At 40.0% G+C, this 70,909-nt stretch overlaps 3 protein-coding genes across 13 annotated transcripts in view; 1 reads left to right on the top strand and 2 right to left on the bottom strand.

Annotated features, from left to right (window-relative positions):
* Positions 1-32,705: 32,705 nt before the first annotated feature.
* Positions 32,706-45,408, bottom strand: CBX3 (chromobox 3). 7 transcript variants are annotated; one of them, XM_034067991.1, is made up of 7 exons: positions 44,344-44,456; positions 42,581-42,631; positions 42,011-42,079; positions 38,616-38,758; positions 36,348-36,513; positions 34,878-34,972; positions 32,706-33,349 (listed from the first exon to the last, which is right to left on the bottom strand). In XM_034067991.1, the coding sequence occupies exons 2-7, from the start codon at positions 42,602-42,604 to the stop codon at positions 33,223-33,225; spliced, it is 624 nt and encodes a 207-aa protein (XP_033923882.1). In that variant the 5' UTR covers positions 42,605-42,631; positions 44,344-44,456; the 3' UTR covers positions 32,706-33,222. The 7 variants fall into 7 exon arrangements, with proteins under 7 accessions (XP_033923882.1, XP_033923859.1, XP_033923871.1 ...); XM_034067968.1 differs by lacking the exon at positions 42,011-42,079 and adding an exon at positions 40,649-40,774 and having other exon boundaries at positions 44,344-44,443; XM_034067980.1 differs by lacking the exon at positions 42,011-42,079.
* HNRNPA2B1 (heterogeneous nuclear ribonucleoprotein A2/B1) lies at positions 44,499-58,665 on the top strand. 5 transcript variants are annotated; one of them, XM_034067956.1, is made up of 13 exons: positions 44,499-44,757; positions 50,144-50,254; positions 51,182-51,328; positions 52,749-52,959; positions 53,274-53,375; positions 53,464-53,553; positions 53,950-54,012; positions 54,465-54,584; positions 54,850-54,972; positions 55,956-56,038; positions 56,190-57,115; positions 57,356-57,486; positions 58,319-58,665. In XM_034067956.1, the coding sequence occupies exons 1-10, from the start codon at positions 44,728-44,730 to the stop codon at positions 56,015-56,017; spliced, it is 1,059 nt and encodes a 352-aa protein (XP_033923847.1). In that variant the 5' UTR covers positions 44,499-44,727; the 3' UTR covers positions 56,018-56,038; positions 56,190-57,115; positions 57,356-57,486; positions 58,319-58,665. The 5 variants fall into 5 exon arrangements, with proteins under 5 accessions (XP_033923847.1, XP_033923841.1, XP_030909391.1 ...); XM_034067950.1 differs by having other exon boundaries at positions 56,190-57,486; XM_005154145.3 differs by having other exon boundaries at positions 44,549-44,757; positions 53,464-53,544; positions 56,190-57,486.
* A 4,828-nt stretch (positions 58,666-63,493) lies between these two features.
* The window catches only part of NFE2L3 (NFE2 like bZIP transcription factor 3), a 19,923-nt gene continuing 12,507 nt past the window's right edge, over positions 63,494-70,909 (bottom strand). Inside the window, exons 2-4 of the mRNA XM_034068758.1 lie at positions 69,640-69,738; positions 68,605-68,688; positions 63,494-66,238 (exon numbers count right to left, since the gene is read on the bottom strand). Coding sequence (XP_033924649.1) covers positions 65,054-66,238; positions 68,605-68,688; positions 69,640-69,738 — 1,368 coding nt within the window. The 3' untranslated portion in view covers positions 63,494-65,053. The remainder of the gene's footprint in view (positions 66,239-68,604; positions 68,689-69,639; positions 69,739-70,909) is intronic.

Raw genomic sequence — 70,909 nt, forward strand, 5'->3', positions numbered from 1 at the left:
GACAATTGGTGAACATATACCTCTGTGTAACTTAGGTTTTTGGTTACCATAGACATTTGTTTAGCTTGGGCTTTTGGTTACCTTAGAGTTTTCGTTACCTTAGTCTTTTGGTTACCTTGGGCATTAGATTTGTTTAGGATTTTGGTTACCTTGGGCTTTTGATTACCTTAGATTTGTGGTTACCTTATACATTTCATTCCCTTAGACATCTCTTTATCTTCGACTTTTGGTTACCATAAAGCTCTGTGTACCTTAGGTTTTTTGTTACCACAGAACTTTTTTTACCTTAGGCTTTTTGTTACCTTAGACTTTAGCTTATCTTTTACTTTTGTCTACCCCAGACTTTTGGTTATATTAGACATTAGGTTCATTTAGGCCTTTGGGTTACCTTAGGCTTTTGATTACCTTAGATTTGTGGTTACCATATACATTTCATTTTCCTAAACCTCAGTTTATCTTCGACTTTTGGTTACCATAAAACTATGTGTATGTAAAGTTTTTGGTTATCATAGACCTTTGTTTACCTTAAGCTTTTAGTTACCTTACACTTTTGCTTAACTTAGAATTTTATCTACCGCAGACTTTTCGTTACCTTAGACATTAGGTTCCTTTAGGCCTTTGGGTTACCATAGTCTTTTGATTACCTTAGATTTGTGGTTACCTTATACATTTCAATCCCCTAGACCTCTGTTTATCTTCGACTTTTGGTTACTATAAACCTCTGTGTACCTTAGCTTTTTGGTTTCCATAGACCTTTTTTTCTTTAGGCTTTTTGATGCCTTAGGCTTTTGATTACCTTAGATTTCTGGTTGCTTTATAATTACATTCCTAACCCTAAAGTACACCAAAGGCCTAAATGAATCTAATGTATAAGGTAACCAAAATTCTGGGGTAACCAAAAATCTAAGTTTAGCAAAAAACTAAGGTATCCAAAACCCTACGTTAAACAAAGTTCTATGGTAACCAAATGTCGAAGATAAACAGAGGCCTAAGGGAATGAAATGTATAAGCTAACCACAAATCTAAGGTAATCAAAAGCCGAAGGTAACAAAAATCCTAAAGAAATCTAACGTCTAAGGTAACCAAATGTCTGAGTTCAGCAGAAGTCTAAGGTAATCAAAAGCCTAAGGTAAACAAAGGTCTATGGTAACCAAAAACCTAAGGTACACAGATGTTTATGGTGTCTGAAGTCGAAGATAAACAGAGGTCTAAGGGAATGAAATGCATACGGTAATCACACATCTAAGGTAATCAAAAGCCCAAGGTAACCAAAATCCTAAAGAAATCTAACGTCTATGGTAACCCAAAGTCTGAGTTCAGCAGAAGTCTAAGGTAATCAAAAGCCTAAGGTAAACAAAGTCCTATGGTAAGCAAAACCTTAGGTACACAGAGATTTATGGTAACCAAATGTCGAAGATAAACAGAGGTCTAAGGGAATGAAATGTATAAGGTAACCACAAATCTGAAGTAATCAAAAGCCCAAGGTATCCAGAATCCTAAAGAAATCTAACGTCTAAGGTAACCAAAAGTCTGAGTTCAGCAGAAGTCTAAGGTAATGAAAAGCCTAAGGTAAACAAAGGTTTATGGTAACCAAAAACCGAAGGTACACAGAGGTTTATGGTAACAAAAAGTCGAAGATAAACAGAGGTCTAAGGGAATGAAATGTATAAGGTAACCACAAATCTAAGGTAATCAAAAGCCTAAGGTAAACAGAAACCTAAAGGAACATACTGTCTAAGGTAACAAAAAGTCTGAGTATAGCTAAAGTCTAAAGTAACAAAAAGCCTAAGGTAAACAAAGGTCTATGGTAACCAAAAACCTAAGGTACACAGAGGTTTATGGTAACCAAAAGTCGAAGATAAACAGAGGTCTAAGGGAATGAAATGTATAAGGTAACCACAAATCTAAGGTAATCAAAAGCCCAAGGTAGCCAAAATCCTAAAGAAACCTAATGTCTAAGCTCACCAAAAGTCTGAGTTCAGCAGAAGTCTAAGGTAGTCACAAGCCTAAGGTAAACAAAGGTCTATGGTAACCAAAAACCTAAGGTACACAGAGGTTTATGGTAACCAAAAGTCGAAGATAAACAGAGGTCTAAGGGAAAGAAATGTATAAGGCAACCACAAATCTAAGGTAATCAAAAGCCTAAGGTAACCAAAAGCCTAAAGGAACCTAATGTCTAAGGTAACCAAAAGTCTGAGTATACCTAAATTATAAAGTAACAAAAAGCCTAAGGTAAACAAAGGTCTATGGTAACCAAAAACCTAAGGTACACAGAGGATTATGGTATCCAAAAGTCGAAGATAAGCAGAGGTCTAAGGCAATGAAATGTATAAGGTAACCACAAATCTAAGGTAATCAAAAGCCTAAGGTAAACAGAAACCTAATGGAACCTACTGTCTAACTTAAACAAAAGTCTGAGTATAGCTAAAGTCTAAAGATACCAAAAGCCTAAGGTAAACAAAGGTCTATGGTAACCAAAAACCTAAGGTACACAGAGCTTTATGGTAACCAAAAGTCGAAGATAAACAGAGGTCTAAGGGAATGAAATTTATAAGGTAACCACAAAACTAAGGTAATCAAAAGCCTAAGTTATCCAAAAGCCTAAAGGAACCTAAGGTCTAAGGTAACCAAGAGTCTGGGGTAGACAAAAGTCTAAGTTAAGCAAAAGTCTAAGGTAACAAAAAGCCTAAGGTAAACAAAGGTCTATGGTAACCAGAAACCTAAGGTACACAGAGGATTATGGTAACCAAAAATCGAAAATAAACAGAGGTCTAAGGGAATGAAATGTATAAGGTAACGACAAATCTAAGGTAATCAAAGGCCTAAGGTAACCCAAAGGGCTAAAGGAACCTAATGTCTAAGGTAACCAAAAGTCTGAGTATAGCTAAAGTATAAAGTAACAAAAAGCCTAAGGTAAACAAAGGTCTATGGTAACAAAAAACCTAAGGTACACAGAGGTTTATGGTAACCAAAAGTCGAAGATAAGCAGAGGTCTAAGGGAATGAAATGTATAAGGTAACCACAAATCTAAGGTAATCAAAAGCCTAAGGTAAACAGAAACCTAATGGAACCTACTGTCTAAGGTAAACAAAAGTCTGAGTATAGCTAAAGTCTAAAGATACCAAAAGCCTAAGGTAAACAAAGGTCTATGGTAACCAAAAACCTAAGGTACACAGAGCTTTATGGTAACCAAAAGTCGAAGATAAACAGAGGTCTAAGGGAATGAAATGTATAAGGTAACCACAAATCTAAGGTAATCAAAAGCCTAAGGTAACCAAAAGCCTAAAGGAACCTAATGTCTAAGGTAACCAAGAGTCTGGGGTAGACAAATGTCTAAGTTAAGCTAAAGTCTAAGGTAACAAAATGCCTAAGTTAAACAAAGGTCTATGGTAACCAAAAACCTAAAGTAGACAGAGGTTTATGGTAACCAAAAGTTGAAGATAAACAGAGGTCTAAGGGAATGAAATGTATAAGGTAACCACAAATCTAAGGTAATCAAAAGCCTAAGTTATCCAAAAGCCTAAAAGAATCTAATGTCTAATGTAACCAAATATCTGGGCTAGTCAAAACTCTAAGTTAAGCAAAATTCTAAGGTAACCAAAAGCCTAAGGTAAACAAAGGTCTATGGTAACCAAAACCTTAGGTACACAGAGGTTTATGGTAACCAAAAGTCTAAGGGAATGAAATGTATAAGGTAACCACAAATCTAAGGTAATCAAAAGGCTAAGGTAACCCAAAGGCCTAAAGGAACCTAATGTCTAAGGTAACCAAAAGCCTGGGCTAGACAGAAGTCTAAGTTAAGCAAAAGTCTAAGATAACAAAAAGCCTAAGGTAAACAAAGGTCTATGGTAACCAAAAACCTAAGGTACACAGAGCTTTATGGTAACCAAAAATCGAAGATAAACAGAGGTCTAATGGAATGAAATGTGTAAGGTAACCACAAATCTAAGGTAATCAAAAGCCTAAGGTAACCAAAAGCCTAAAGGAATCTAATGTCTAAGGTAACCATAAGTCTGGGGTAGACAAAAATCTAAGTTAAGCTAAAGTCTAAGGTAACCAAAAGTCTAAGGTAAACAAAGGTCTATTGTAACCAGAAAACTAAGTTACACAGAGGTTTATGGCACCCAAAATTCGAAGATAAAGAGAGGTCTAAGGGAATGAAATGTATAAGGTAACCAAAAATCTCACGTAATCAAAAGCCTAAGGTAACCAAAAGCCTAAAGGAACCTAATGTCTAAGGTAATCAAAAGTCTAAGGTAACCAAAAGTCTAAGGTAACCAAAGGTCTATGCCTGACAAAAGTCTAAGGTAAACAAAAAAATGTAATTTGGTTACCATAGATCTTTGTTTACCTTAGGCTTTTGGTTACCTTAGACTTTTGGTTTCCTTAGACTTCTGTTAAACTTAGATTTTAGGTACCTTAGACTTTTGTTAGACATAAACCGTTGGTTACCTTAGACTTTTGGTTACCTTAGACTTTTAGTTAACATACACTTGCACATACCTTAGACTTTTGGTTACCCCAGGCTTTTGGATACCTTAGACCTCTGTTTACCTTAGACTTTTGGTTACCATAGACCTTTCTTTACCGCAGACTTTTGCTTACCTTAGACTTTGCTTTACTGCAGACTTTTGGTTACCTTAGACCTCTGTTTACCTTTGAATTTTGTTACCATAGACCTCTGTTTACTTTAGAATTTTGGTTACCATAGACCATTGTTTACCTTAGAATTTTGGTTACCATAGGCTTTTGCTAAACTTAGACTTTTGGTTCCCTTAGACTTTTGGTTGCCCCATACTTTTGGTTACCTTAGACCTCTGCTGCTCCCTGAGCATTTGAGCAAGGCCTGCTCCCGGTCCACACCCTGGTTATGCCTCTAAGGGGACAAGGGGACTCTGGCACTGCCTTTTCTGCCTGCACTTGGAGCCACCGCAGGGGCTTCCAAGAGCAGCAAAGTGCCGCCTGCCTGATCTGGGCTGGGAGCGAGAACCCTTGCAGTGCCTGGCACTGGAGCTCCAAAGCACTGGGGGTGGGCGCCGCTCTTATACTGCCCCGAGCATTGTGATGCTGCGTTGCCGGGTGCTGGCACTATGACACGGGGGAGACGGGGATTCCGCAGCCCTGCCCACCGCAGCCCTGCCGCTGCTGCCCCTTTGCCCAGCGTGCCCTGGAGAAAGGCCTTTGGGGTGCTGGCCCTGAGGCAGTGCCTGTGCCCAGGAGGCCCAGGGGGGTGGCCCTGCCCAAGGCGGCCACACACAGGGCACCGCTGCGACGTGTCCCTGTAAAAGAATCTGTGTGTTCAGCCTGCATCAATAAAGGCTTTTATACCACGCACGGTCATTTGAGCGTGGTGATCCCAGAGGTGAAAGAACGGGGTTTTGGTTCCCTCTGCGTGAACTTTGCCAAAACGTAGAGAGCAGACAGGATTTCCTCACCATTCCTTGTCTATGCCCCACGTGGCGTTTGCTGCTGCGCTGCTGCCGGTGAGGTCTTCTTGGGAAGAAGAATTATTTCAGGAATCTCTTCTGTGTTTGTTGCACAGGGTGCTTAGATATTTGCTTGTGTTTAGCAACATTCATGTGTCCAGTTTGGGGGTTCACCTACTGGATTACTCCTTGAATGCAGCACTTCCCTGCCTGCTGCCTAATTGAATGTTCTCCATAGCTCCATAAAGTGTTTTGATCCCAAATGGTTTGAACTGCATCAACTCAGCAGCTTTCCTGTGCAACGTTCAGGCAAAACAAGTCACTGACTCAGTACTGTAGGACACTTAAGCATCACGTAAGGGTGCTGTGTGGAGGGCATAGATTTAGAGTCTGGCAACAAATCCCCCCAGCACACTTGTTCAGATCCTTGTAATGCAGAAGGAGCGCTGGTCTGTCTCGCACAGGCTCATTTCTTGAGTGTTGTGTTGCAGGGGAAAAGGGAAAGTCACTGGGATTGTTCCTGGAGATGCTGGTGCAGGCTACAGAAGACAGCTCCAGCTGCGTTCCTATCTGAAATGAGGGAATTTTGCATCTCTTTGAGCAAGCTGTTCTTTTAGGCAGAGCACCTTTGTTTTTCACAGGCACTAGTAGAAAATGCTACTGCCTCTGCCCAGTTCTGGTAGAAAGTGAGCGTAAACAGCCCTTGGAAACAACAAGGAAAACACAATATACACAAACAGAAACACTCTCCTCTCTAGCTATAACTACAGATATCTCTATCTCTACACCTATATGTACATTTCTGTCTCTCTCCACCTGTCTCCTGTGCTTGTGCAAATGACTGCTCCCATCACAGCAGTCCTGGTAAGTGCATTGGAGGGTGTGTGCTAAGGACACCAGTGCGAAAGAGCAGAGCTGCAGCCCGGGCAAAGGGAGACGAGCTGGAGGGAACTGCAGCAGCGATGCTGTTGCAAAAGCTTTCCCAAAGTGAAGGCAGGAAACAGGAGAAGCTGTGCAGGGACAGCTTGATGCCAGTTCCCACGGTGTCCTGTGCTGGCACCAAAAGGGAAGGGTGTGCTCCGGAAGGAAAGCATCAAGGAATAGTGACCTCCCTCAATGGGAGAAGAGCAGGGCCATGGGGGAAAGGAGGCGATGGATTGAAATCTCTTCTGTGCCTTACAGAAACACATCACATACTCGGTAAAGGGAAGTACTGACAAGGTTTGCTCTGCCGGGCTAGGGACTGGTGTCCTTTGGCACTGGCGGGTGTGTCCATTCATGTGCCCCAATGTCAGGCCTGTACCTGTGGTCCTTTACAGAAAAATTTCTCCCTTCTAGTCTCACAAGTGTGTGTCTGTTAATGTCGATGGTAAGCAAATGCACTGAACACAGCATCCCAGATTACAGTGCAGTGGACTGTGGGTTCTGGTAGAATCATTAGTCCTCACTCAGGTCGTTATAACATGCCCCTTACTGTGGAAATGTAAAACTGACGTGCAACTCAATGTGATCATCAGGTACAGGCAACATGGGTTCAGACAGGGAAAGTCCTGTTAGCTAATTGGAGCTCCTTCTGTGGTAACGTCACCAGCCTAGTGAGTGAAGGGATGGTGGTGGATAGAGTTTTTCCAGGTTTCAGTGAGGCTTTTGGTGCTGTCCCTCACGACATCCTGCTGGACACATTGTCCAGCTGTGAGATGAACAGATGCAAGGTGCACTGAGTGAAGAACTGGCCGAATGGCAGGGCTCAGAGGGTTCTAGTGAACAGGGCTACGTGTGGCTGGCAACTGGTCACCAGTGGTGTTCCTCAGGGATCAATCAGTACTTGTGCCAGTTCTGTTCAATCTTCTTATCAATTGAGTTGTATTGCAGGAGTTGAATGCATCGTTGGCAAGTTTGCTGATGACGCTGAGAGGTGCTGTTGACTGTCTTGAGGGACAAGAGGTCTTGCAGAGAGATCTAGATAGACTGGAGCATTGGGCAATCACCAGTGGCATGAAGCTGAAGAAGAGCAGATGCTGAATCCTGCACCTGGGATGCAGGAATGCCAGCCACAAGTGTAAACTGGGAGAGGGGTGGCTGGAGAACAGCCCTGCAGAAAGGGATCTGGAGGTGCTGGTTGGCAGCAGGCTCCGTGGGAGTCTGAAATGTGCCGTGGCAGCCAGGAGGGCAAACCGCATCCTGGGGTGCATCACACACAGCATGACGTGCCAGTCAGAATGGGTTGATTGTCCTGCTGTAAGCAGCCCTGGTGCAGGCTCACCTTGAGCACTGGGTGCAGTTCTGGGGCCCACTATTTCAGAAGAACACGAAGGTCCTTGAATGCATCCAGGAGGGCAGCAAAGCTGGTGAGACGGCTGGAAGGCATGTCCTGTGAGGAGCGGCTGAGGACACTGGGTTTGTGTAGTTTGGAGAGAAGGAGGCTGAGGGGTGACCTCATTGCTCTCTACAGCTCTTCCCAAGGAGGGGAAATGGAGATGGAGGTGCTGATCTCTTCTCACTGGAATCCATTGATGTGACGCACGGGAATGGTTCAGAGCTGCGCCCGGGGAGGTTTACAGTAGGCAGCAGGAAGCATTTCTTTACCCAGAGGGTGGCCAAAAACTGAAACAGGCTTCCTAGCGGGGCGACTAGTGTCCTGTGCCCATCAGTGTTTCAGAGGCATTTGGATAACACCCTTAATAACATGCTTTAACTTTTGGCCAGCCCCAAAGGGGTCGAGCAGATGGACTTGATGATGCTTGTAGGTCTCTTCCAAGTTGCAATCTTTTTCTCCCTACCTCCTTCTTTCCCTAACAGTACATGCTGAGGAAATATCAGAGGACATTTCTTCCCATCCCTGAGCTAGCAGAAGGGATTGAATGGGTATCACGTCCCATGGAACGTGGCTTTGTGGAAAGGAGGCCAGTGCCTTCCGATGGGTGTGAGGGATGTCGATTGTCTCTGGGCCATGAGCCCCTGAAGAGATTTGCAGAAACCCCGTGTGAGCTGGGTTTTGAAACTCTTCTGTGTTCATCCACTTTAGTTGGGTTTCCCGAGGGTAGCAAAAGACGGCACCTCTGACCTCAGTGAGGCTCCAAGAGCGAGCCCTCAGCCTGAAGCAGGCTGTGCTCCTGAACTCGGTGATTACAAATCTTCCTTACATGGGCAATGGCTGCTCATTTCCTTGTGATTTCCCCCACTCCCAACCCCACCCTTCCCCCAAATGCTGGTTTTTTAAAATGCCTGACTTGTTTCTTTTGGAGAAACAGAACCAAACACAAGAGCCTGAGAACAGCAGCGCTCCATCAGGAGTCCATGTGGCTCAATCCTCCCTCTCCAGTGGCACCCCATGCAAGTCTGAAGGGGAGTATATGAGGAGAGCAGGTCTCCTTCTGTCAGAGTCCAGAGAGAGCTCATAGGCCTCAATGGCCGGGACTGGCCTCCATTGAGATCTGCACTGCAGACAGCCCCTCAGACCTAGGTCAAAGCTTGTCATGCAGAACTATGCACATAACATATGCCAGCTCTCCTGTTCTATTCTATTCTATTCTGTCCAATTCCATCCCATTCCACCCCACCCCATCCCATTCTATTCTCTTCCATTTTATTACTTCCAGTTCCATTCCATCCAATCCCATTGCATCTCATTCCGTTCCATTAGATTTGTGGTTACCTTATACATTTCATTCCCTTAGACCTCTGTTTATCTTAGACTTTTGGTTGCCATAAAATTCTGTGTACCTTAGGTTTTTGGTTACCATAGATATTTGTTTAGCTTAGGCTTTTGGTTACCTTAGAGTTTTGGTTACCTTAGACTTTTGGTTACCTTAGGCACTAGATTTATTTAGGATTTTGTTTACCTTGAGCTTTTGATTACCTTAGATTTCTGGTTATCTTATACATTTCATTCCCTTAGACCTCTGTTTATCTTCGACTTTTGGTTACCATAAAGCTCTGTGTACCTTAGATTTTTGGTTACCATAGACCTTTGTTTACCTTAGGCTTTTTGTTACCTTAGACTTTTGCTTAACTTAGACTTTTGTCTACCCAAGACTTTTGGTTACCTTAGACATTAGGTTCCTTTAGGCTTTTGGTTACCTTAGGCTTTTGATTACCTTAGATTTGTGGTTACCTTATACATTTCATTCCCTTAGACCTCTGTTTATCTTCGACTTTAGTTACCATAAACCTCTGTGTACCTTAGGTTTTTGGTTACCATAGACCTTTGTTTACCTTAGGCTTTTGATTACCTTAGACTTCTGCTGAACTCAGATTTTTGGTTACCTTACACGTTAGATTTCTTTAGGATTTTGGTTACCTTGGGCTTTTGAATACCTTAGATTTGTGGTTACCTTATACATTTCATTCCCTTATACCTCTGTTTATCTTCGACTTTTGGTTACCATAAACCTCTGTGTACCTTAGGTTTTTGGTTACCATAGACCTTTGTTTACCTTAGCCTTCTGTTTCTGTAGACTTTAGCTATACTCAGACTTTTGTTTACCTTAGACAGTAGGTTCCTTTAGGTTTCTGTTTACATTAGGCTTTTGATTACTTTAGATATGTGGTTACCTTATACATTTCATTACCTTAGACCTCTGTTTTTCTTCGACTTTTGGTTACCATAAACCTCTCTGTACCTTAGGTTTTTGGTTACCATAGAACTTTGTTTACATTATGCTTTTTGTTACCTTAGACTTTAGCTATACTCAGACTTTTGGTTACATTAGACAGTAGGTTCCTTTAGGTTACTCTTTACCTTAGGCTTTTGATTCCCTTAGATTTGTGGTTACCTTATACATTTCATTCCCCTAGACCTCAGTTTATCTTCGAATTTTGGTTACCATAAAGCTCTGTGTACCTAAGGTTTTTGGTTACCATAGACCTTTGTTTACCTTAGGCTTTTGGTTACCTTAGACTTTAGCTTAACTTAGACTTTTGTCTAGCCCAGACTTTTGGTTACCTTAGACATTAGGTTCCTTTAGGCTTTTGGTTACCTTAGGCTTTTGATTACCTTAGATTTGTGGTTACTTTATACATTTCATTCCCTTAGACCTCTGTTTATCCTCGACTTTAGTTACCATAAACCTCTGTGTACCTTAGGTTTTTGGTTACCGTAGACATTTGTTTACCTTAGGCTTTTTGTTACCTTAGACTTTAGCTATACTCAGACTTTTGGTTACCGCAGACTTTTTTTAGGCCTTTGGGGTACCTTAGGCTTTTGATTACTTAAGATTTGTCGTTACCTTATACATTTCATTCCCTTAGACCTCTGTTTATCTTTGACTTTTGGTTACCATAAACCTCTGTGTACCTTAGGTTTTTGGTTACCATAGACCTTTTTTTTACCTTAGGCTTTTTGTTACCTTAGACTTTAGCTTAACTTAGACTTTTTTCTACCGCAGACTTTTGGTTACCTTAGACATTAAGTTCCCTTAGGCCTTTGGGTTACCATAGGATTTGATTACCTTAGATTTGTTGTTACCTTATACATTTCATTACCCTAGACCTCAGTTTATCTTCGAATTTTGGTTACCATAAAGCTCTGTGTACCTTAGGTTTTTGGTTACCATAGACCTTTGTTTACCTTAGGCTTTTGGTTACCTTAGACTTTAGCTTAACTTAGACTTTCGTCTACCCCAGACTTTTGCTTACCTTAGACATTCGGTTCCTTTAGACTTTTGGGTTACCATAGGCTTTTGATTACTTAAGATTTGTGGTTACCTTATACATTTCATTCCCTTAGACCTGTGTTTATCTCTGACTTTTGTTTACCATAAAGCTCTGTGTACCTTAGGTTTTTGGTTACCATAGACCTTTGTTTACCTTAGGCTTTTTGTTACCTTAGACTTTATCTTAACTTAGAATTTTGTTTACCCCAGACATTTGGTTACCTTAGACATTAGGTTTGTTTAGGCCTTTGGGTTACCTTAGGCTTTTGATTCCCTTAGATTTGTGGTTACCTTATACATTTCATTCCCTTAGACCTCAGTTTATCTTCGAATTTTGGTTACCATAAAGCTCTGTGTACCTTAGGTTTTTGGTTACCATACACCTTTGTTTACCTTAGGCTTTTTGTTACTTTAGACTTTAGCTATACTCAGAATTTTGGTTACCTTAGACAGTAGGTTCCTTTAGGTTTCTGTGTACCTTGGGCTTTTGATTACCTTAGATTTGTGGTTACCTTATACATTTCATTCCCTTAGACCTCTGTTTATCTTCGACTTTAGTTACCATAAACCTCTGTGTACCTTAGGTTTTTGGTTACCATAGACCGTTGTTTACCTTAGGCTTTTGCTTACCTTAGACTTTTGTCTAGCCAAGACTATTGGTTACCTTAGACATTAAGTTCCTTTAGGCTTTTGGGTTACTTTAGGCTTTTGATTACCTTAGATTTGTGGTTACCTTATACATTTCATTCCCTTAGACCTCTGTTTATCTTCGACTTTTGGTTACCGTAAAGCTCTGTGTACCTTAGGTTTTTCGTTACCATAGACCTTTGTTTACCTTAGGCTTTTGATTACCTTAGACTTCTGCTGAACTCAGACTTTTGGTTACCTTACACGTTAGATTTCTTTAGGCTTTTGGTTACCTTAGGCTTTTGATTACCTTAGATTTGTGGTTACCTTATACATTTCATTCCCTTAGACCTCTGCTTATCTTCGACTTTTGGTTACCGTAAAGTTCTGTGTACCTTAGGTTCTTAGTTACCATAAACCTTTGTTTACCTTAGGCTTTTGGTTACCTTAGACTTGAGCTTAACATAGACTTTCGTCTACCCCAGACTTTTGGTTACCTTAGACATTCGGTTCCTTTAGGCCTTTGGGTTACCTTAGGCTTTTGATTACCTTAGATTTGAGGTTACCTTATACATTTCATTCCCTTTGACCTCTGTTTATCTTCGACTTTTGGTTACCGTAAAGCTCTGTGTACCTTAGGTTTTTGGTTACCATAGACATTTGTTTACCTTAGCCTTTTGATGACCTTAGACTTCTGCTGAACTCAGACTTTTGGTTACCTTACACGTTAGATGTCTTTAGGCTTTTGGTTACCTTAGGCTTTTAATTACCTTAGATTTGTGGTTACCTTATACATTTCATTCCCTTAGACCTCTGTTTATCTTCGACTTTTGGTTACCGTAAAGCTCTGTGTACCTTAGGTCTTTGGTTACCATAGACCTTTTTTTACCTTAGGCTTTTTGTTGCCTTAGACTTCAGCTTAACTTATATTTTTGCCTACCTCAGACTTTTGGTTACTTTAGACATTAGGTTCCTTTAGGTTTCTCGTTACCTTAGGCTTTTGATTACCTTAGATTTTTGGTTACCTTATACATTTCATTGCCCTAACCTCAGTTTATCTTCGAATTTTGGTTACCATAAATCTTTGTGTACCTTAGGTTTTTGTTTACCATAGACCTTTGTTTACCTTAGGCTTTTTGTTACCTTAGACTTTAGCTTAACTTAGACTTTTGTCTAGCCCAGACTTTTGGTTACCTTAGACATTAGGTTCCTTTAGGCTTTTGGTTACCTTAGGCTTTTGATTACCTTAGATATGTGGTGAACTTATACATTTCATTCCCTTAGACCTCTGTTTCTCTTCGACTTCTGTTTACCATAAAGCTCTGTGTACGTTAGGTTTTTGGTTACCATAGACCTTTGTTTACCTTAGGCTTTTTGTTTCTGTAGACTTTAGCTATACTCAGACTTTTTTTTACCTTAGACAGTAGGTTCCTTTAGGTTTCTGTTTACATTAGGCTTTTGATTACCTTAGATATGTGGTTACCTTATACATTTCATTCCCTTAGACCTCTGTTTATCTTCGACTTTTCGTTACCATAAAGCTCTGTGTACCTTAGGTTTTTGGTTACCATAGAACTTTGTTTACCTTAGGCTTTTTGTTACCTTAGACTTTAGCTATACTCAGACTTTTGGTTACCTTAGACAGTAGGTTCCTTTAGGCATCTCTTTACCTTAGGCTTTTGATTACCTTAGATTTGTGGTTACCTTATACATTTCATTCCCCTAGACCTCAGTTTATCTTCGACTTTTGGTTACCATAAACCTCTCTGTACCTAAGGTTTTTGGTTACCATAGACCTTTGTTTACCTTAGGCTTTTGGTTACCTTAGACTTTAGCTTAACTTAGACTTTTGTCTAGCCCAGACTTTTGGTTACCTTAGACATTAGGTTCCTTTAGGCTTTTGGTTACCTTAGTCTTTTGATTACCTTAGATTTGTGATTACCTTATACATTTCATTCCCCTAGACCTCTGTTTATCCTCGACTTTAGTTAACATAAACCTCTGTGTACCTTAGGTTTTTGGTTACCATAGACATTTGTTTACCTTAGGCTTTTTGTTACCTTAGGCTTTAGCTTAACTTAGACTTTTGTCTACCGCAGACTTTTTTTTGGCCTTTGGGGTACCTTAGGCTTTTGATTACTTAAAATTTGTGGTTACCTTATACATTTCATTCCCTTAGACCTGTGTTTATCTTTGACATTTGTTTACCATAAAGCTCTGTGTACCATACGTTTTTGGTTACCATAGACCCTTGTTTACCTTAGGCTTTTTGTTACCTTAGACTTTAGCTTAACTTAGAATTTTTTCTACCGCAGATTTTTTTTGGCTTTGGGGTACCTTAGGCTTTTGATTACTTAAGATTTGTGGTTACCTTATACATTTCATTGCCCTAACCTCAGTTTATCTTCGAATTTTGGTTACCATAAATCTCTGTGTACCTTAGGTTTTTGGTTACCATAGACCTTTGTTTACCTTAGGCTTTTTGTTACCTTAGACTTTAGCTTAACTTAGACTTTTGTCTAGACCAGAATTTTGGTTACCTTAGACATTAGGTTCCTTTAGGCTTTTGGTTACATTAGGCTTTTGATTACATTAGATTTGTGGTTACCTTATACATTTCATTCCCTTAGACCTCTGTTTATCTTCGACTTTTGGTTACTATAAAGCTCTGTGTACCTTGGTTACCATAGACATTTGTTTACCTTAGGCTTTTTGTTACCTTAGACTTTAGCTTAACATAGACTTTTGTCTACTGCAGACTTTTTTAGGCCTGTGTGTTACCTTAGGCTTTTGATTATTTAAGATTTGTGGATACCTTATACATTTCATTCCCTTAGACCTCTGTTTACCTTCGACTTTTGATTAACATAAAGCTCTGTGTACCTTAGCTTTTTGGTTACCACAGACCTTTGTTTACCTTAGGCTTTTGGTTACCTTAGACATTTGATTACCTTAGACTTTTGATTAACTTAGACTTTTGATTACCTTATACATTACGTTCCTGTAGGCTTTTGGTTACCTTAGTCTTTTGATTACCTTAGATTTGTGGTTACCTTATACATTTCATTCCCCTAGACCTCTGTTTGTCTTAGACTTTAGGTTACCAAAAACCTCTGTGTACCTTAGGTTTTTGGTTACCATAGACATTTGTTTACCTTAGGCTTTTAATTACCTTAGACTTCTGCTGAACTCAGAATTTTGGTTACCTTAGACCTTAGATTTCTTTAGGATTTTGGTTACCTTTGGCTTTTGATTACCTTAGATTTGTGGTTACCTTATACATTTCATTCCCTTAGACCTCTGTTTATTTCGAGTTTTGGTTACCATAAACCTCTGTGTACGTTAGGTTTTTGGATACCATAGACATTTGTTTAGCTTAGGCTTTTGGTTACCTTAGAGTTTTGGTTACCTTAGACTTTTGGTTACCTTAGCCATTAGATTTCTTTAGGATTTTGGTTACCTTGGGCTATTGATTACCTTAGATTTGTGGTTACCTTATACATTTCATTCCCTTAGACCTCTGTTTATCTTTGAGTTTTGGTTACCATAAATCTCTGTGTACATAAGGTTTTTCGTTACCATAGACCTTTGTTTACCTTAGGCTTTTTGTTACCTTAGACTTTAGCTTAACTTAGACTTTTGTCTACCCCAGACTTTTCGTTACCTTAGACATTAGGTTCCTTTAGGCTTTTGGGTTACCTTAGGCTTTTGATTAACTTAGATTTGAGGTTACCTATACATTTCATTCCCCTAGACCTCACTTTATCTTCGACTTTTGGTTACCATAAAGCTCTGTGTACGTTAGGTTTTTGGTTACCATAGACATTTTTTTAGCTTAGGCTTTTGGTTACCTTAGAGTTTTGGTTACCTTAGACTTTTGGTTACCTTAGGCATTAGATTTCTTTAGGATTTTGGTTACCTTGGGCTTTTGATTACCTTAGATTTGTGGTTACCTTATACATTTCATTCCCTTAGACCTCTGTTTATCTTCAACATTTGGTTACCGTAAACCTCTGTGTACCTTATGTTTTTGGTTACCATAGACCTATGTTTACCTTAGGCTTTTGATTACCTTAGACTTCTGCTGAACTCAGACTTTTGGTTACCTCAGACGTTAGATTTCTTTAGGATTTTGTTTACCTTGGGCTTTTGATTACCTTAGATTTCTGGTTATCTTATACATTTCATTCCCTTAGACATCTGTTTATCTTCGAGTTTTGGTTACCATAAATCTCTGTGTACCTAAGGTTTTTGGTTACCATAGACCTTTGTTTACCTTAGGCTTTTTGTTACCTTAGACTTTAGTTTAACGTAGACTTTTGTCTACTCCAGACTTTTGGTTACCTTAGACATTAGGTTCCTTTAGGCTTTTGGTTACCTTAGGCTTTTGATTACCTTAGATTTGTGGTTACCTTATACATTTCATTCCCTTAGACCTATGTTTATATTCGACTTTTGGTTACCATAAAGCTCTGTGTACCTTAGGTTTTTGGTTACCATAGACATTTGTTTAGCTTAGGCTTTTGGTTACCTTAGAGTTTTGGTTACCTTAGACTTTTGGTTACCTTAGGCAATAGATTTCTTTAGGATTTTGGTTACCTTGGGCTTTTGATTACCTTAGATTTGTGGTTACCTTATACATTTCATTCCCTTAGACCTATGTTTATCTTCGACTTTTGGTTACCATAAAGCTCTGTGAACTTTAGGTTTTTGGTTACCATAGACCTTTTTTTACCTTAGGCTTTTTGTAACCTTAGACTTTAGCTATACTCAGACTTTTGGTTACCTTAGACAGTAGCTTCTTTTAGGTTTCGGTTTACCTTAGGCTTTTGATTACGTTAGATTTGTGGTTACCTTATACATTTCATTCCCTTAGACCTCTGTTTATCTTCGAGTTTTGGTTACCATAAACCTCTGTGTACCTTAGGTTTTTGGTTACCATAGACCTTTGTTTACCTTAGGCTTTTTGTTACCTTAGATTTAGCTATACTCAGACTTTTGGTTACCTTAGAGAGTAGGTTCCTTTAGGTTTCTATTTACCTTAGGCTTTTGATTACCTTAGATTTGTGGTTACCTTATACATTTCATAACCTTAGACCTCTGTTTATCTTCGACTTTTGGTTACCATAAACCTCTGTGTACCTTAGGTTTTTGGTTACCATAGACCTTTGTTTACCTTAGGCTTTTGGTTACCTTAGACTTTAGCTTAACTTAGAATTTTGTCTCCCCGAGACTTTTGGTTACCTTAGACATTAGATTCCTTTAGGCCTTTTTTTTACCTTAGGCTTTTGATTACCTTAGATTTGTGGTTACCTTATACATTTCATTCCCTTAGACCTCTGTTTATCTTCGACATTTCGTTAACATAAACCTCTGTGTACCTTGGTTACCATAGACCTTTGTTTACCTTAGGCTTTTGTTACCTTAGACTTTAGCGTAACTTAGGCTTTTGTCTACCGCAGACTTTTTTTAGGGCTTTTGGTTTACCTTAGGCTTTTGATTACTTAAGATTTGTGGTAACCTTATACATTTCATTCCCTTAGACCTCTGTTTATCTTCGAGATTTGGTTACCATAAATCTCTCTGTACCTAAGGTTTTTGTTACCATAGACCTTTGTTTACCTTAGGCTTTTGGTTACCTTAGACTTTTGCTTAACTTAGACTTTTGTCTACCCCAGACTTTTGGTTACCTTAGACATTAGGTTCCTTTAATCCTTTGGGTTACCATAGCTTTTGATTACCTTAGATTTGTGGTTACCTTATACATTTCATTCCCCTAGACCTCAGTTTATCTTCGACATTTCGTTACCATAAACTTCTGTGTACCTTAGGTTTTTGGTTACCATAGACATTTGTTTAGCTTAGGCTTTTGGTTACCTTAGAGTTTTGGTTACCTTAGACTTTTGGTTAACCTAGGCATTTGATTTCTTTACGATTCTGGTTACCTTGGGCTTTTGATTACCTTAGATTTGTGGTTACCTTATACATTTCATTCCCTTAGACCTCTGTTTATCTTTGACTTTTGGTTACCATAAAGCTCTGTGTACCTTAGGTTTTTGGTTACCATAGACCTTTGTTTACCTTAGGCTTTTTGTAACCTTAGACTTTAGCTATACTCAGACTTTTGGTTACCTGAGACAGCAGGTTTCTTTAGGTTTCTCCTTACCTTAGGCTTTTGATTACCTTAGATTTGTGGTTACCTTATACATTTCATAACCTTAGACCTGTGTTTATCTTCGAATTTTGGTTACCATAAACCTCTGCGTACCTTAGTTTTTTGGTTACCATAGACATTTGTTTCGCGTAGGCTTTTGGTTACCTTAGAGTTTTGGTTAACTTAGACTTTTGGTTACTTTAGACTTTTGGTTACCCTAGGCATTACATTTCTTTAGGATTCTGGTTACCTTAGGCTCTTGTTTACCTTAGATTTGTGGTTACCTTATACATTTCATAACCTTAGACCTCTGTTTATCTTCGACTTTTGGTTACCCTAAACCTCTGTGTACCTTAGGTTTTTGGTTACCATAGACCTTTGTTTACCTTAGGCTTTTTGTTACCTTAGACTTTAGCTATACTCAAACTTTTGGTTACCTTAGACAGTAGGTTCTTTTAGGTTTCTCTTTACCTTAGGCTTTTGATTACCTTAGATTTGTGGTTACCTTATACATTTCATTCCCTTAGACCTCTGTTTATCTTCGACTTTAGTTACCATAAACCTCTGTGTACCTTAGGTTTTTTAGTTACCATAGACCTTTGTTTACCTTAGGCTGTTGATTACCTTAGACTTCTACTGAACTCACACCAGTGGTTACGTTAGACGTTAGATTTCTTTAGGATTTTGGTTACCTTGGGCTTTTGATTACCTTAGATTTGTGGTTACCTAATATATTTCATAACCTTAGACCCCTGTTTATCTTCGACTTTTGGTTACCATAAACCTCTGTGTACCTTAGGTTTTTGGTTACCATAGACCTTTGTTTACCTTAGGCTTTTTGTTACCTTAGACTTTAGCTTAACTTAGAATTTTGTCTACCCGAGACTTTTGGTTACCTTAGACATTAGGTTCCTTTAGGGTTTTGCTTGCCTTACTCTTTTGATTACCTTAGATTTGTGGTTACTTTATACATTTCATTCCCTTAGACCTCTGTTTACCTTCGACATTTCGTTAACATAAACCTCTGTGTACCTTGGTTACCATAGACCTATGTTTACCTTAGGCTTTTTGTTACCTTAGACTTTAGCTATACTCAGCCTTTTGGTTACCATAGACAGTAGGTTCCTTTAGGTTTCTCTTTACCTTAGGCTTTTGATTACCTTAGATTTGTGGTTACCTTATACATTTCATTCCCTTAGACCTCTGTTTATCTTCGACTTTTGGTTACCATAAAGCTCTGTGTACCTAAGGTTTTTGGTTACCATAGACCTTTGTTTACCTTAGGCTTTTGGTTACCTTAGACTTTGGCTTAACTTAGACATTTGTCTAGCCCAGACTTTTGGTTACGTTAGACATTAGGTTCCTTTAGGCCTTTGGGTTACTTTAGGCTTTTGATTACCTTAGATTTGTGGTTACCTTATACATTTCATTCCCTTAGACCTCTGTTTACTTAGACTTTAGTTACCATAAACCTCTGTGTACCTTAGGTTTTTTAGTTACCATAGACCTTTGTTTACCTTAAGCTTTTCATTACCTTAGACTTCTGCTGAACTCAAACTATTGGTTACCTTAGACGTTAGATTACCTTAGGATTTTGGTTACCTTGGGCTTTTGATTACCTTAGATTTCTGGTTCACTTATACATTTCATTCCCTAAGACCTCTGTTTATCTTCGAGTTTTGGTTACCATAAAGCTCTGTGTACCTTAGGTTTTTGGTTACCATAAAGCTCTGTGTACCTTAGGTTTTTGGTTACCATAGACCTTTGTTTACCTTAGGCTTTTTGTTAACTTAGACTTTAGCTTATCTTAGACTTTTGTCTAGCCCAGACTTTTGGTTACCTTAGACATTAGGTTCCTTTAGGCTTTTGGGTTACCTTAGGCTTTTGATTACCTTAGATTTGTGGTTAACTTATACATTTCATTCCCTTAGACATATGTTTATCTTCGACTTTTGGTTACCATAAATCTCTGTGTACCTTAGGTTTTTGGTTACCATAGACCTTTGTTTACCTTAGGCTTTTGGTTACCGTAGACTTTAGCTTAACTTAGAATTTTGTCTACCCGAGACATTTGGTTACCCTAGACATTAGGTTCCTTTAGGCTTTTGGTTGCCTTATTCTTTTGATTACCATAGATTTGTGGTTACTTTATACATTTCATTCCCTTAGACCTCTGTTTATCTTCGACATTTCGTTAACATAAATCTCTGTGTACCTTGGTTACCATAGACCTTTGTTTACCTTAGGCTTTTGGTTACCTTAGACTTTAGCTATACTCAGACTTTTGGTTACCTTAGACAGTAGGTTCCTTTAGGTTTCTGTTTACCTTGTGCTTTTGATTACCTTAGATTTGTGGTTACCTTATACATTTCATAACTTTAGACCTCTGTTTATCTTCGACTTTTGGTTACCATAATCCTCTGTGTACCTTAGGTTTTTGGTTACCATAGACCTTTGTTTACCTTAGGCTTTTTGTTACCTTAGACTTTAGCTATACTCAGACTTTTGGTTACCTTAGACAGTAGGTTCCTTTAGGTTTCTCTTTACCTTAGGCTTTTGATTACCTTAGATTTGTGGTTACCTTATACATTTCATAAGCTTAGAACTCTGTTTATCTTCGACTTTTGTTTACCATAAATCTCTGTGTACCTTAGGTTTTTGGTTACCATAGACCGTTGTTTACCTTCGGCTTTTGGTTACCTTAGACTTTAGCTTAACTTAGAATTTTGTCTACCCGAGACTTTTGGTTACCTTAGACAGTAGGTTCCTTTAGGTTTCTCTTTACCTTAGGCTTTTGATTACCTTAGATTTGTGGTTACCTTATACATTTCATTCCCTTAGACCTCTGTTTATCTTCGACATTTCGTTAACATAAAACTCTGTGTACCTTGGTTACCATAGACCTTTGTTGACCTTAGGCTTTTTGTTACCTTAGACTTTAGCGTAACTTAGAATTTTGTCTACCGCAGACTTTTTTTAGGGCTTTTTGTTTACCTTAGGCTTTTGATTACCTTAGATTTGTGGTTACCTTATACATTTCATTCCCTTAGACCTCTGTTTATCTTCGACTTTTGGTTACGATAAATCTCTGTGTACTTTAGGTTTTTGCTTACCATAGACCTTTGTTTAACTTAGGCTTTTTGTTACCTTAGACTTTAGCTTAACTTAGAATTTTGTCTACCCCAGACTTTTGGTTACCTTAGACATTAGGTTCCTTTAGGCCTTTGGGTTACCATAGGCTTTTGATTACCTTAGATTTGTGGATACCTTATACATTTCATTCCCTTCGTCCTCTGTTTATCTTCGACATTTGGTTAACATAAACCTCTGTGTACCTCAGGTTTTTGGTTACCATAGCCCTTTGTTTAACTTAGGCTTTTTGTTACCTTAGACTTTAGCTTAACTTAGAATTTTGTCTACCCCAGACTTTTGGTTACCTTAGACATTAGGTTCCTTTAGGCCTTTGGGTTACCTTAGGTTTTGATTACCTTTGATTTGTGGTTACCTTTTATATTTCATTCCCTTAGACCTCTGTTTATCTTCGACTATTGGTTAACATAAAGCTCTGTGTACCTTAGGATTTTGGTTACCATAGACCTTTGTTTATCTTAGGCTTTTGTTTACATTAGACTTTTGCTAAATTTAGTTTTTTTGGTTACCCCAGACTTTTGATAACCTTAGACATTAGTTTCATTTAGGCCTTTGGTTTACGTTAGGCTTTTGATTACCTTAGATTTGTGGTTACTTTATACATTTCATTCCCTTAGACCTCTCTTTATCTTCGACTTTTGGTTATCATAAACCTCTCTGTACCTTAGGTTTTTTGCTACCATAGACCTTTGTTTACCTTAGGCTTTTGGTTACTTTAGAATTTGCTGAACTTAGACTTTTAGTTACCTTAGACATTAGGGTTTTTTAGGCTTTTGTTTACCTTAGGCTTTTGACTATCTTACCATTTTGTTCCCTTAGACCTCTGTTTACCTTAGACTTTTAGTTATCATAAACCTCTGTTTATCTCAGGTTTTTGGTTACTACAGGCCATTTTGTACCTAAGAATTTACGTTGCCATAGACATTTGGTTTACCGTAGACTTTGGTTACCTTAGACTTCTAGCTAACATACACCGCTGCTTACCATAGACATTTGTTTACATTAGACTTTTGGTTAACATAGACTTTTGTTTACCTTAGTCTTTTGTTTACCTTACACTTTTGCTAAAATTAGACTTTAAACCAAAAACAAAAGTACACAGAGGTTTATGGTAACCAAAAGTCGAAGATAAGAAGAGGTCTAGCGGAAAGTAACCTATAAGGATACCAAAAAACTAAGGTAATCAAAAGCCTAAAGGAAGATAATGTCTAAGGTAACCAAAAGTCTGGGGTAAACAAAAGTCTATGGTAACCAAAATCCTAAGGTACACAGAGGTTTATGGTAACCAAAATTCGAAGATAAACTGAGGTCTAAGGGAATGAAATGTATAAGGTAACCACAAATCTAAGGTAATAAAAATCCTAAAGTAACCCAAAGGCCTACAGGAACCTAATGTCTAAGGTAACCAAAATCTGGGCTGACCAAAAGTCTAAGTTTAGCAAAAGCCTAAGGTAACCAAAAGTCTAAGGTAAACAAAGGTCTATGGTAACCATAAGCCTAAGGTAGACAGAGGTTTATGGTAACCAAAATTCGAAGATAAACAGAGGCCTAAAGGAATGAAATTATAAAGCAACCAGAAATCTTAGGTAATCAAAAGCCTAAGGTAACCAAAAGCCGAAAGAAAAAAGGTCTATGGTAACCAAAAATCTAAGGTACACAGGGGTTTATGGTAACCAAAAGTTGAAGATAAACAGAGGTCTAAGGGAATGAAATGTATAAGGTATCCACAAATCTAAGGTAATCAAAAGCCTAAGATAACCAAAAGCCTAAAGGAACGTAATGTCTAAAGTAACCAAAATTCTGGGGTAACCAAAAGTATAAGGTAACCAAACATCTAAGGTAACCAAAACCCTAAGGTAAACAAAGTTCTATGGGATCCAAAAACATAAGGTACACAGAGGTTTATGATAACCAAAAGTCGAAGATAAACAGAGGTCTAAGGGAATGAAATATATAAGGTAACCACAAATCTAAGGTAATCAAAAGCCTAAGGTAACCAAAAGCCTAAAGGAACCTAATGTCTAACGTAACCAAAAGTGTAAGGTAACCAAAAGCCTAAGGTAAACAAACGTTTATGGTAACCAAAAACCTAAGGTACACAGACGTATATGGTAACCAAAAGTCGAAGATAAACAGAGGTGTAGGAGTATGAAATGAATAAGGTAACCACAAATCTAAGGTAATCAAAAGCCTAAGGTAACGAAATGCCTAAAGGAACCTAATGTCTAAGGTAACCAAAAGTCTGGGGTAACCAAAAATCTAAGTTTACCAGATGTCTAAGGTAACCAAAAGCCTAAGGTAAACAAAGGTCTATGGTAACCATAAGCGTAAGGTAGACAGAGGTTTATGGTAACCAAATGTCGAAGATAAACAGAGGTCTAAAGGAATGAAATTATAAAGTAAGCATAAATATAAGTTAATCAAAAGCCTAAGGTAACTAACAGCCTAAAGAAAAAAAGGTTTATGGTAACCAAAAATCTAAGGTACACAGAGGTTTATGGTAACTAAAAGTCGAAGATAAACAGAGGTCTAAGGGAATGAAATGTATAAGGTAACCACAAATCTAAGGTAATCAAAAGCCTAAGGTAACCAAAAGCCTAAAGGAACCTAATGTCCAAGGTAACCAAAAGTCTAAGGCAACCAAAAGTCTAAGGCAACCAAAATCTAAGGTAACCAAAGGTCCTTGTCTGACAAAAGCCTAAGGTAAACAAAGGTCTATGGTAACCAAAAACCTAAGGTACACAGAGGTTTATGGTAACCAAAAGTCGAAGATAAACAGAGGTCTAAGGGAATGAAATGGATAAGGTAACCACAAATCTAAGGTAATCAAAAGCCTATGGTAACCAAAAGCCTAAAGGAACCTAAAGTCTAAGGTAACCAAAAGTCTGGGGCAACCAAAAATCTAAGTTTAGCAGAATTCTAAGGTAACCAAAAGCCTAAGGTAAACAAACGTCTATGGAAACAAAAAACCTAAGCTAGACAGAGGTTTGTGGTAACCAAAAGTCGAAGATAAACAGAGGTCTAGGGGAAAGAAATGTATAAGGTAACGACAAATCTGAGGTAATCAAAAGCCTAAGGTAACCAAAAGCCTAAAGGAACCTAATGTATAAAGTAACCAAATTTCTGGGGTAACCAAAAGTATAAGGTAACCAAACATCTAGGGTAACCAAAACCCTAAGGTAAACAAAGTTCTATGGTATCCAAAAACATAAGGTGCACAGAGGTTTATGATAATCAAAAGTCGAAGATAAACAGAGGTCTAAGGGAATGAAATGTATAAGGTATCCACAAATCTAAGGTAATCAAAAGAATAACGTAATCAAAAACCTAAAGGAACCTAATGTCTGAGGTAACCAAAAGTCTAAGGTAACCAATATCCTAAGGTAAACAAAGGTCTATGGTAACTAAAAACCTAAGGTACACAGAGGTTTATGGTAACCAAAAGTCGAAGGTAAACAGAGGTCTAAGGGAATGAAATGTATAAGGTAACCACAAATCTAAGGTAATCAAAAGCGTAAGGTAACCAAAAGCCTAAAGGAACCTAATGTCTAAGGTAACTAAAAGTCTAAGGTAACCAAAGGTCTATGTCTGACAAAAGTCTAAGGTAAACAAAAAAATGTAATTTGGTTACCATAAACCTTTGTTTACCTTAGGCTTTTGGTTACCTTATACTTTTGGTTTCCTTAGACTTCTGTTAAACTTAGATTTTAGGTACCTTAGACTTTTGTTAGACATAGACCTTTGGTTACCTTAGACGTTTGGTACCTTAGACTTTTGGTTACCTTAGACTTTTAGTTAACATACACTTCCACATACCTTAGACTTTTTGGTTACCCCAGACTTTTGGATACCTTAGACCTCTGTTTACCTTAGACTTTTGGTTACCATAGACCTTTGTTTACCACAGACTTTTGGTTACCTTAGACTTTGCTTTACTGCAGACTTTTGGTTACCTAGACCTCTGTTTACCTTTAGAATTTTGGTTACCATAGACCATTGTTTACCTTAGAATTTTGGTTACCATAGACTTTTGCTAAACTTAGACTTTGGTTCCCTTAGACTTTTGTTTACCTTAGACTTTTGTTACCATAGACCATTGTTTACCTTAGAATTTTGGTTTCCATAGACTTTTGTTTACCTTAGAATTTTGGTTACCTTAGACTTCTGTTAAACTTAGATTTCAGGTACCTCACACTTTTGTTAGACACAGACCTTGTGTTACCTTAGACTTTTGATTACCTTAGACTTTTCGTTACCTTAGAGTTTTAGATAACATACACTTCCACATACCTTAGACTTTTGGTTACCCCAGACTTTTGGATACCTTAGACCTCTGTTCACCTTAGACTTTTGGTTACCATAGACCTTTCTTTACCGCAGACTTTTGGTTACCTTAGACTTTGCTTTACTGCAGACTTTTGGTTACCTTAGACCTCTGTTTACCTTTGAATTTTGTTATCATAGACCTCTGTTTACCTTAGAATTTTGGTTACCATAGACCATTGTTTACCTTAGAATTTTGGTTACCATAGGCTTTTGCTAAACTTAGACTTTTGGTTGCCCCATACTTTTGGTTACCTTAGACCTCTGCTGCTTCCTGAGCATTTGAGCAAGACCTGCTCCCGGTCCACACCCTGGTTATGCCTCTAAGGGGACACGGGGACTCTGGCACTGCCTTTTCTGCCTGCACTTGGAGCCACCGCAGGGGCTTCCAAGAGCAGCAAAGTGCCGCCTGCCTGATCTGGGCTGGGAGCGAGAACCCTTGCAGTGCCTGGCACTGGAGCTCCAAAGCACTGGGGGTGGGCACCGCTCTTATACTGCCCCGAGCATTGTGATGCTGCGTTGCCGGGTGCTGGCACTATGACACGGGGGAGACGGGGATTCCGCAGCCCTGCCCACCGCAGCCCTGCCGCTGCTGCCCCTTTGCCCAGCGTGCCCTGGAGAAAGGCCTTTGGGGTGCTGGCCCTGAGGCAGTGCCTGTGCCCAGGAGGCCCAGGGGGGTGGCCCTGCCCAAGGCGGCCACACACAGGGCACCGCTGCGACGTGTCCCTGTAAAAGAATCTGTGTGTTCAGCCTGCATCAATAAAGGCTTTTATACCACGCACGGTCATTTGAGCGCGTGGTGATCCCAGAGGTGAAAGAACGGGGTTTTGGTTCCCTCTGCGTGAACTTTGCCAAAACGTAGAGAGCAGACAGGATTTCCTCACCATTCCTTGTCTATGCCCCACGTGGCGTTTGCTGCTGCGCTGCTGCCGGTGAGGTCTTCTTGGGAAGAAGAATTTTTTCAGGAATCTCTTCTGTGTTTGTTGCACAGGGTGCTTAGATATTTGCTTGTGTTTAGCAACATTCATGTGTCCAGTTTGGGGGTTCACCTACTGGATTACTCCTTGAATGCAGCACTTCCCTGCCTGCTGCCTAATTGAATGTTCTCCATAGCTCCATAAAGTGTTTTGATCCCAAATGGTTTGAACTGCATCAACTCAGCAGCTTTCCTGTGCAACGTTCAGGCAAAACAAGTCACTGACTCAGTACTGTAGGACACTTAAGCATCACGTAAGGGTGCTGTGTGGAGGGCATAGATTTAGAGTCTGGCAACAAATCCCCCCAGCACACTTGTTCAGATCCTTGTAATGCAGAAGGAGCGCTGGTCTGTCTCGCACAGGCTCATTTCTTGAGTGTTGTGTTGCAGGGGAAAAGGGAAAGTCACTGGGATTGTTCCTGGAGATGCTGGTGCAGGCTACAGAAGACAGCTCCAGCTGCGTTCCTATCTGAAATGAGGGAATTTTGCATCTCTTTGAGCAAGCTGTTCTTTTAGGCAGAGCACCTTTGTTTTTCACAGGCACTAGTAGAAAATGCTACTGCCTCTGCCCAGTTCTGGTAGAAAGTGAGCATAAACAGCCCTTGGAAACAACAAGGAAAACACAATATACACAAACAGAAACACTCTCCTCTCTAGCTATAACTACAGATATCTCTATCTCTACACCTATATGTACATTTCTGTCTCTCTCCACCTGTCTCCTGTGCTTGTGCAAATGACTGCTCCCATCACAGCAGTCCTGGTAAGTGCAGTGGAAGGTGTGTGCTGAGGACACCAGTGCGAAAGAGCAGAGCTGCAGCCCGGGCAAAGGGAGACGAGCTGGAGGGAACTGCAGCAGTGATGCTGTTGCAAAAGCTTTCCCAAAGTGAAGGCAGGAAACAGGAGAAGCTGTGCAGGGACAGCTTGATGCCAGTTCCCACGGTGTCCTGTGCTGGCACCAAAAGGGAAGGGTGTGCTCCGGAAGGAAAGCATCAAGGAATAGTGACCTCCCTCCATGGGAGAAGAGCAGGGCCATGGGGGAAAGGAGGCGATGGATTGAAATCTCTTCTGTGCCTTACAGAAACACATCACATACTCGGTAAAGGGAAGTACTGACAAGGTTTGCTCTGCCGGGCTAGGGACTGGTGTCCTTTGGCACTGGCGGGCGTGTCCATTCATGTGCCCCAATGTCAGGCCAGTACCTGTGGTCCTCTACAGAACGAGCAGTCTTCACAATCTGTAATACCCCAGGAGCTGCTAAACATTCTGTCTCTGTCATAGCTACAAATGTGTGCTCCTGTGAGACTGCTCTTCCCTATTGTTTCCCTTCAGGTAGAAATACTGTGAGAAGCAATTTCAGAAGGTGTACCTTTTGAAAAGGAATTTTCATGTATGAAAAACATTCACGCAGAGCATCAGTTTGCTTCAATATGTTTGTTATGCCTGTAACCAGCTGCCTCTATATATGTCATCACTGCAGCCACCTGAGTTTTAGCCAGCAGTGGTTTAGTCTGGAAAAAAGGAGGCTGAGGGGACACCTCTCACTCTTGACAACTACTTGAAGGGAGGTTTTAGTGATGTGGGTGTCAGTCTCTTTTCCCAAGTAATAAGCAAGAGGATGAGAGGAAATGGCCTCAAGGTGTGCTGAGGAGGTTTAGACTGGATATTAGAAAAATTCCTTTACCAAAAGCATTGTCAAGCATTGGAACAGGCTGTTCAGGGATGTGGTTGAGTTTCATCTCTTGAAGGTATTTAAAAGATGTGTAGATGTGGTGCTGATGGATATGCTTTAGTGGTAGGCTTGGCAGTGCTTTTTAATGGTTGGACACTTAAGAGTCATTTCCAATCTAAAGAACTCTGTGATTTATTGTGTCTTTAACAAGCCTTTTCTTCATACATACCTTCCTAGTGACACCTTGTCACCAGTGACCCTGCTTATAAAAAGTCAGGCAACAAGGCGCAGCGTGTTTTGACAAAGATTCTGAAGCAATAATACAGATTTCAAATGGGAAAGCTATGCAGAGCAGTGCACCTGAATAAGAAAACTATTTTGGGGAAGGAGGAATCAGATGGAGAAGCCAATGATGCCTCTGCTGGTGTAGGAAATCTGCAGGATGTGTGCTTTCAGCCAAGGAACAAACCAAACCCTGCCACCAAATGCTACATCCATAAGGGCCATCTTTTCACCAGATGAAAATCATTTTGCAGGCACTGCATTGAATGGAAGTACTTGACCATTTACTAAAACCATTATCAAGTAAGAAAATACATCACAGAAGGTTATTTTTTGCTCAATCACCATGCCATCAACACCAGCATCTTTAGATGGAAGAATACGAGCTCCCATCTGGTAGGTACCATCTGGAGCCCTGGGAATCATATCCAGTTCTCTCATCACATTAATAAATCCCACAGCAGTTTACAAGGGGGGGGCGGGGGGGGAAAGCACTGTTCCTGCTTGCATGGGGCTGGACCAATTGAAAGGCCTAAGACTCTCTCTGGAACAAAGGCTCCAATTTTGCTTGGTATAATTTGGTGGGCTTTTTTACTGGGGGTGGGCAGTTATTATTATATTAAATCATCTATCGTTTATTTGCAATGAGAGCCCAGAGTGCTTACATCAGAGTCCCTGAAAGGCTCTTGCAAGATGAAAGTTTTCCATTTGAATATCCAAAGGGTCTGATGTTACTCAAGCTGAAGGCTGCGATTGTCCCACTAGGAAGGAGCAGCAGTGAAGCTCTTTCCACGTCCTGCTGACATGATGATACTACCAAACACTTTCACACCCTTTTCAAGGGCTGTCGCAACTAAAAGCCCAGAGAACACTATGGGGCAGAAACTGCCTGTGAACAGCACCCATCTGAGGCAGATAAACCCCACAGAAGCGAGTCAGCACATTTGCTGTGCAAAACAAAGCACAACTTGCTCTACTGAAAACTAGTTTCACAAATCTACAGGGAAAAACGTAGCTCGTTGATGCTGCAACGTCTTGGTGCAGGAACCAGAACCATATTCCATCATATTGCACTTCAGCTTGTAAGGTGCAGCAAGTCTGTGCCTGTAAGTTTCTCTTTTTGGAGGAGGCACCTCAGAAACAGATTTGAAGGCATCTGGCTTGGCTGGCAGTCCAAGTTAAGAGGCCTCTATCAGCAGAGATGTGTCTTACTTCACATAGGCAGCTTAAATTCAAAACTTGAATAAAAGGTGGTATTTTGACAACAAGTTCCAAAGAGAAAGTGAAGGACACCAGTGGCAAGGAAAATGCTGAGAATGTTGGAGAATGCTCTTAGAACAGGAAAGGAGGACATCTTTTACAGTGCAGGGGCCCAACTCAGGCAAGTATCTGAGCTTAATAATTTGCAGTTGAAGAAAAAATGTACTTCCAGTTACACGTGAAATGATGGCAACATATGTCAAGTCCTAAATGTGCTATGATCTGTTGAGAAGGAACTGTCCAACAGGTTTAAAGAGAACTGGACCATAAATCTATAATCACTACAAAGCACACAGATGTTTGTGCTGAACTTATAATATTCACTTGCAATACTGATAGCTCTTTTTTTCAGTTACTAAGAATGTATGTTTTATTCTATTTAATAGCACTTGCTGTTTAATTCACAATTAATTCAATACTAGTGATCAAATGATGAGTTTTATTCTTCCCCCTGCAAAGAAGACTCAGGCTGTGAGAGGATGAATTCTGCATTACCTAGCACTACCTAGTTATGTTAAACTCCAGAGTATTTTTCTCAGCCAGGGTGAGAAGCAGTACTGGAGCAGGCACAACTGGTTTGTGTTTTTGCTTGGGTTTTTTTGGGACAGCAGCATCAACAGAGAGTGATCATGAAATGACAGCCTGAAACTAATTTGCTTTTGTGTAAGAAAGGACCAGAAACCGCTGCACAAGTCACTAACTACAGAAGATATCTCATTTATTTAATCAGTTAATTTTAAATTAGTAACATTTGTAAGTTCTTGCATATGTATGCAGCACATTCAGCATAATCTTACAGAACTTGTAACTTTAAAGTGTTGTATTTCATTACTATCAAAATGCAGTTTGACACAAAGTGAGGAAGACAAAAAAGGAAACAAATACCAGTCAGCATTTCTACCATCATAGTGTAAAAATTTGGAATTGTAATTAACTGCCTAACAAGCTGTAAAATTAAACCTGAATACAGTGCATTTTACAGAGAACCAGAGGGAAGAACTTATATAATGTAACAACTGCATCCTGTCATCTTGTTGCAATTCTGTATTTTAAGGGTTACAAATCAAGGATCAACCTTTCAAGAAAAACCTCTATGTTTACCACTTACAATAACCGGTAATTTAAATCAACTGGTTCACCTCTATCACTTCAAATCAGCAACTTCATATAAACTTGATATCCACACTTAAACCAAAAAAAAAGAAAGAAACTGCAAAGGTGATAAAATGCAAACTGAGAATAACAGTTTAAAGACTCCTTAAAAAGCACTTCATAGTGGAAGCAGCAAGCAGGAAAAAACAACTGCTTTGGAATTCTTGTTTAGCCGGTGTATTTCTCAAGCTACTGGGTATAAACCAAGGATTTTAGAATCCTATATAGTAGATGCATCAATATTCCTATTATAGGCCTGAAAGAATTGAACACTAACTTTACAAATGATTGAACGCATATGTTGGGGTAGCCTAAGGAACAGGCTAAGCTCTGAAATTAGCATTACCTGAAACAAGTGAACCCCCACACTAACAGGAATATCAGATTTTTCCTAGAGCCACAAACAGCAACTGAATTCTGCCCAAACCCAGTAATAATAGAAATTATGACAAGACAAAGCAGTTACACAAAAAAAAGGTAACTTAGCATCAGTTTAGCCATTGCAGTGTTCAACTGTAACTGTTTTACAGTGACATGCTTTGATTCACAATGTAAATACTTTTTAAACTATGTGGGGACAAACAGTTATAGTAATGATTTGTTAAACAGTATTGAAAGAACATCAAGCATAGACTAAATTCCTTCATTCACTCCCAGGAGGGTTTCCAGGAACCCCCATCTTATTTTACCCTTTTAAGGAAACAGCTGGGCAAACTTAACTGTCTCACTTATGACTCTGCAAGTCCAGAGGGCCACAAAAATGATCAGAGGGCTGGAACACCTCTCCTGTGAAGACAGGATGAGAGTTGGGCTTGTTCAACCTGATAGCAGTTCTGGGAAGATCTTACAGCAGCCTTCCAAGTGCCTAAAAGCAAGCCTACAAGAAAGCTGGAGAGGCTTTTTACAAGGGCATGTTGGAATAGGACACGGGGAAATGGCTTTAAACTGAAAAGAGGGGAGGTTTAGACTGGATATAGGGAAGACATTCTTCACTATGAGGATGGTGAGACACTGGCACAGGTTACCCAGAGCAGCTCCAGCTGCCCCATCCCTGGCAGTATTCAAGGCCAGGCTGCACAGGGTTTTGAGCAACCTGGTCTAGTAGTACACAGGGCAGGGGGGTTGGAACTGGATGAGCTTTAAGGTCCTTTCCAACCCAAACCACTCTGCTTCTGTGACATCAACAATAGCATATTACACAATATTTTTTTTAGCAAAAACTTTAGATTAAGGAGAATTCTGAAACACACTTGGCCATTGACATATGGAGAGGCACAACTCAAGACAAACTATACCACTGCAGTCAAAACACAAAAAGGTGTTTTAAATGACAAGTGAAGAGAGGAATGGCAGCTGGGTAAAGAATAGAAAAGGACAACTTTCTTTCCTCCTGAGTTCCCCACCCTTTATTTCTGCCTTCCTGAAGGTATTCTCCAAGCAACTGACTATAGAACTCATTTTAAAATTCAATCTGAAATAGAAACAAAGCCTTTTGTTTAAAGTATATGACTTAAGTAACTTCATTAAAATATTCCCTTTTAAAGACAGAGCTATACAAGTATTCTTCAGGCTACCGCCTGAAGAGTAAGTCCATCAAAACCACAGCTAGTTACACTATAGCCTGGTATTAACACTGAAAATAAAGCAAAGCCAATACTGTTAACACATTAAATATTTCCCAGTATACCTGCACAGGCCACTCAGGCTTATGGACCAACAGCCAGAACTAAGCAGTATGTTTGCTATCTGTGACTTAAACACGTACTCAAAGCACATTCACTTCACAAACCCTTCCTGACTGAAAAAAAACCCTATGCCTCAGGCATTATTCACTGAAAAAAATACAAAGAACCAAAGCCTGGTATTTGTCTGGTATTGTGACTACAGAGTAGCAACAGGGCAATATTCATGAATTGATCTACCCCCCAAAAAAAACAATTTACAGTTAAATATATTACAAATTGAGAGCTTAACATATCAAAAGTTCAGAAATATCATACCGCTTCAAAAGAGTCACAGCCTATCAGTATAAAGGAAGAATATAAAACTATTTTATTGACCACTGTTCACCAGTATTTACAATAAAGTAAACAATATACAGTCTGATAACATTCAAATTACTACAAAGTTAGTTTTCACCTGGTCTTCTTGAGACCAGGTGATGCCAAATACTAAAAAGAATGATTCTACAGTTTTAAAGGGCTAGGTTTGGGTAAAGGAGATACATGCACATCAATAGTATAGAAGACTACAAAAACATCTGTGAGTTTGTTTAAACATTCATTATGATTCTTTAATAACTATGGAAGTTTATGAATGTTTTATAAAAGCTTTTACCTAATATGGAGGAAGTAGTAGTATCAAATGCTCTCTTGTGATAAATGAAACAAGTCGCAGAAAGCTTTTATTTACTTGCAGTTGATGCAAAACATACTACTTCAAAAAATATCAAATTTGATTCTTGTTAGAATGTATGTTTCTCACATTGCTAATAAATCAAATTTCCGGGTTTAATATTCATATATATAAAAAAGCAATGCAACTAATTATTGTGCTTCATCTTCTGGGCATGAATGCCAAGTTAGTCGCTCTTCATAAAAAGCGATTACGATCTGAGGACACTTCACGTTAGCTTCTTTGGCCAGCACCAGATCTGCCTCATCAGAGTCTTTCCTGATGTAGAAGAGAGTGGGATTTAAGAAAATGCATAATCATAAGTCAGTAAATATAGTAGCTTTTGACAGGTCATAGGTTCTGAAAAGAATGTCAGTTTTCAGTATACCTTCAGTATACCAAGAATTTTCCATGCTAATGGTAAGGTTTCATAGCTGCATCCTCCTTCCCTTCCAGTATTTTTTTCTGTTTTAAAGGAAAACACTATTCAAAGTGAACCATTTATACAGCCACCAATTGCAGTATATAATGAAACAACAACTTTGATGATTTTTTCTTTTAAAGTATAATCACAACTTCATAGGAAGACTTTTGAAAATCACTAGCATCAGTCTTAAGATGGGGCACTTGCATTCAAATTCTATTTACTTTTTATGCAAGTCACTTCCTGTACTTCACACTGCTTTTCTTGATGCTGTCTTGGGATAATAACCTTTCCATTCTGACATGCTTCAGAGTCCATTTTGAAGTGTATGTTGCCTTCACAAGTCAGTTTTGTGCAAACATATTTATATCTATGTTTGTTGCCTACTATCAGTTATGAAAAACTAGTAAACTGCAACTGAACTAAATCCTTCTGTTTCATTTTGCTAATTATCACTGCAGAAATCCAAACTGTCCTAATCCGTATTTTGCATCACTTCTGAGTTTCACATATAATTTAGGGAGAATGTAAAAAGACAGAAAGGAGAATCTTCCAAAGCACTAATCTTCAGCAGTCCCAGCATATCACATGGCAAATAATTTCTCTAGAGATCACTCAGTTTGACTCCATTCAGAAAACTCTGCCTTTCTCAAAGGCCGTGGAAAGTTATTGTTGTTCTCATCCCACCACCATATGACATCTAACCCCCAGTAAATGTCAGTTCAACCTCTTGTATTCTCAACACTGGAAAAACAGTGCTGATTTTCTTCTACTTGTTTTACAAGGCATGAAGTCTTTCTGTCAACGTTGTAGCTAGTGAAGCTGGTCTTGACCTACCCTCCCAACACCACAAACTCCCCCCATCACTTTCCCCTATTTCTAGCCCATAACAATAACCCTCTTCTCCATACTGTTTATTCTTCATCTCATCCTCATCTTCTTTCACTAGCTGCTTCCAATTCCACTTAGTTGCATGCAGAAGAGCTGGCACTATGGCCAGTTGAATGGTTGGCTATGCAGCAGCTGGCTCCTGCTTAGTGGAATGTGTAAAGCTGGACTCTTCCCTGCCATTCACTCAGCAAAACCATTACCAAGATCCAGCTTTTCCACACAAATGCCGTTTTTTTTTCCGTATCTTATCAGGATTCACCTTTTAACTTTCTACTTCCATAAAACTATACCAACAGAAACTGAAGTTATTTTGGATTTTGAAGGGTGATTACATACTAACTGATTATAGGAAGCCTTGTTTTTCTAAGAATACAAGGACATTAAGCAGACCACCAGTTCCTCTGTCTTAATGCTGAAATTAAGTTGCCCAACTAGCCTAAGTGCAACTGCCTGCCCTCTCTTAATATGGAGAACTGTGGATCTAAGACTTACCATTTCATGAGGAACATAAGCTCTCCACTGCTATCTGTAGCCCCAATTATCCGCTCAGGATCAAGACCCCTTGCAAATCCTCTTGGTTTATCAACCTATCAAGTAAGTTAGAACATCAGTATCTCATTTAAGACAAAATTCTACTTGGGCATTAGTGCTAAATACACTCATTCTTTTACATATACCTGTGTGTATCAGAACCAAAAAAAAATATATATAGCCTTGCATAATTATAAAAGATGTAATTACATATTATTGTCTGAAGATTACATCTACTTTATTTTTTCATGACTGACCTTCAAGCCAAGTCATCCAGATGTAGGGTACTAATTAAGGACTTTATAGCAATGTATCTAGCATTTATTTCTGATAACTCAACAGATTAAACAATTGGTCTAAAACCATTATAGTACATAAAAAAACAAGCACAGCCTGTAAAAGCAACAAAGGGGGAAAAGAAGAAGTGCACTCCTGGAAGAGGGAAAAACACATCATTTTCAGCAAAACAACAGGCTTGTGATGGCTTAAGCCAACTGTGAAACTGCACCCTTGGGGAATATCTCAATTGTTCTTGGCTGACTGAGATCACATCAGTGGCAAGAAATATTACGACTATTTCCTGTATTAGTTCCTCTAGGTTCACAATATCCTTTTTGAGACAGTGACCACTGCTGTACCAGATAAAGCCACACAACTGACTTTATACAGAAACTAAAATACTCTTTGTATTATTAATAAACTATTCCTTCTGACGCCTTCAAACCTTTTTGACAGCAGTCACACATCCAACAGCTGTCTTCAGTAAACTACTGACACTGCCAACCAGTTTTGTTTCAAATTGCTAGTTTACAGAGAAAAACATGAGCTATTGAACACATTACTGTATTTGCATTCTTTTGTACTTATCAGCACTAAATTTGTCATGCTGCTTGTTCATTTAAAGTGTAGGAGAAACCAAGACCTTTAAGAAAAGGTAGGCTTTCTTCACTTACCCTATCTACTTCTTACCATGTCTGGTCCTAATCTAAGTAACTGCCTGATCTTCACATTTTGCCATCTTGCCACTCCCCTATTCAAAATCATATGGTAAATATGAAAGCAAAAACAGAACTTAATCTTTGTTACATTTATGAACCTTTTGCTCTAATACAAATGACCACTTACTACCATTAATTAATAACTTTTTAACCAGTCTTACTTTCAATTATTCAGGAAGCATCACGGGACAACACAAGAACTTTTAGTGATCATGTCAATCAATAATCTTTTACTCATCTTTTGGACAGTCTCATTAACCACCAAGAATGATTACTCTTTTCAAACCACAGTTCCAGATGTGAGATTTTTAGTTTTAAACCCATGTTTGGTCTCATTCTCAAAATGGTAATATGATTTCTGAGGGGTGGTGACGGAGGGATAGTGAAGCAACACAGGAAAAAATAAAAGCTTAGCACATGAACATATACTTACAGCATCACGCTTTTTCTTTGATTTACTATCATCAGACTCGCTATCTGACAAGGATTTTCTTTTGGCACCATCTGTTTTTTCTTTACCAGCTTTCTGAGAGTTCAGAAAAGCTTCGATTAGCTCTGGACAATCTAAGTTTTCTTCAGGTTCCCATGTGTTGTCAGCACTGAAACATATACACAGTTAATGTAAAACTATGGAAAGAAATAAACTAGCCAAATGGCTCACCTTAAGCAAGTTAATTCATTTTCTCTTTAATGTAAGGCAAGTTTTTTAAACCTAAGGATGCTTATTTTGCCATCTTTTGTAACCTTCATGTACTAAATCTGATGAAAGAAATTAGTATGCTCTGCTACTGTTGACAGATAAATTATTTTCTTAAACTGGAGATACAGAACAAGCAGGTCTCTTAGCTCCTATAATCCAGTGGGATCATAGGAGTTAAAACAAGCAATACCCACCCTATCAAAACTTACCTGTCCATTTAAACTGACTCCTTTCCCTGGTTCCTCTAAAGACTGTCCATGCAAACAAGCTAAATGATAAGAGCACTAAGACTTACGGAGAACAGAATGTACATAACACCACAAACAGGGTACGTATGTCTTCTGGGGAAGAACAACCCCATGTACCAGTACAGGTTGGGGGTTGACCTGCTGGAAAGTAGTGAAGGGGAAAGGGACCTGGGGGTCCTGGTGGACAGGAGGATGACCATGAGCCAGCAATGTGCCCTTGTGGCCAAGAAGGCAAATGGCATCCTAGGATGCATTAGAAAGGGTGTGGTTAGTAGATCAAGAGAGGTTCTCCTCCTGCTCTACTCTGCCTTGGTGAAGCCGCATCTGGAATATTGCGTCCAGTTCTGGGCCCCCCAGTTCAAGAACGACAGGGAGTTGCTTGAAAAGAGTCCAACGCAGAGGACGTGGAGGAGACTGAGGGGTGACCTCATCAATGTTTACAAATATGTAAAGGGTGGGTGTCAGGATGATGGAGCTAGGCTTTTTTCAGTGATATCCAGTGGTAGGACAAGGGACAATGGGTGTAAACTGGAGCATAGGAGGTTCCACATTAACATCAGGAAGAACTTCTTTACTGTAAGAGTGACAGAGCACTAGAACAGGTTGCCCAGGGGGGTTGTGGAGTCTCCTACATTGGATATAATCAAGGCCCGCCTGGACAAGTTCCTCTGTGATGTACTCTAGGTTACCCTGCTCTTGCAGGGGGGTTGGACTAGATGATCATTTGAGGTCCCTTCCAACCCTTGGGATTCTGTGATTCTGTCTAAGCTTCTATACATGAAGAATACATTAAAAAGCTCTCTCTGAGCACTGAGCTCCGCTGTACCTAGAACTATCTTCCTCCTTCAGTTGACTACAAGAGGGAAGAAAGTTTCCATGTCCAGAGCTGGGCAGTGCAAATGTTTCAGTGAGCACGCATTTTGTTAACTAAATTTTTGAGAAGTGCATGAATGTTCCCTACAATAACTAAGTGCCTCTTCAGAAGTCCTCATGAACAAATACTGCCACAGTGCTACTGCACAAGCAGGATGCCTACAAATTATTTCCAGTTACTAAACTGTATTTTTTAAGTAAGATCTTCAAATACTAAGCACATTGTGGTTTGCATTTCTGCTCTTACCACTACACAAACTTCAGGTGCTAGAAGGCAGGATATTGCAATGTGCTCACTCTGGGAGGTACACAACAATACTACCATTGCATGTAACTACTTATGTTCAAATGATAGGTGCCATCACCTTTTTTTCAGATAGCAAAGCAGCCTGCCAGAAAGTGTTATGGGAGGGATGGAGGAGGCACAACTATGTGCCTTCTTTAACAATCAATTTTTAAGTTCACTTAAAAAGGATTTCGTGTGCTTCTGTTAAGTCCTGTGAAAGCAACTCAAAAAGATACCTTTTGGGCATGCCTAATGAATGCAACTATGCCACAGGATTCCTTATGCAAATTCATCTAATTTGGAAGTAGTTCAGAAAAATTAATAATAAACTGTCTGCTTCAAATTCATCATTTCAGAACTGACTGCAGCCTAAATCCCTGCAAAGTTTCCTACTTGGAAGTAACGTTCATTCTACTACATATATAACAACTCTCAACCTAACTTGGCTGCCCACTTGTACATGCATTTACGGACATCCTTCGCTTGCTCTTTAAAATCTATCACCATTATCCAGTCCCCTCTTCGCACAGTTATTTCAAATAAATGATTAATATTTAGCATTCTATCAGAAAAAAATAACAGGTAATGCCTTACTCTGTAAATCCTTTCCACTTCAAGTAGTATTCCACCTTTCCATTTACAACACGTCTGTCCAGGACTTTTTCCACAACAAATTCCTCAGGCTCTGCCTCTTCAACTTTTTTACCTTTGCCATTCTGTTTCTTTCCCATTTTGTGCTACAAAAGAAATTCAGAATGACATTATTCTTTCTTTTGCTTTACACAGTTACTTCACTGGCCAAATCCAACTTTGCTCACTAAACAGCAAAGAATCATGTACTTATTCACACTAAAGCCAGAAGCTCAGACTCCTTTTACGTTAGTGCATGTGGTCAGGTAACCTGAGCAAGACATGTTAATATTTTGGGTTTTTTTCAGTTGCTTAATGAGATACCCAACACCAGTTTTATAAAGGTGAAATATTTTTGTCCATACACAGTGCCTCTACTCCCCTTATAAATTTCAGTATAAAAAATTCTCAGTGCTACATGCTCAAAAATGTATAAAGCTTCTAAAAGTTAACTCTATGCCTGTGAAAAGGCAGAGAGCAAGAAACAGCATAAGACAGAAGTAGTAAGGGAACTGTGGAAATGCATATAACAGGGAAAAAAAAAAAGGAAAAGCTGACTGGAGCAAAGTTTATGACGTATAACTACAAAAAGCAAAAAACTCAACAATAACCCATCACTGTTGAACAGGACGCATGCTAGGAGCATTCCATTACTGCAGTCCCTTCTCATTCTCAGCCACGCACCAATGCAACTTACATTCAAACAGATGTCACAAAGGTGCAAAAATTTAAGACACCTACACTTAAGTAAAGCACTGAACATGTAAATGAAATTCTGCTAACTTAAATGACTTTATAAGTGTTTTAAGTTTACATCTGATACTTCAAATAATATTCTTAAAGTTCTTAAAATAAATATTACATCCACATCATCCTCAAGGCATTCCCAGTTTAATAAGGCACAATTAAATAGTAATAGAAGGACACATTTAAGAATTTCCTTTTTTGCAATCTTAAAAAGTTTGGATAAAGCCTATCATGTTGTTGTAATCACATTTCTGGAGCACTAGCAGACCAAAAGCAATTTGCTTGCCATTTTGGACTGCACCTTATAAGGAAATTGTTAAAGTGGCAGCCATAAACTAATGGGAGCAGTATTAAGCTCCTAAAATGTGTACTTGTGCAGCACCCTAAATCAAAGTGGACAGAACTAATTCCTCACTGATGCACTTCCTATAGAACAGAAAACAGACAAGCAAAAAATAAATCACAGAGCACGTCTATTTGCATGGTGGCCTTCCTCTAATCCTCTCTAGAGTGAAAACAGGTTGGTTTGAGAATCCTGTGAAGCAATTTTGAAACTAAAGTTTCTACACTTTGTAGGAATTTGTCTTGATGTGGTGAAAGGTAAAAAAAAAATATGTACATTAGACAAAAATCTGTTCTTTTTATAAACTGAAGATTTAAGGCCAATTCTTTCTTTCCAAAGCCATGTCTTTGTGCCCTTATTTTTCATAACTGATTTCCGCCCCACTCCCCAGAACAGCTTTACTCTGGTTAGCAGAAATTGAAGGTGTAAACAACAAGAAGGAGGAAAAGTTTCAAATTTCTTTCAAATAGCAAGTTTCTGTATATGGTTATATCTCATGCAACATTTGTTTTGATCTGAAGCATAGAAGAGAGATTATCTAAAACAGAGCATGTATTTCCAATTAAGATTTTAACTGCCTGCATATCCCAGGTGTATTTTGACCACAGCATTCATGTCTGAAAAGTGTCAACTTAAGCACACTGGCTTTTTTTGCCTCCACAGGAAGAAGAATGTAAGACTGATATTGAAAAAAATTAAAACATGGAGATGTCCAACACTTCTATGAAGGCAGCTTTGTTCCAGAAACAGAAGTGTGAAAAAGAGAAAGAGGCAGAAATGAGGAAAACACATGAACAAAAAAAAAAAAAAAAGGAAAAAAAAAAAAAGAAAAAATAAGCAGAGAGAAAAATAAAGAAAAACCAAACAAGACAGACTCACTATACCATAGTAATAACATTATAATTACTGGTGATGAGGCAAGCAGGCTACAAGTGGGGAATATCTCCATCTGTGTTCTCCGTTGCACTAAAATTCTTTGATTCAATGGAAGATTGTTTTCTGGTACGCTTTTCGGCTTCACTAATTCTTGTCACTTAAAGATAAATGTTTTGGATTTCTGTATCAAAGCAACACTTTATTTTATTTTTTTTTCTTACTTTCTAAGATTTAAGTATCTAGAGAGTCTTCCACAGAAGAAAATGCATGTCATGGGGATCTGCATTTTTTTTCTTGAAGGCAGTAAGAAATAACAAAACTGAGAGCATGTTGCTTTTTGTTTTAAATATTTAAGAGATTCAATTAGCTCTTGTGTACATCAGCACTGCTTTCCGAACTCTTGAGCCTTTCCAACCTATTAAAGTAATACTTGATTGCAGAGCCTGCAGAAATACTGAACATTTGTTAAAAACCTGTACATTCTGAGATTATACAAGCTAATGTAAATCTCGCTGATAATGACTGAAGTGGCCAGTAGACCCCTGAAGCTTCCTTCTATAGCGTCACAAATAAACTGTAACTTGAGCATTTGACCACTGAATAGATCCTCTATAGCCCATTTCCTGTCCTGCATTTCAAAGTCACATATGAGGGTTGTAGGTGTGTGGCTAATCACTTTAAGGGGCACGATTAAAACATTGATGTGACACTGTGATGAAGGGTTTTAACACACAGAAAATTACAAAATAGGAATTACGGTTCCAGAGCTATGCTATCCCTTAATACATTTAGGTTTTGCATGCAAATACAAAATGAAGCAGAATTAGTTACAGTTCCCATGGGAACTATAACTGCCTTTCCTGACCTGTGCAGCAAAATTCTTCTGTAAACATCAAAAGATTAAAAATACTACTGCATTCACAGATTCTTTCCTTTCCCTGAGGCACCTCCTCCCCAGGCTGGCTAACTAATTCTCTTCCTTGAATTAGGGAAAACTGGGCAACCAATTACTAACAGGAAGTTCAGACACTGACCTTGGTGAAATCTTTTAGAATACTTTCTTATTGTGCATTATAAAGGAAGCGCTCCATTGCACTTTTAAGCCAGGAGCTAATACAAGTTTTTAATGTATCGCTACTTGGGTCAACCAGTAATCATTTCAGTAAATTTAAGTATAGGCCTTGTGAGAGCACTATGAATCAGTTGTTCTGCTATACAAATTCTGAATTGTACATGTATATTTCAGCTTACTTCCCCACCTCAACCTCAGATGCATCTCACACTATACTTTTTCAGTTCTGCCTCTCATAAAACGATATAATTATTAGTTGAATGGCAACCAGCAACCAACTGCCCTTAGAAGTCCGTATTTTAATGTCAAGCAAAGCTTTACAGGACTTGAGATCCATGAATGCATCATTAAAACGGTCCAGCAGGGGTTGACATCTGATAATCTCTGCTCCTATGAAATTCAAAGAAACTGTTATTTGTTAAAAATCATTTCAAAAGGCATCTTAACTATGCCACATCATTTCCCAATAATGTTATTTTTCATCTGTAGAGACTGCCTTTTTCAGGCAATTAATTTTCCCCAAGTACACTGGGAGAAATTAAATGAATACATGATTTGGATATTACTTTTTACATACATGATGAATTACATGGTGTGCTGAAAGGAATCTGAAAAAAAATAAATCCTTAGTGTTCTCTATTGTAGAACAGATGAAACAGTGCGGTCCTTTAATACTTTTTCCCAACAAGTCTCTTTAGAAATGGGAGATTTATTAAAGCCAAAAACAATGTCCTTTCTAGTAGCCTTACTTTCTGGATCTGAAATTTTGGTCAGAACAATGCTGGGGAGGGGAGATGTGGATGTATCTTTTAAATGGAGATGCCAAGTTATAAGTCTGAAGAAAAATATGTTGATTAAATCCTTACATACTTTAGGTGTGCATGAACTTACCAATGTAGTTTTATTGGAGGCCATTTTTATTGCAGACTTGCAGAGCTTTTACTAGAAAAATGCATGACAATTAAAAGGAAGTTTACATTACTCAAAGAAAGGCATCCCAATACAAGCATGGTCCTTGTTCCAACCCCCATGTAATCACTGCATATACAACGTTTCTAATAAAGATTGAATCCAGAACAAAAAGTAGGTTACCACTTCATCTGGCATAACCCAGTAATGCACCATTATGCTAGCCAGGATAAATGATATGACAAAGTGGTATATTCGGTGGAAAAAAGGGTTTTTTCCCCCAAGGCCTTCTAAGGCACAGTTTTGTTTCAAGGGAAAAGGGGGAGGACCATCAGGGATGCTTATTTCCTTAAACCCAAAGGAATAGGAGTTCAGATTCTAGCAGTTAATTGAGATATACCTAGGTATATACTAGGTATATTTCTGGTGGGGAGCAGCTACATATCTGTGGTGTTAATAAGTCATTCATTACTCTTACATAGTAGTAAATTCTTATGAAAAGTAAATATTTATCTTAATGCAACTGTAACGTTGCCTTCTGATTCTCAAGCTTGTAAGAATTAAGGTCCTAGAGCAATATTAACTCAGCTAAGCTGTACATACTACATATTTAACCTACAGAAATGATGTTGAACAGAATCCATCCCCTTTTCCATGTCATTTCTCATACTGGCCACCTCCTCAGACATGTACTGTCCCCGCCCCACTGCAAACTACAGAACTGTTACAATTCCCCATATGCCTGGGGGCAAGGCAGAAGAGAGTCCCGCAAGGCCAGGAAACCTCCCGGATTCAGCAATCCTCCCCCAGTTCTCCCCTGACACGGGAGGTGGATTTTGGCAGCCCCATAGGCGGTGGGGAACGTGAGGGGAGTGAAGGGCAGCAGGCAACGGCCCCAGTGTGGAGGGGCTTTGCCTTGTCCCCGTTTGAAGGCAGGAAAAAGGGGAAAAGAAACAACAATAGTAATAATAATAACACCTCCCCCCCTTCACCCTCCACCCCCCCCCCCCAAGATGCCACCCCCCATAGAATACAGGCAGCCTTGCGGAGGCCTGCCGGGAGAGGCCGCGCCTCTGGCGTGTGGCGGGCGCACGTGAGGCAGGCGGGGACGCGGCGGGCGCGCTAAAAGGGCTGCCCCGGGCGGCGCGGGGCCGACCCGCCGCCACACGGCGAAGGCCGGGGGAACGGGCCTGCCGCTCCCGCCCCGGGCAGCCGCGCCCCCGCCGCCAGGGCCCCTTTCCACACCGCCCCCCCCCCCACCCACCCCGCCACGTTTCCCCCGGGCCCGGCGCACGCCGCCACCTCCCGGAGCGAGGCCACCCGACCGCAGGGGCCGCCCCTCGGCGGTGGCGGGCTGGCTTTGTCTCCCGAGCGTGTCCGCCGCCGCCGCGCGGGTGCCACTGCCCCCGCCCCCCGGCGCAACCCTCCTTCCCCGCGGTAAAGCCCGCTAACCTCGGGGCCCTCCCTCCCTTCTCTCCGGTGCGGGCCGGCAATCGCCGTGCAACCGCCGGGGCCGTGGCCCCCCCGGCAGCACTGTTCCGCCCGTTACCCCCCGCCGCCAAGGAAGCGGCAGTGTACTAACGGGGTGGGGAGGGAGGCGGGAGGGCTGTTCCCGCATCGATCCGCTGCGGCCCGCAGGCGAGGCCTTGGGGCGCAGAAGGAAGGGAAGCGGGGGATGGTGAGAGAAGAGGGGGATAGGAGGCTGCTGTAGCGAGAGAAAGAGGGAGAGAGAGAAGGATACAGACTTCAATGGTGCCCAGCCGTTCAGGTCTGGCGTCTCCTCCTCGCTCTCGCCCTGCGCGCACTGAGCAGCGGCGGCAACAGCGACATCTGAGGGGGGTTGAGGCGGGGGGTGGGGGGAGGGAGGAAGGGAGGGAAGGAGTGAGTGAGGGAGGGGGTGGGGAGCGGCGGGGCGGCGGCGCGGCGCAGCGCAGGGCGGGCGCGGCGGGTGGCGGGGCTGGGCTGGCCGAGCACTGCGCGCCGGCGGCTGACGGGGCAGAGCGCACGACGCCGCCTACGCGCGAGCTGCAACCTCCTACCGTCGTCGCCGCCAGCACAGGAGGGGGGCCAAGACGTCTCTCCAACGGGGGGCTAGCGCAGGACCGCGTCAGGCGTCCAAAAGAAGGAAGATGCCTCGCGGCGACAGAGAAAGTGACTGGGTGAGGCGGCGGGCGGGGGGAACGGGCCCACGGCCACCGGTGACTGCAGCCGCCATGATGGCCGCCGCCATGAGGGCGCGTTGGGCCGGAGCGGGAGCCGCCCGCAGAGGAGCGAGGCCCTCGGTCAGGGCGGGAGGGTGGCCCCGGCGAGTTCTGGGAGCGGGGAGGGTGGGCAGAGAGCCCTAGGATGGGTTTGAAGCTCGTTGAGGCGTAGATAAGGGGGGTGTTTGGAGCTCGGCCATTTCCCGCGTTGCGGCGGGGAGGCCTAGTCGTTAGCGAGGGGCAGGGAAGTGGGTTCGGAAATCACTGCTGGGTGAAGGAGAACTTGGAAAGTCCTTCGCTAGTGGGGAAAGGGGTCGGCTGGTGAAGCATCGCTGCGGTTGCGGAGGATCCGTGGTGGCTTTCCCCGGGAGCTGAGGGGGGAGGGGGAGAAGAGGGGGCGGGAAGAAAGGAGTCGCTCCAGCGCCATTTCCCTGGTGCGCGGGGCGGCAGCACTCACCCTTTGTCGCGGGGCGTGCGGGGCCGCCGAAGAGAGGAAAGAGGGAGGGAGAGGAGGGGAGGGAGAAGGGCAGGAAGAACGGAGTGCCGAAGCGGGCGGCGCGCCCGGCGTCGGTGGTGCGGGTAGAGCGGAGCAGGCTGCGGCGAAGTCCGGCTGCCGGGCCCCCGCGGTGTGGCGGCGCTGGCGCCGAAATATGGGTAGTTATCACTTCCTCCTGTCTGGGCGGAGGGGGAAGGGGCCAGACCGGCAGCCACGGGGGGAAATCACAGGGGTGCGCTCAGCTCTGTGCCCGCCTGATCCCTGCCACCACCACAGGTGGCTAAGGGGAGGGCAACGGGGCGGGGGGGGGGCAATACGATGCCATCTTCTGCTAATTATAACCCCGCGCTTCGAGGTTTGAGCTTTCGGGGCCGTTCGGCAATTTCCGGAAAGAAAAAAAAAAAGCAAGCGACACGGTGCCAGTCACGGTTGGAGTCGCTTCGGCCCGTGTTGCGAGTCTCTTCCGCTGCCGGAAATTGCCGAACGGGCTGGGGAGCCGAGGACTCGCTGCGTCTGATTCTCCGGAAATTGCCGAGCAGGCTCCGACCGTTGCTCTGTCATCTTCGGCAAGTTCCGGAAATTGCCGAAGGGAGTCGAGTGAGCTTCCATTGCCGTTTCGGCTTTTTCCGGCGGCTGTCGAAACGGATAAGCTCGACGACGACGGCTCGTTCGGCTCATTTCGCCGACAGCCATTACTAGCGGAGTTGATGAGTTTTTATTACGTGATCAAAAGACGTAGGGGCGTTACACAGAACTGCTGCCCCTCTGGAGATATTTAAGCTCCAGATTCAAGCTTTTTAAATTTTTTTTTTAAACTCAAACCTCGGACGCAAGCCCTGGTTGGAGAAGGAGGGCGCTAGCACTACGTGGAGCTGAATTTCAAATTACGTAACAGGGCAGCCATTACTGACCGGTTGTACGGTACTCTCAAGCAGGAATACCTAAACCATGAAGAATGTGGTATGTAAAAAAGGGATAAATCCAGAGTTTGGCTTTAAGAAGGGTGGCACCCTTGGTTTTGAGTTAGGAATGATTTTTTTTCTGGGCCTGGGTGTTAAGACAGGGATAATCCTCAGCGCAAGGCGGACTGCAGGTCGGCGCGCCGCGGGTAGTGGGCTGGATGACTTTCCGCAGAGGTAGCGTTAGGAGGGGAGGAAGGTTCTGGAAGCGGAGGTTGGGGCTAGTACGCAGCCGAGAGAGGAGGCGATAGCCGCTGGGGGCGAGTTTTTAAACCGCTTAACGTAGCCGGTAGCCGATCAGCCGTTAAGGTGCCGCTGGAGGTGGGGGCGCAGCTCTATGGAGGTAAGTTAGTGCGCGATCTGGGGGTCGCCATTGCCCTGCGAGAAGCTGGCCTGCCGGGGTGGCGCTGCTAGTAATGGCGGTGGCGAGGGGGAGGGGTAAAATGGCGGCGCCGAGGTTCGCCAGTGCGTGAGGCTGTGAGGATGGCTCCGGTGCCGGGAAAGGTAGTAAGGTGAAACGGGCGTGCCAGGCAGCTGCGGTCGTGTCGTGTAGCGGGGACGAAAAGAGCCATTTTCCTGGTTTCATGTGTGTTAGATGCACGCTAGAAGCGGCTCGCAACGTTTGGTTGTCGTTAAGCTCGAGGTTCCCGGTGGCCTTTTTTTGTTTGCTTTGGAGTGGGTCGGTTTGTTTGCGGGTGGCTTTTTGTTTGTTTTTTTATCAATTGGGTTTGATCTTTCCAGAAGTTGTTAACTTTCCGCCACATCACTGTCCCTGGAGGAGGTGGCTGCTGCTGGGCGCCATTTTCCCCTCCTAGCTGCGGGGCCCTGTTCTCCTGGTCTCCGCCACATGGCGGAGCCGGCACGGTCACCGTTTCGCTCGTGATAACGATAGGCGGGGGAAGGGAGGGAACCAGGACGCTACATCGCAAGGCCCTGCAGAACGAATTGGGGCTGACGGAGCGCTTAGAGGGGAATCTGTTCGGGACTAGTAAACCCAGCTTTACTTTGGCAGGCCTCGCCATAGTAATTCAGGCGTCTCACTCGCTTGTCTTTAACCATTTTTGTTACTCGGTTTCTTAACTCTGCAGAAGTCTGTGGTCAGCTTGGAGTATTTGTGCGCACATTATTGCTATACGAGACACGTTTTCTTGCTCTTATGGTGATTTTCCAATAAAGGCTGCAGATTGTTCAGCCCTTTCAGGTGTTGCTTCAAGCCTCCGAAGGAAGGCCTGAAATAAGCACTAATGAAGACCCTACAGAGTTGGTAAAGTTTTCTTCTTGCATTCTGTTCTGCTAGAGTATACTATGAAAATCTTCAAAGACTTTTCTGCAGCTTTTATATGGTGGGCTTTGGGGAAGGGAAGAGAGGGATGTTTTTAGCAAATAAGGGTTTTCAACAGAATTCTAAGGAGGACTGAAGTTACAGTTTCTGTCGTACATTTTACAGCTTCAGCATAAGCATTAGGTGATCAGAGCTCTCTGGACCCTGGTCGGAGGTTAATGCTTAAATTAACCAAAGTTTCTTAAAACTGACATACTTAAGATGCATCGTCTCTCCACATCTGGAGACTGCGTGTATCAATAGAACAACGTGTTCATAGTATTTTCACGCAGTGGTTTTAGTTGAAGAACTGGTAGTGTGAATTTGGTTATTGCCGTGTCCTGATCTGCGGTGTCTAGATGTTGTTCTGTGTAGGACATATACTGCATAATACTTAATACATGGTCGGTTGCTGTTATTAATAATTTGTATGTCTATAAAGCGTTATTATCCTGTTTAATGTTTATAAGTAATGTGTGGTATGTGTTCTTTTAAAAACAAATGCAGTTGTTTCAGCCGGTAGATACCATTCTTTGCTTGAGTTTCATTTACATGTTTATAACTGTTTTCAAAGGTAAACCTAATGCTTAACTGGATAAATCCTACCTGCCTACTTACTTGCTTGTTTGCAAAATCTTTAAGAATATAAAAATGCATTTATTAGATCCACAGCAATTATATAGGGAAAAGTGTCTTTTGTAAGCCTATGTAGCAAGTAGTCCCTAACAATTTTCAAGCAACAGGTACAAAATAATTTAAAGGGAGGATTTTTTTTCCAGTATCATTGCTTAAAATTATTTTTCTGCTAGCCTACTCAAATTATAAATGGTAGTATAACTTGCAGCATGGGACTTCTTAGTCCAAGTCTGGCATGCAGTATCCTTTACTCCTTTTAAGAGATGAGGTGAAGGAAGCTTGACATAATATGGGTTTGCTGCTTTTAAAGTCTTATGTCTAATTTTGCCTGTATGTATGGGGTGGGGGATGGCAGTACTAGCTTATTCTGTGCTGCTTTACATCAAACAGCATATTTCAAGCATTTTTAAGAGACTTCTAAACTGATCTTTCTCAAATACACTATTCACTTCGGGTGGAAAAAAAGTGTTTTTTTTTCTAACAGTTGGCTTATGTGTCACACTGCAGCATTTCGAGCTGGTAATAGCGTGATGTGTTTTGAGCAAAACCTTATTCAAAGTTAGGTACAGTAATTATCTTTGTGTTACATGCATCTAGAATGAGGCCTGCCCTGCACAACTTCAGAAAACATGCACAGATTGGGTTCATACTTTTTGAAGCATTTGTGTACTTAACTATTCCAGATCTCATGGTTTGTCATTGGTTGTCCAGTCCTCTCTTACCTTTATCTTAACGTTCAGGTAATGTTGTGTTTGTTAGTTACAGCTAACTATGCAGTGTATGGGTTGTTTGAAAAACAACCACCACCCTAAGGAAGACATGAAACAGGCAGGTTTTCTTGACTTTTAAAACTAGTTAACAGTATAAAGCTGAAGTAGTCATTGTATTACCATTATCTTGTCCTTAGCAGGACAATTCTTTCGAACAACATTCTGAAATCTTAGATTTTGTGTAAGGGAACACTTTTTAGTGCACCGTTTTTAATTACTGCTATTTGACATGTGAAATTGGAAAACGCATGTAATGTGTAGAGAACTACAGTTACGATGCCTCCTTAGTACAAAAAGTTAGTATTAATAGTATTTTGAATTGGTAGAGGATAGAAGGTTGTCCTTCCTGCTTTGATATAACACCACATACAGAGTAGTAAGTGCAATACCTTATTACTTGTCTTGGTTTTTTTAATGACATACTTGTCATCACAGCCAAAGTTTCTGCTGAACAAATGCAGGGATAATAATTCTGAAAGGTGGTACAACAAAGTTTTACTAAAGGCATCAATTTATATTACTGGACATATATGCAGGTATGGATTACATCCCTAATTTTAAAGGGAATCTGCTTAGTTTTTATACTGGTGCTGTTGAGGGTGTATAGGTTTACCTTTAACTCCAGTGGTACAAGATCCCAGGTTAATTTTACAGATGCTCCAGCTTTCATTGATTTTAAAAATTGAGATGTTCTGTTTCAGAACACCTTATTTTTAATGCCCTGGGTAAGCAGCATGGATGGTATTTGTGCGCAACAACTTGAGCCAGAATGTTGGGGTTTTTATGGATACCATCTGGAATGGAATTGAACAGTATGAATGAATGTATTATCTGTAATGAGAACTTTTTGTTTTTCTTTTTTTCAAAAAGCATCCCCTAAAGATCCTTGATAGGAATATTCTGGAAGTCTTCTATTATTTCTCCTTATTCTGATATTTCAAGGGAGAGATGGAAAGAATACATGACTAAAATCTGTATGGTAATAAGTGGACCCCTGTAATTGAATAATTGCTTAATTTTTTGAATAACGGTAGAACACTTAAAAGAGCCATTCCTGGTTTTGAAAAATGGCGTGCTGACAGTTTTTGACACAATGTGTCTTAATTATGCTGATGCAGAGGGCCTATTGTAAATTACATTAATGTAATCTTCTTTTTCGTAGAGGGAAAAGGAGCAGTTCCGCAAACTGTTCATTGGCGGCTTAAGCTTTGAAACAACGGAGGAAAGCTTGAGGAGTTACTACGAGCAATGGGGAAAGCTTACAGACTGCGTGGTAAGTTTCGCATACTAGTGCACAAAGCTTATACGGAATGTTAAGAAATTGTAGAAGTGGGGATTTGTTTTCCTGGGTAGCTTAATGAAAATATGGAATATGGAATTTCTTACGTGTACAGTAGATTGATTTGTAAAGAACCCAGTCTGTTGAAGCTGTGCTCAGGCTTTCCTTTGTGAACTCTAGGATGATTTCACAATCTGTTCCCTGATAAATCTGTTAGATTATCTCTAACCACTGACTTCAGCAGTTTAACATTAACTTTTGGGTATCACTGGTTGAAGTGCGTTAGGAAGTGCTTACACAGAACTATTACATCTGTGTGATTGGTAACCTTTGGCATAAAGCTTATACTGTAAACAGCCTCAGCAGAGCTGGAAAAGGTTGTCTTTCTGTATGATGTTTTCATAGAATCATTTAGGTTGGAAAAAAAAACCTTTAAGATCCTTAGTCCAACTGTTAACACTACCAAGTCCACACTTAACCATGTCCCTAAGGACCATATCTGTCTTTTAAATACCTTTAGAGACTGTGACTCTTCCAGAAGTTCCTCCACTGTATTTGTTTTGGGGACAGTAAATACATCGTAAGGTTTGTGGTCTTCAGAAATCTTAAATTGTGCTTTGATATTTTATTTTATTTTGTGAAAACAAATACAAATGAATGTGACTTGATAGAGGAGTATTTTGGAGTTACAGGTAGTCATGGCGGACAGCAGTGGTTTGAATTTCAGTTATGACAAGCAGTGCCATTCATGTACGTTCAGCATTGTGTCATTCAGCAAAGCCTGCTGCTTTATTATAATCTTCTTTAAAATCAAATAGAGGAACATGTAAATTAAGTTTACATATTTTCTCTAAATTTTGTTAGTCTTTAAGCTTAACATGAGACAGGTAGAAATTGTTTAAATGTGTTGATTGATTTTAGGTAATGAGGGATCCTGCAAGCAAAAGATCAAGAGGGTTTGGTTTTGTAACATTCTCCTCCATGGCTGAAGTTGATGCAGCCATGGCTGCAAGACCTCACACAATTGATGGAAGGGTGGTTGAGCCTAAGAGAGCTGTGGCTAGAGAGGTAAGTGTGGCTTTAAAAGCAGACAGTTTTCATGCTTAGAAAAAGGAATATCTGTTTCAGTGGGACAGTTACGCTTTGTTCGTGTTTGAAATAGCCTGGGTTTAAATTCTCTAGTTAAAAGGCATAGTTGGGGTACTAATTCCCACATTTTTGGTCTGTTAAATGAGGCTATTACATAAATGTTTATTATTACAATGAATTACGAAGTTATTCTGGTTGTAGAATTGTGTATGCAAGGGATGCAACTGGGGTCTCAAAGTGTATTGTTAGTGAAAAAATGTTGAATGTTTGCAATTATGCAAATTCCAAACTAACTCTTCTCTGAAATGCTTACTGTTATTAAATCTCAAATTAATAAACTTCTGTTAATCACTTCTGACTCTATTACAACATTTTGGGTATTTCTAAAAGGTATGTAACCCAAAGTAGCTAAAAGTAGAGTGTGTAGTAGGGAAGGTTCTTTCTTCAGTGGTGGTGTACAGAATTGCCGTAGGACTATTCTGTTTTTAGCCACAGGCATATTGATTTTTAAAACTTCAGGGTACAAATTAGGTGTGTGCATAGGAATGCTGTGAACCTGTAAACTTTTCAGCCAGGTTACTGTGGCACAGAGGTATTTGAGTAAGTGTAGATTCTACGTTACTTCTGCTTACCATGTTGTGGGAGCTCTGAGAGTTTTTACTAGTTCAGGGTTGTACGCCAGTGTTCCAATACATTTGGACCGATGGATTGGAATTGAATAAGCTGTCCAAGAGGTCAAGGGAAATGGAAATAGCAACCACTGGTAGCCAGTGTTGTAGCTTTACTAGTTTTCTTTCTATTCCCTGCAGAATTCAGGGTTGGTTAGCATTTGGAAGCGGGTAATTAAAGCAGTATACATGCATATTGTTCATACACACAAAGCTGTTACTAAGCTGTAGGAAAAAGACATACTTAACTAATGCAGCAGCTTGGATATCATGCTCAAATGGTAAAAGTACTATATGAGTGTGAGGAATTGCTTCATGTTTTGAATAAAGGTTAAAATGCACACATGTGGGTTCACTGAGGTTGAAGGACCTTTGCTGTGGATACCAGTAGAATGTGGGTTTCACTGCTGCTGGGTGAAGGATGGAGGAAGCTGACACATCTTTATATGTTTAAAGGCTTTTTATTGACTTTCATGTATTTTATAGCACTTTCCAGTGCATTTAAGGCTTTGACATAAAGGTGTGGGTGGGAAAACCTTGAAATCTCCCCATGTTACTTCCTCCTCAGAAGGCTTCCCAAGCAGGGTTCCAGGGATACACATTGTAAGGGGGCTGCCTCAGTGCTGGGAGAAAAAAAATCTAAGTTTATCAGTATTCATTCCTGGAATCCTGGCAAAATAGTGATTTGTGAAATTGTTTTTCTTTATGGTAATGTAAAACAATTCTAACAGGAATCTGGAAAACCTGGTGCTCATGTTACTGTGAAAAAACTGTTCGTTGGTGGTATTAAAGAGGACACTGAAGAGCACCACCTTCGTGACTACTTCGAGGAATACGGAAAAATTGACACTATTGAAATCATTACTGACAGACAGTCTGGTAAAAAGAGAGGGTTTGGATTTGTTACATTTGATGACCATGATCCAGTTGATAAAATTGTGTGTAAGTAAGCTTCATTTCACTCATTCATTTGATAGTATTAATCCTTGCAGTCATGATAATGGTTTAAGCTACACTTAAACTAAATTAGTAAGTACTGGCTTCTTTGCTTAAAAAGTGGTATGGGGTTTTGTTTGCCTTTTTTTTCTTCCCTTCCCCCCCCCCCCCCCTTTGTTGGTTTGGGGGGTTTTGTTTTTAATTGCCTGAAATATGTATGGATTAATTTGAAAATAGCTTAATTTTTGGAAGCCTGATACTGTTGTTTGTTGCCAGATCAGTACTTAAATGCTGATAGTATCTATTTGATGTATTTACAGTGCAGAAGTATCACACCATCAATGGCCATAACGCAGAAGTAAGGAAAGCTCTCTCTAGACAGGAAATGCAAGAAGTTCAAAATTCTAGGAGTGGGAGAGGAGGTATGTACAAGTAGTGGTTAATGGTTTGTGGTTGATATTTATGTTCACTTTCCATGATCTCACTGCTTACAAATTTTAAAACTTACAGGGAACTTCGGTTTTAGTGATGCACGTGGAGGTGGTGGCAACTTTGGTCCAGGGCCTGGCAGCAATTTCAGAGGGGGAGCCGGTAAGACAGGCATGTTTGTAGCACCTTTTTTTTTTTTTTCCTTATTTATACTGTCATTTCATTCTGGATAATTTTCTAAGCTGCTGTGGTTTAGTTTAAATGTAGCTGTTGAGGAAGCTTTGAGAAAAATTACTTCATCTCTGCAATTTTGTGCAGCACTTGCCTGACCTTTACAGTTAAAGGGCCATGTCCAAAATTAAAACTTAGGCACCTTACGAATGCAGGAGAATGGAAGCTGTAAAGCAGTAATTGGGTGTGTTATTTAACATCCATTCTTCTGAATTCAAGTCTGTGTACATGTGCTTGATAATCTCTGAGGTTTTGTCCTTAAGGTCATAGGGGTTTGAGAATTCAGTTAGCTTGCTACAGCTGATTTTAAATACTTCCTTTTTTTTTCCCCAACAGATGGATATGGAAGTGGCCGTGGATTTGGTGATGGGTATAATGGATATGGTGGAGGACCTGGAGGTTAGTTTACAGTGGTGGTGGTGGGTTTCCTATCAGAAATATTTTTACATTCACTTAACATTTGTATAAATTGTATATTAATTGACAAAGCCATTTTGTTGGCTTTCAAGAAGCACACCCAGCTGTTGGCTCATGGTAAGCTTTTATATGGCAAATTACATGGTTATTTCTTGGACAACTGTACCCTTTTCTTTAGAATAATAGTGTTTCATAAATTTCCTGGAAAAGTCAGGCTTTTAACTAAGCCTTTTAATGAAGCTTTTAGGCAATCAACTGGTGGTTTTTTGTTGCAATTCAGTTAAGATTTGGTATGTGCCTTTAAGTGTTCATAGAAACTTCTTTACAGAATTCCTACTCTTTCTAAACATCTAAACAGAAATATCCTCTGTTTCTGTATAATTTGGTGCCCTTCTATACTGAAAAGTTTATTTTAAAGGATTATATTGTCATAGGTGGCAACTTTGGTGGCAGTCCTGGTTATGGAGGAGGAAGAGGAGGATATGGTGGAGGAGGACCTGGATATGGCAACCAGGGTGGGGGCTATGGAGGTGGTTATGACAACTATGGAGGAGGTACTGGCCTGAAATGACCTAACATCTTGGTTGTAAATTAGTGCAATTCATTTGAGGTGGGTGGTGGGTGAGTAGGGGGTGTAAATGCTTCAGGAAACTCTTGTTTTCTGAATAGTATGAAATTGTGAAAAAGCAGTTCATTGCACATACTAGTGATGTGTGATTTTTTTTTTCTTACTTAAAATGCTAATGATGAGATAACTTTGAGTGCTACATGTGTTTTAGCTCACCTAGATTTTTCTACACTATTGTCTTGATAATGCAGGCAATTATGGAAGTGGAAACTATAATGATTTTGGAAACTACAACCAACAACCTGCAAACTATGGTCCAATGAAAAGTGGAAGTTTTGGTGGAAGCAGGAACATGGGGGGACCATATGGTGGAGGTATTGTATCTGTCCTGACCTGTCTTGGAACCGGAGTGGGTGGGCTTTTTAGTCTTTTTGGGGAAAGTGAAAGGGAAGATTCAAGGGGGTAACTTTTGAACTAAAAGAGGGTAGAAGAAAGAAATTCTTTACAGTGAGGGTGGTGAGACACTTAAAAGAGGCTACCCAGACAAGTCGGTGCCCCATCCCTGGAGGTGTTTAAAGGCAGGTTGACTGCATTGAGCAGCCTGGTGTAGTGGAAGGTGTCCCTGCCCATGGTGGGCAGGAGTTGGAACTAGATAGTCTTTAAGGTACCTTCCAACCCAAACCATTCTAGGACTCTTTAAGATTGATATGTAGAAAGAAGGTAGTTTCTAAAAGAGATGGAGTACAGTACTCATTGTCGCAAGTTGGCTACAATTTCTTGACACTGTGACAAGCTTGTCTTGGGAAAAATTATTACTACTATTTTTTTTAAAGATAGATTACAAGATACTAGCTTTTTCCAGAATTCAGTGAAATGTTTTGCAGTTTGCAGTCTGTAAAGGTTTTAGCCAAGTTTCATGTTCTTTGCTGTCAGTTCACAGTACTTGTAGAAAGCCTAGTTAATGTCTCCTAAACTTTCTGGGACTTTTCCTCCCCCCGCCAACATCACTTCTAACACCTTCTACTTTTGGTGTCTAAATATTATTTAATATGGCACAAAGCTTGTGAAACAGAAACTGAAACACAAAGCCTATTTTTGTAAGGTGTTAGCATGTGAATAATGCCAGCCCTCACAGTCTCAAGACACTGCATCAAATGACATGTGGCACTGCTGAATCTTTAAAGAGTTTGGGATGTAGTTTTTGTGGCAGGTACTGGAGGCTATTTAGAGAAAGACAGCAAAACTTGAAAACTGTTGCTGTATGTGCTGTCTCTGGGAAATAAAGTGATGTTAATCTTCATGCAGAATCAAAAGCATTCCTGATGTGACTCTGTTTCTTGTTTTTCTGCAATTGCAGGAAACTATGGTCCCGGGGGCAGTGGAGGAAGTGGTGGATATGGAGGGAGGAGCCGTTACTGAGTTTCTGCAAGCATGCCATGGGTAAGTATGTTTCTAAGTATTAAAATTGCAGTGATTCTTGAGAGTAGCTACAGGAGTTAAAAGCTTTTTAGGATATTATCTTTCCTTTAAAAAATGGTTAGATGAATAATTTCATAACCTATTTTTTTACTCTTTACTTCTGTTGAAACAGGCTTCACTGTATAAATAGGAGAGGATGAGAGCCCAGAGGTAACAGAACAGCTTCAGGTTATCGAAATAACATTGTTAAGGAAACACTTATCTCAGTCATGCATAAATATGCAGTGATATGGCAGAAGACACCAGAGCAGATGCAGAGAGCCATTTTGTGAATGGATTTGGATTATTTAATAACATTACCTTACTGTGGAGGAAGGATTGTAAAAATGCCTTTGAGACAGTTTCTTAGCTTTTTAATTGTTGTTTCTTTCTAGTGGTCTTTGTAAGTGTAGAAGCATTCCTTTGATAATGTTAAATTTGTAAGTTTCAGGTGACATGTGAAACCTTTTTTAAGATTTTTCTCAAAGTTTTGAAAAGCTATTAGCCAGGATCATGGTGTAATAAGACATAACGTTTTCCTTTTAAAATTTAAGTGCGTGTGTAGAGTTAAGAAGCTGTTGTACATTTATGATTTAATAAAATAATTCTAAAGGAAATATTGTGTAATTTTAGATTTTTTTTTTAATATTGTAAAATAAGGCAAGGAGTGGGTAGTATAAGGTCCCACAAATAATATAAAGCTATTGTTGTACATGTAAAATTAAATGTTGGTCAGAAAAAAAAGTATGTTGTCTGTAAATGATCAGGTTTAAAGTATCTAGATAACTTAAGGGATATCTCTGCAAGGAGAAACACCTTTTTAGATCTTTTAGATGCTGCTTCTTCCATGGCAAGGAAAGGAAATATCCCCAGCGAGGTACTCTTCCAGGGACACAGGTCTAGTACAAGAGAACTCTTGAAAACGTCACTAAGTTCAGCCAGTCTTAAAAAGCTGTGCTGTATTTCTACAAAGCTTTAACTGCAGTAGTTTATAAGGATGCCAACGAAGGCTGAGGGTGTAGAGCAAAATAGTTCTAAGCTTCAGTTAAACTTCTTTAGGTAAGATCTTATTTACTTTTCTTTTCTTAATGTTCCAAAACTGAGAAACTAATATTGTATTACAGTATATTCTGTCAGTATAGTGATTATTGTTATGTAGTTTAACATAGCAATGAATTGAGTTAACAATTACCAATTGAAAAGAAATTTGTGAATCCTGTTTTCTTGTATTAAATTTTTTACAAACAAATTTTTGTTAATTTCAGCTACTTAACATATTTTTTTCCTACTGGAATCTAGCTATGATATGAACCCTGGACAAGCATAGACTGCTGCCACTGTACACTGCTACAGTTGAACAAATGAGACCTGCAAGTGTCCATTAGTAAAGCTTTGCAAGGGTTCCATCCCTGGTGTTGATAGTTAAAATGGTAGGTCACAAGTTAATTAAATCATACAACTTTATTTTTGCATCCTGCAACGTTTTATTTTTTCTTGGGAGTCTATGCATTATGGTGCTTGCCAGGTAATGCGGTGATGGTAGTTCTGCTGTTGAAAATGAACTGTGTTGTTATGTCTCTTTGTCTACTGAAATCTATTTTGTATAACACGTTTCATCCTGAAGGTTCCCAAGTAGCTGTAGACTGTTTACGTGTAAGGAAAAAAATTGCACCACAGAATACATCTGCCTCTATGAAGGAATGTGTCGTCCATTCTTTTAACAACTGCATAAGCAGTTCTTTAGGAGGGGAAGTGAAAACTTCAAATGAAACTGCAGGTGGTATTTCATAAGTGTATAATTGTGTAAATTGGGAATTGGCTAGAATGTTGAGGTTTCCACCATTTTTTATAGTTCTTGCAGCTAATAAACCTTAGTGCCAAATTCAGTCAGCCTTAATCTCACTGCATTGAGTGTCTGCACCTCAAATTAATGAAAATTCATCAATAACAAGTTACTCGGAGTAAGGGTGGCATACTCGACTATGTTTGGGTTTTACATAAAAATCAATAAAACCCACTCCAAAAGGCAATCGAAAAGATGCCCTTTTTTCCAAGTTCCATTGCCTTTAAAAGGCTTTCTACTGAAGAACATGGACTCAGGTAATAAAAAAAGTCCTGTTCCTTTGTGTTAGACACACCAGTGAACTGCTTATACTTTGAAAAAGCAAACAAAAAAAAAAAAGGCTGAAGTTTCCCTACTGGTAATTTGGTTTAGACATATGTGATAAACATCTTCAGATACACTTTTTTTTTCTTTGGCAGGAAGGTGCCATGCTGCAGGTAACTAATGAAGAAGTGGTCAACCACAGAAACGCTTCAAGAAATAAGAAATTCTGTACCATCAGAAAATAGTTGTTTTTGCTGCCTTCATTAAAAAATCTAGAGGTTAAATGAGTACTGATAAAAGATCACAATTAGTACAGCTCCCTGTGATGCTGCTTTTTTTAAATTATAGTCATAATGTCTTGTAAACCTTTCAAATAAAATTCAGATTTGGTAGGAGAAACAAATCACTAATGTTAAAACAGCAAACGTTCTGTGAGTAGAAAGTTTAACTACATATTTTTATAACTTTCATAGCTTTAAAATAAAGTATTTTTATACCAAAATAGTTCTAGTGTAATGCTTAATAATACCTAGTGTTTGTCTAACATTAAATAATGTTTATGTGCAGCTTTTAGACCCTTTCATGATTTGAAATATTCTGTTTTGAGATAGAGTTAAAACAAAATCAGCTTGGCAAGTGTATTCACAGAACTTGTATCACTGATCATAGCCATCTGTTCTCTGTTGAGAGAAACAGTGCTACAAATTAAAACATTACCTTTTTGCTCATGGACACAACTGCTTTAAAATAGCTTTTGGCTGTGTTTTCTATCACTTTATAAAAATATTTTCTTCTTTCCTGCTAATGAAACTAGCAAGACAGTTTGTCAGAATGTGATAGGAGAATAATAGCTTTATCATTTTCACCTGTAAAGAGGTTTTAGTATCAAAAAACTGAATGGAATGTAGAGTTCCTGCTGTACAAAAACTATTACTGAGAGCTGCAACCTAGAGGGGGGGGGCACAAACAAAAAATTACCACCCACCCCACCCCCCCGCCAAAGAATAACCCCAACAAAAAAAGACATCCCAAAAAAACACCAAGCCAAACTTCCAAGTGTGAGCTTGGGGAAAGCTTCAGCTGGGAATGTATTTGAGGGAAGGTATCTTCAGTCTGTGCTATTTTAACCTGTTAATATACACGGTTTATTGTAAATCTGAAATCTTAGGTGGTTAACTTCAGCAGAATCATAACATCTTTAACCTTATTTTATAGAATTCAAAATACTGTTTAAGGATTTACATGTGGGTTTTTTCTGTTCCTTAAATTGCACTTCAGAATATTTGCATAGGTAACCAGTGGGCTGCAGCGGAAGCAGGAAGTGAAGATGCACAAAATCTGCTTTACTTTTCTTCTTTCCAACAGAATGAGTTGACCAGATAATAAGGAATTTACGTTCTTTCGTGTAATTTAGATTTAGCTGATGAAAGGTTTTTTTTTACAGTTGCCAAGTCCACTTTCATACAACACTAAAAAATAAAACAATGGTTCGAAGAGGAATAATACTTTTTGCTCTTTGCTTGTGATGCTTAAACTCTTCCAGTAGTTTTGCAGCACGGTGTAGAATTTACTTTTAAGTATGTTCTATTTTCCATGATGAAGATGTTTTAATTGTGGTCTTACTGGTGACAGGGGAAAGAAGCGTATAGGGGACGCCAGTATGTGAAAACTCAGTTACTGGGTATCTCAAATTTTGAAAGCTTATTACTGGTGCACTTTCATGACATTTCTCTTGGTATGTTCTTAAATATGTGACAAACACAGTGTTTGCTGATGAGTTTACTGAGAAGTCGCCGTTTTGAGTCAGCCTGATAAAGGTAGCAACTTCGATAAAAACAACTGTGTGTGGTCAATTACTGGTCTTTAAATTTGAAATAAATATGTTTTTGTCACTCCTGTTGACTTAATTTTCAAAGTAAGGCTAACACTGCTGGTCAATATGCTTACGAAGAACTAAGGATCAGGTTGGTACTGGGCCCAGCTTGCCCCTGGCAAATACTTCCTGCACTAAACTGAGGGAAGGGTGTGAAAGAACATAACTTGTTGGTAATCTATATGGGGAAAGAAAAAATCCCAAAAGCTAAAGCATGTGACTTGTGATTTAAAAAGTGGTGCTATACAGAGGTCTATACTATGGTTCTGGCTACTTTGTGTTCTCTCTTACTTACAATGAAAGTTAAATTTTATTCAGGTCTGTTTGCACCAGGTTCTGAAGAGTGTTCAGGGAAGTAGCAAAATTTCATCAAATAATTGACCATTGTAAAATTAGCAGAAACTGAACTTTGTTGCATGTGGGGAAGAAGATTTTTTATTTTTTTTTTAGTTTTATAATAAATGTATGCATTATCTGGGAAATGAAAACAATACCACTGGGAATGGAAAAACAGATACAAATTTTGAAGGAGCTGTCAGTTGAGTTTGTTTTGGCAGCTTGAGCACATTTGTGGAAGGGATGATTTGATCAGGACATGCTGAAACAGGACGCTCTTGTACCTTCATTGTTTTAGTTCATTTTCAAGTGACAGTGATGCAAGTGACATTTTTTTTTCCTCCTGAAGATGCCAGGTTCTCATTTATACTGGTGGGAATGCCTGAGAGTGTAACATAGAAAGGTTTTCTTGAGTAATGTTGATGAAATACTGTCCTTTTTAACAGAAGTGTCTTTGCTTTGGAGCAGAAGTTTGTGTTGTCAAGAGTTAACTGCAGTTAACCAAGAATGGTTTGTCAGCAGTAAAAGCAAACTGTTCAAGTGGCTGTGTGACTTGTCTGATGGGAGTGTTACGAGCATACTAGGTTTGGGGACCATGTAGTTCACAGTGTGACCTGTGCTGCTGCATTGTATGTACAAGGTGTATGCATAAATCCTAGAAAACTGGTGTTCCCCATAAGTTCTCACCAACCCATCTCTTTCCACCATCCCCCAGCTTCCTCTTGTTCTGATGTTTCATGGGCTTTTTGGGGCATTCTTGAATGAAAATTGGATGTCTGCATTTGGTGGAGTTAGTCACAATGCTTTTATGAGGTATGCTACAGTAACAAAACCTAAGATAGCTGCATTTCCATCTCTATTTGGTTTATTCAATAAATACTTTTTTTATTAGAACCTGGTGCTGTCGCTTCATTTATAGGCCTCTGCCTCACTCCTGTTAAAACCATGCTTCTGACTCCCATAAGATAAAAATGTAGTGGGTGTATTTTGGGGCAAATACAGAGCTGTTAAAATGGGCAAACTAATTTTGAAGTTGTTTTGCCCTTCAAAGTTTGTTACTCCAGTTACTAAAGCTAGATTGTAAGCCTTGAGCAGGACAGTGTGAGCTTGTAAAATGTAGTTTTCTGTAAAAAGCCAAGTCTGAATAAAACCAAAATGCAAAGCTGAAGCTGCACTTCAGTGCAGTGCTGCTAGTGGTCATTCAAAGTGTGTGGCATGTTTTAGCATTATGGCATGTCTCTTCCATGAGGGTTTATTGGTGGTATGCTTGAATGTGAACGTTGAGCCTGATGTGTTACAAGTGGTGCTTAGGCTATTGTATTCTAATAAAGGGTGGTTGATGTGTGTTCAGTTTTGATGAATGCTTCCGTAAATTTATGGATCTAAGAGCAGCTAGTGCTGCTTCGTCGTGATGTGTGTTGCAGTACTGGGGAAGGTAATCTGTATGTTTTATGATTCCCCTACCACCCGTGGTTTTTGTCTGTACTTAAGTCTTTTTTCTGACCTGTTGTGGATAACCTCTTTTCATTATTCAACAAACAGGCAGTTCACCTCTTGTGTTACAGACATGGGAACAATATTGCAGTGTAAACACCAATGTTGGTTATTTCCATTTTTTGTTGCTGTATTAACAGCTTTGACTTTGTGTTCTCTGTGTTACTTACAATGAAAGTTAAATTTTATTGCTTCAGATTCTGATGAGTATTTAAGGAACTAGCAAAATTTCATCAAAGAATTAACTACAAACCTCTGTCTTGCAGTTTTATAGTGGTGTATCAAGTTCCATAAAAAAGGGTTTCATTGTTCCTGCTTCAGAGTGATGGGTATTTTTTCCATGTTAGTATCTAATATAAAGTAGGATATGGTCCTAACAGCTTTTTTGCTAGACACTGGCTCCAGGGTATGGTACCACATCCTGTCCTATGCAACATAGTTCCTGGTTTGGACACAGGATTTTGGCTTCTTGAAAGTTGCAGTCTGACTGAATTAGTGCTGATAAACTTCGGGGGGGGGGGATATGAAATTCCATCTCTTAAAACCATTTTAGTTTCAGGTTTTCTTTAACAATGCTGGCTTGAATAGCTCCCTGGCTCCTGTGCAGTGACTCCTTTTTGTATACAGGTTGAAAATACAGTATAAAGCCATTGTATGAAGTATATTAAAAGGGAGCCCTTTTTCGTGGAAGTCAGAAATTATCACACAGTTTTTAGGTGAAACAATGGCAGTTGTTGAGAGAAAAAGCATGATATTATTCTGAATTCTGCTTAGTTTTCTCTCCAGGGAGGTAGCCAGAGGTTTGAGAAAATGTCATGGTGCATCCAGGCATACAGCTCAGTGCCTGGGTCATCAGTGCTCTCACAACTCAGTCTGCAAAATTAACTCACCTGAGAGATATTGCAGGGGTATCAGTGGCTAGTTGAGTTCTCAGAAGTTGAGATTTATGCATAAACTTCTTCAATGTAGTTGTTCAACAATTATGAGAGTGGAATGAGCTGAGGGCAGTTCATGCTACCTGCATGTTGCATATGGAAAGTAATGGGATGGGGTTGAGGCAAAGGGATTGGGACTCATGTCTTTATATGGGTCACCTGGAGTATGCTGCTTGCTTACTAGGATTGTGGTCTGAAGGAGTTGCAGTGTGCTTCCTTGTTTTCAGCATGTACCAATGTTCAACCATTTAACTGTTACCAAGTTGGGTGTGAGGCTTTTCTTTTTAATCCCTTCCTGTGTAGGATTCTAGAGACTTGTGTATTGCAAGCTCTGGAAACATAAAATACTTGGGCTTCTGGTTCTGTCAGTTAGGGGCCCAACCTGTTATCTGTCAAATTTTGTGTACGTGAGCCATGAACTAGACTTTAAGACCTCCAACATGCTTTTACCCTTTGGATCTAGAAATAAAGTTCACAGTTCATCATACAGGTTTGCTACCTGTTACATGTTTTGGTTCATGTTCATGAACTAATGGTTAGATATTCCTGTGGATATCAGCTAGGATAAACTTCAGTGCTTTAACCAGTAATGAAATTTCAGGGTCTTACTAATGAAGGTTTCTGCTGTGAATTTACCCTATCAGTTTGCGGTGGTGGCAAAACTGAGAAATAAAAAAACAGATACATTTGTTTAAAGAAATATTTTAATATAAAATGCAGAGCAAAACGTACAAAGTGGCTGATTCATTATTGATGATCAATAGTGCATTTTGCACTCAAGGCAGTGCTCCCTTTTTAGAAAATACCACTTGATGCCGCTGGTTACTGTACGCAACCAACATGATTTACATGCTAATGGCATAGTTTATTTCTTTAAAAGGTGTAATTTGGCATTTAAACTTATGTGTATGTGTAGTTTTTATGTGTTTGGTGCAGTGTTTTGTTATACTTGACTATGAAGTTGCTATGTGGTCATCATGATATAACCAGTGAGGGTTTTTCTAGTATCCATATTTATGGGGTTTGTTTACAAAAAGATAAAAAAAGTATTTGTTGCTATCCAGTTGTTAGCAATTAAAAATCTTATTAATATACCTCAACATTACTTCTTTAATATTCATTACATGGCTTTTTGGCCATCTTTGTAGACCCTTTTCAGGTTGTAAAATAGAAAAGGGTAAGCTGTTGGAATAATCATGAGTGAATAAAATGGCTTTTTCATAGTGCAAATAAGTATCAAACCTAAAAGCTCTTCTGTTCATTCAAAGCCACTACTGGAGTGTAACCTCATTGTCACAAGTACAGAAAAATAGTTGGTTGGTTCAATTTAATTTACTTTAAAGATTTGCTTTAAAAAAATCCATTACATTGAAGATACTTTTAAAATAACAGTTTAAAAAGCTAAAAATAAAAACTTCAGTATTTCTCCTAGAGGAAGGTATTCAAATAGGGGTAGAAAAGCACATGAGTAAATATATCATGGACTTGGAAACAGAACAGGAACTCATTCACCATCACTCATTTTCACTGAAGAAAGTAGACTGTTTCAGTTGCAGAGGCTGAAGGTAAGGCAATAGTGAATCAGAATTTTTTATTTTTCAGAATCTGCAGATTGACCTTGTGAGTTGTAAAATTAATTGGTACATTATGTTTGCCTGGAGCCATGGTGGTGAAAGTAGTGAGGAAAAACACAACAGCCTCCTGGGCCTCTTTCCTCAAAGGAAAACTAGGGAAGCAAAACCGTTCTGAACAGGTGTGAAGCACAGAGTATCTCTTAGGAATATGTAAGTCCACAGTGAATTTTAAGTTGAATTTGAGCTACAATTTTCCTTTCAGTGCTAACAATAAAAAAGTAAGGTCACTTTGAACTACTAAGAACCAAGTACACAACACTAAATAATGTTCTTCTTACACAGCATGTGTAACTTTGATCTAAAGCTGTTTCCCCCCCCATGTTCTCCACAGAAACTAAATTCCTAGTTTTATAATAGGTCTGTATAACTACAGTTACACTGATGGCCTAGCTCCTTTAATTTAATTAAAACTAAACAGATTTCTTCATATAGATGAGTCAGCTGGTAGACATTCTAACAGGCCACTGTTGGCAGACACCTGAATGTTATCTTGCTCCTTAAATGTATTTTTTTCTGTTTGTACTGCTGTAGTCACTGACCTGCAGCCATCACACTAATATCACTCTTTCAGGAAAAATAAAACTTGAGTCATCTTTAGCCATCTTTTTGTTTCTGCTCTTATTCATTATTGTGTTTGTGCTCAGGTTTAACCAGTTGTTTGGGTATTAAAAAAACACTGCCATCACTACCGCAATGAATGACGTATTGGCATGGGTTAAAAGGTCTACCCTGGTCATCCTTCAATCTACTGAAGATATCATGGTACAAGTTGTTTAATTTCTGTTTCATCTTGCTGATTGATCTGCTACACTGAGAGTGCTCCTTTTTAAGGCTCTCCTTTTGTGTTTGAAGATTACACACATCTTCTTCCAAGTTAAGAATTGCATTAATTTTGCGTTTACGAGAGTTTTGAGCAGCGACCTTGTTTTTTCCTCTCCGCCTGATGTCACGAAGAAGTGATACCTGAGTATCTGTCAGATGGTTCTTTGTGATCATGGCGTTGAAAGAGTCTACAGGCATGCTCACGATTTCATCAACTGAAAATGGTAGTCTCAGAGCTTTTGCACGATATTCATCACGGGTAAGTTTTGCATCAGTAGAATTATAGCACCTCTCCTTTACTTCATTGGGTTTCTTCATCCACATCTGTTGATACACTGTAGTGGGTGCTGGTTGATTTGGCAGCTGATTATAAGTGTAATTAAGAAGAACCTGCTGAAGTGTGGTTTCTCTAGAACACTCTGCATCACCTGGATATTCCACATGGCCATAATTGGCATGTTCTTGGCAATGGCCTCCAACAGTCCCTAACCCAAGCAAGGAAGTGGATTTCATACCATTACTGTACTCAACAGCACCTTCACTGCTGACTGAGTAAGAGATGGTGCTGTGACTTGGATTCAAAGACAGTACTGCATCTGAGCCAGGTTCTTCAAATTGCTGAGAAACTGCTATAGCATTTAAGTCATTCTCCGAAGCCAAATACATGAATTTAACTTCATCAGAATTATCATCATGGGTCATTAGATTTCTAAGGTCAGCAGCTGCAAGCAACGCTGTCACATTTGACCCATGAAGTGACTCTGGATTTGTGATATTATAACTTGACTGAGAAAGAGACTCTTGCCTTTGTAAATGTCTTGTTTCTGAACTTGTTTGAGTGGAGTAGTCTGTTAGTAGCATGGCATCGTAAGGACTAAAACACTGGTGAAGTGTCTGGGTCAAACTTGTATTGTGGTGTGAGGATGATGGGTCTTGACCTCTGCTAGAAGTAGCAACTTGTATATCTTCCAGTAACCTCACCTAAAAGATGATGGAGGGGAAAACCACAACTTTTTATAAAATGAATGCTTCTGTATCCCACACCTACAGTCTTAAACAACTTGCCTTTTAATATTCCACCATCTGACTCTAATAAAGTAAAAATGTTATATGTTAAAGTCTTCTTTTAGCTATCCTGAATACTGCTTCCCATTTCTACAAAGCATAACCTTTGTTAGGATATGACAGCTGGAAGGGTGCAGAAGAAAATTTACTGAAGGGATGGGAGAACTCATGAAGGACAGTGTGGGACTGGTGAGTGTTAAGAAGTAGGAATGGGACTGTTGCTAAGTGTTCATCAAACTACAGCCTACACACTATATCAGGTCTGGTCTAAGAAAAAGTCCTTCTGGGAGGAGGAGTCCTGACTTCCCTGGTACTGGTATTGATGATGGTAAGATTCCAGGGTGAGCTGGTTCAAGGTGCTAAACTGTTAGAAGATTAACCCTATAAAGAAGATAAATAGCTCACTTGTGGACTTTTAAAGAGAGGAGTAGGACAGGACTGTTAAGATCATGTTGTCACAGTCTCACTGCTTTTCTTTCACAGTTCATAAAGCTTGTGGTGCTGTGAGGTGGCACATTTTACTTAGCCCCTGCTTAACTGAGGCATACTGTGTCTAACATTTCAAGTCAACTCCTTTACTAAGCAATTTGGAGGAAATGTGTGTGTGTTGTCCCCAGATCACACCTTCTGTAGGTCTGTAGGTGTCTTCTGACTTTAAATTACTACTCAAGTTTTCTTTACAAAAATAAAGCTTCTGTATGTTCTCTCAGACCTGAGGTCCAGATGATAAACGAGTGCTGCAGTACTATTAAGACCCACTTTCTGTGGGCCCAGCTTATGGCTGCTGAGTCCTAGAAGTACAAAGCCAGTACCCAAGATTATGTCAGGCCACTTGCTGACAAGCAGAGTAGTCATAAAATAGATGATACAAAACCCCTTAAGAATGTAAATACATCAACTAGGAAGTGTATGACAGGATTCCTCCATAGCTGAGCATCCCTACTGTGGTGCAGAGGAAAGGACTTTTCTGACTGCTGTTCATTGAACAGACAATGTGAAAAGCACTTTCCACAGGGAAGGAATAATGTACCATAAAGACCAGAACATCTCGAGTTCTCTGTTTACTGGAAGCTCAGGTAACAGAAGGAAGTCTTGTCTTATTCTTCCTAGGGAGTTACCTTGTACTAGACCACCAGTAGTTTGTGAGATTGAGCTGGTATTTTCAATTAAGCTCTTGAAAATAAATGAATATTCTTAGCAAGCTTAACTATAGAAAAAATATCCCACAGTGCAAAGACTTGCTACCTGGAAGAAACAAGCAATCCATTTGCAACAGATAGGTTGTCACAAGATGGCAGTGCATTAATAGTCTTAAAATAAAATATACAACCAAAATTTACAGCTACACAAAGGCTACAGCCAAATTCCTTTCAAATTATGAAAGCAACAGATAAAGCTAAACTGATAAACTTCTGAACCTTGTTAGTGTGCAATCCAGTACCAAAGCTGAACAGAGGAGAAGGCTAATTTATGGGCTAGGAGGCACTATCCAAGCTAGAGATTCCCCCAAACCAGGTGTTCTAAAGATAAGCATGAATTTCACATGCAAAACAGTAATGATACTGGAAGCCTCCTATAATGGGAAGCATATGTAAGATGCCCTTGGAGTACTGCAAGAAAGGAATGTAGGGAGTAGCTTTATGGTTAATGGTTGCAGCTGTGAGCTGTGAGAGAGGAGGGAGACTCCAATTAAGATAACAACTGGGTTTTGTGAAGATGGGAACCCAGAGAGCAAACAATAGTATCAGAAATCCAGATGATAAACAAAACAAAATGGGTTTGCTCCAAATGCTGACTGACCTGATCTGCAGTGAAGATGGATCTGTTCTTGAGGGTAGAATCCTTGTAAGCACCCGACCCAGTATGTATGACAATTGTAATCTTTCACCACAAATGCTTAATAGCTGCTAGTGCTTAATAACTTAGTGTTGCTCTACTGAGTTGCTGTATCAATATGAATTGGGATTAGGTTTCAGAAGGGGAATTATTCTACTAATGATGTTGTTCAGTGGCTCCATCCAACTTTGAGCACCAGGTCACAGCAAAGACAGGAACTTGCAGTTTTCATATCCCAAACAAGTTACTGAGGAAAATTTTTCAAGCACAGCCAATGACAGCTGCTGCAAAAGGTGTCTTTAATGTCTTCAGGTAAGTTTAACTATGTTGATATGCTGGTACATTCCCTGGGATGGGAGATTACTGGATAAATCAGAGTAAGTCATTATCGAGTAATCACTAACTGTATTCCAATCTATTAGCAATACATCTGCTTTCTCATTTACCTCTAGCATGTTTTCCATCTGCGATGACAGAAGCTGTAAATAGCTCTCTAAGGAGAGATGGGAATCTACATGGTTGTGGTTGCTCTGTGAGAGAAGAAGCAAACACTTCATGAAGCACAGTTATTTTACATAAAAGGAGGTAAAAAAACCAACTCTGTGAGGAAATAGAGCACAGCTCTGTAAAATACTGCTGCTGACCCCTGCCATCAAGTCTTTGTCCTGAGGGGAGATACATCATGTTGCTAGAACAAGCAAAATAACTCCATGGCAGGAGCATCCATACTCTGTCCCACAACAGCAGAACTGGGCTTCCCTCCTCTTCAAGACTGCACTTACCCACCACTGTGGAAAAATTAAGTGTTGTGTGTTGTTTCAAAGCCTATCTGCTAGGGCAGCGGTGAAGAGAGGGGCTGGCAAGAAACCTGGATCCAGTGTTCTCAGCTCTTACGTCTCAAGAAGACAGAATGGTCTTTTCATTGCAGCTCTCAGAGACAACAAAACCCAAAGTGCAGATGTTTCCGTTTAACATTATTATTTCTCTGCCTTGTCATTACAATATACATGTTAAGATCTGAACAACCCATTTTCCCAAATGTAATTCTACATCTGAGCATCAGTCTTTACATGAATGGTGAAAACAGTATAGTTTAGCATCCACACCTCTAGTGTTTGTAGGCCCCCCAAAAAATCCTTGCCCACAAATGCACCACCTTCATGACAGAGAAAATAAAACCAAATTTACAAATGGTTTGTTGCAAATTATTTCTGTAAAATGTAGAACATTTTAACTGCATAAACTGCACTGGGAAGGAGGGGAGGGCAGGTTTTGAAAAGCTGTACAGGGGCATCATACACAAAGTGTCTGAAGTCACTGCTCCTTTCTGGCCCTTGCAAGGGACACTTCAAGCAAAAAGAGGAAATCAAATGCTCCTTTCAAAACCATGCACTCTGTTTCTTTCACTACTCACTAACAAGACATAAATCCTCCCTCACTTCCACTTCACAGTTTCCCCTTCCATTTATTTCATCATTTACTTGATTTAGATCTTCCTCCTTCTGCAGTTCCAGCTGACCATCTCCTTGGTGTGGACAGCAGTCATCCAAAGCTTCCTGGCATGCTCTCAGGTCAACATCCTGAAGACACAAATAAAACAGTTCCATGAAGCAGGATGCTGTCAAATTAATCTTTAAAATGCACCATTTCCACAGCTACAGCATTTCAAATGAAATACACACCACACCATTCATTCATGTGGATGAACTGACTCTGTGTAGACTCTGGGGGCAAAATGAGACAAACGGCAGTTCAGGAGCATAGTCACTGCCTTTCTGTCAGTGCCCAAGCACTGAACCCATCTGTGGTATAAATAGATGTTCATAAACACTGGAAACAAATTCTTCTCAAACAGACACATGATGATGTGATTTCATTGAAAGTTTGGCCTATCAGTGTCTTTTGGATGTCATTTCTTAACAACGTATCCAAGCCAACATAGCCAAGGGTCTCCTCCCATTTGCAATTGTGACTGTTCACTGTAGTGTACCAAAGAGAACATACCATCTCTACTGAATGAGCTTAACAATGCTGCACTGTATGGCTTTGAAGATTAGTCTAACTCCTCCTACCATTTCTTCTTCCAGCAGATGATGTCAAAATATGCTTATTCCTACTCACAGTGATTGCACTGCAGTAAGTTATCCACCCTTTATAAAACCTGTTTCCCCCAGTACCAGGGCAGTTTCTGGAGGAGCATGGCCCTGTGACCAGCTTTTTACAACAGTGATGGTACAGGTACAGTGCATGTAAGATTGTTCACAGCACCCATTCCTACACATGGGATCATTTCAGTGAAACACTCTATATGGAAATCAGGTAACACAATCACAGCCTTTCCCCTTAATTTCTCAGTTTGGGCTTTTAGCAAAAGTCCCGCGGATGATGCTGTTAAAGATTTACTCTTCACATTACACTTCCCAACAGCTTGTTACTCTTTACCAGTGATGAAGAGCTGCTGAAAAATACTGCTCAGCAACAAAATGCTTCTTCCCATGCCCGTGAATAATTTGGGATTTGATTGCTAGGCTACTTCTAAGGAAAGAATAGGAGGCATACCTCCCCTAGAATCAGACATATCATGGTTCTGAATAAGGCATTTCTTTAAAGATAGCTTAATTTTGCAGTTTGAATACACATCTAATGACAAAAGGGATTAGGTATAAATACCGCTTACTCAGTACTGTGCTGCCACTTTTAGTGTTTCTGTCTTGTTGCTTATTTTACATTAATGGTAGCAGAAGAAACAGT

This window comes from Melopsittacus undulatus, chromosome 1 (genome assembly GCF_012275295.1).
Source record: "Melopsittacus undulatus isolate bMelUnd1 chromosome 1, bMelUnd1.mat.Z, whole genome shotgun sequence".
Classification (NCBI taxonomy): Eukaryota; Metazoa; Chordata; class Aves; order Psittaciformes; family Psittaculidae; genus Melopsittacus; species Melopsittacus undulatus.

Coding starts and splice junctions, on each gene's coding strand:
- HNRNPA2B1 (XM_031053531.2), top strand. CDS start 44,728: ATGCCTCGCGGCGACAGAGAAAGTGACTGG. Junction 54,013..54,464: donor ATATGGTGGAGGACCTGGAG/GTTAGTTTACAG, acceptor ATATTGTCATAG/GTGGCAACTTTGGTGGCAGT. Junction 54,973..55,955: donor GGGGGGACCATATGGTGGAG/GTATTGTATCTG, acceptor CTGCAATTGCAG/GAAACTATGGTCCCGGGGGC.
- CBX3 (XM_034067991.1), bottom strand. CDS start 42,604: ATGGCCTCCAATAAAACTACATTG. Junction 36,514..38,615: donor AAGTGGAAAGGATTTACAGA/GTAAGGCATTAC, acceptor TATATGTTTCAG/TGCTGACAACACATGGGAAC. Junction 34,973..36,347: donor CAAAGAAAAAGCGTGATGCT/GTAAGTATATGT, acceptor CTTACTTGATAG/GTTGATAAACCAAGAGGATT.